Source organism: Petromyzon marinus, unplaced genomic scaffold (assembly GCF_048934315.1).
Source record: "Petromyzon marinus isolate PM22_M1 ecotype Great Lakes invasive population unplaced genomic scaffold, UKy_Petmar_22M1.pri1.0 PM_G_Scaffold_98, whole genome shotgun sequence".
In the NCBI taxonomy this organism is placed as follows: domain Eukaryota; kingdom Metazoa; phylum Chordata; class Hyperoartia; order Petromyzontiformes; family Petromyzontidae; genus Petromyzon; species Petromyzon marinus.
Window position 1 is genome coordinate 53,992 of NW_027423055.1, and position 72,089 is coordinate 126,080.

General features: G+C 50.8%; 1 protein-coding gene across 1 annotated transcript; it reads left to right on the forward strand.

Moving 5' to 3' along the window:
• Positions 1–15,346: 15,346 nt before the first annotated feature.
• LOC116937722 (ephrin type-A receptor 4-like) lies at positions 15,347–41,902 on the forward strand. The gene is made up of 12 exons (XM_076063275.1): positions 15,347–15,770; positions 19,605–19,669; positions 22,823–23,495; positions 24,109–24,264; positions 25,100–25,468; positions 29,789–29,913; positions 35,020–35,140; positions 36,184–36,387; positions 38,110–38,171; positions 38,649–38,864; positions 39,625–39,774; positions 41,690–41,902. The coding sequence occupies exons 1-12, from the start codon at positions 15,662–15,664 to the stop codon at positions 41,885–41,887; spliced, it is 2,448 nt and encodes an 815-aa protein (XP_075919390.1). The 5' UTR covers positions 15,347–15,661; the 3' UTR covers positions 41,888–41,902.
• The last annotated feature ends 30,187 nt before the right edge of the window (positions 41,903–72,089 follow it).

The following is a 72,089-nucleotide window of genomic DNA, read 5'->3' on the forward strand; positions in this document are numbered from 1 at the left end:
CGCCCATAAACAAACAGGCGCGTGTTTCCCTCCCACCCGCGCTCCACGTGTGCCAACAATAACAAACACGCCCCTACCCTCTGCCCGTAAACAGACCAATCGCACACGAAGGGGTTGGAGCCGGGGGACGGGCGGGCGGGGTTTCTGCCGTGCGCGCGCCGCTGATTGGGGACGCTCGCTTGGCTCTGAGTTAAAGATCCCGCTCAAACAGTCGCGCGAATACGCGCACGCTCGGCGCTCTAACTCGCTATCTCGCGACCAGACCCGTGTGCGGGTGCGTGACCGCGGCACCGCCACCCAGGTACGCGATCGCTAAGCACTATGGTGGGCAATCGTGCGGGCACGTAAACACCCCACGCTTCGTCTCGAGGTGCACAGCCGCGCATACACGTAGACACCCAGCGCACACTGCCCTCCACTTCACGCTCCCAAAAGACCACTCAACACAGTTGTTTTTCTCCCCACTAGCGAATTTTATTTACCTGTGATGGTATGGTCAGTGGACGCTAACCTATCCCTCGGAGGTCTACGAGTGGATTTCCCCTACCGCTCGCCCCGCTCTCTATCCTGGATGTAAAACGGCTGAACTTACGCCTCCCTCACTCGTACTTACTTCTCCCCGATGTACTGACCGCTGTGAGGGAATGAGGCGACGAGCTTGCCGATGCTGGAGTACGTCTCACGGACGTCTCGGATGGCTGACTCTCCTGCTCCCGGGACCGCGATGATCTTGAACCAGAAGAACCCCCTTGCTACCCCGATTCCCCCCCTTTTTATCCTACCTACAACAAAGGAATTTTTGCTCTTTCCGACCCTTGGCCTCCTGTCCAATCAGGGGCTCGGATTCTCCCGCCCTTTCGATGTCCGGATCCCAGCTCAGATGACGTCGCCGCAGTGATCTCACCGACGTCCGCTCTCTGTTCTCCCGCTACCAGTCCACTGACCCGTGCATGTGTGAGGCTCCACTCGCGGTGGTTCGATGGCCCTTGCCGCGACCATGCACCTTTAATATCAGGTCGCGGCGCCGCAGTGCATGTCAGCTACAGGGGGGAGGATCGCCCCCCCTCCTGGCTCTACATGGGGCGTGTGTACGTTCGTGTGTGGGGGGGGGTGGTGGTGAGGGTGCGCAGCGTCGGCGTCGACATCCCCCGGTGGCGGCTTTGCAGCGGTGGGCACGACCTCGGCAGAGTGGCCCTGCTGCAGGGGCCTCACGACTGTGCAGGGGCCAAAACGCGGACGTCTGAGAAGGCACCGGCCCCGGGAGAGTGGCGGGAAATCCGCGGCATAGGTGATGGCGCCGGGGTAGTGGGCGCGGTTCCGCTGGAGCGGCTCCGCTGCGGCGGCACCACACAGCCCCCCGAGGTGCCAGTCCCCGTCCCGGGTTGACTGGAGCACCTCGCCTGGGTTGCCCCTACAAGGTAGCGCCGCGGGGTCCGCGGGACTCGCCCGGCTCTCGTGGCTGGTCTCGACGGTGGTGGCTCCGTCTCTTGGGGTTCCGGCGGCGGTCTCCTTCTCCACTCCAATGGTTCCCTCCGGCCCTGGGTACCTGCAGTCTTGGAGACAAACTCGGGGGCGGTAGGGTTCAGGGGGCGCCGTCCTCGCCCCCGTCCCTCCTGGCTTGGGCCGGGACCCCCTGGGGCCCGGGACCCCGTGGGGCCCATATACTCTGCGAGGCCCCCGGGTATCGGGGGTGTGGGGACCCCGGAGTTTTGGGGTCTTTGAACGGCGGGATTCTCCCTCGCTGGGGCCGCCCTCCATGGTTTTAGTCGCCGAACATTAACCACCATCTCCCGGCCCCTCTCCCCCCCCTGAATCAGTACCGTCCAGGGGGAGATCTGTCGCCCCACCGTCCAGGGCCCCCGCCAGTAGGTGGTTAGCTTCCCCACCTGCCCGGCCCCGACGCGAGGGGTGTGCAGCCATACCTTAGAGCCCGCCGAGTAGAAGGGGGGCTCCATCCGGGGTTGGGCGCCCCGCTCCTGCCGCCGGTGTGCGGTCTCGCCTTGCGGGTAGGCACGGACCCTAGCTTCTCGCAGGGTCCCCATCAGGTGCTCCACGGGGCCTGCCTACAGCAGATCTGTAGGCAGGCGAGACTCGCGACCAAACATTATTAGGAACGGGGTCTGTCCCGTGGAGGTGTGTACTGTGGTGGCGTAGGCGAACAGCGCATAGGGGAGGTGTTCGTCCCAGTCCCGTTGATTCGCGGCCGCCATGCGTTTAAGCTTCCCCGCTAGGGTCTGGTTCATTCTCTATCATCCCATTTGCCTGGGGGTGATACGCCGTAGTTCGGTCCTTCTGGATCCCGAACTCCCGGCACAGTGCCTGGAATAGTTCTGCCTCGAACTCACTACCCTGGTCAGTAATGACTCGTTCGGGGATCCCGTGCTTCAGTACGTAGTGTTCCACGAACGCTCGGGCCACTATGAGGGCTGTCTTATCAGGGATGGCTACCGCTACGGGATAGCGTGTGAAGTATTCCACCGCTACAAGAATATATCGGTTGCCCCGGTGGGATCGCGGGAATGGCCCCTGCAGGTCGATCCCGACCAACTGGTTCGTCCGGCTGACGCGGAACGGCCTCGGGGGTACCTGGTATCGCGCCGGTTTCGGCCCGCATTGCTGACACGCGCGGCAGCCCTGCACCCAGGCGGCCACGTCTTGTGCCAACTTGGGCCAGAGATACTGGCGGCGCAGGGTTTCACGAGTGCGCCGTTCTCCGTCATGGCCCCCGAGCGGGTGGTCGTGCACTAATCTCAGCAGCTGGGGTCGCATCTGGGCGGGGACGCAGATGCACCCCGGCTGGCCGGCTTCGGTTCGCTCCCGTACCACCCCGTTCTGCACGCACAATCGGGCATACAAACCACTCCAGGGCCCTGGCAGGGTGTCCTCTTTCTCCCGTAGGGCCGCCTCTACCGCCGCTAGATCTGGATCCCGCAGCTGGATCCGCCTCAGCTGCTCGTCGTCCAGGCTCGGAAAGGCGCAGCCGACGTCCTCCTGGATCCGATCGGGTGGGGTTGAGCGACCCGTCGGGCCCCCTGGTGAGGGCTCCGTGTCCGCCGAGTGGTCCTCCGGGCCCCTGGTTCCTCCTACCGGGGTCTCTGTGGCACATACCGCACTGTCTCTCACCGGGGGAGGGTTAGACTCGGTGCGCCCCTGGGGGTCCACCACCTGCCGGCAACGGCCCCCCGTGAAGCACGGGCAAGCCTCCTCCGCCCCCGTCTCGGTGCCCACCGCGGGCCGCCTCGACAGGGCGTCCGCATTTGCGTGCGTGTGCCCAGCTCGGTACTCTATTTGCAGGTTGTACTCCTGCAGCTGCGCCAACCACCGGGCCATCTGCCCCCGCGATTCCTTGAATGTAAGGAGAAACTGCAGGGCATAATGGTCAGTGCGTACCCGACATTTCCTGCCGTACAAATACGGTCGGAACTGTCTACACGCGAAGACCACGGCATACAGTTCTTGACGGGTCACGCAATAATTCAGCTCAGCCCCACTCAGGGTTCGACTGGCGTATGCGATGACCCGCTCCGTCCCCCCCTGCACCTGTGACAGCACCGCGCCCAGCCCGCTGCTGCAGGCATCAGTGTCTAAGATAAAATCCGTGGTGAAATTGGGGAAGGCGAGGGTAGGGGTGTGGGTGAGGTGGTCTTTGAGGGTGGTGAAGGCCGTTTGGCAGGCCTCCGTCCATCGATAGGGGTTCTTAGGGGAGGTGAGTTGGGTGAGGGGGCGTGCAATCTCGCTGAATCCCTTAACAAATCGACGATAATAGGTGGCGAGTCCCAAGAATGACCTGATCTCCGTTAGATTCCTGGGCCGTGGCCATTCCACTACGGCACGCACCTTTTCCGGATCGGTGCGCACCCCCGCCCCGCTGACTCGGTGTCCGAGGTACCCTACTTCGCGCTGCGCAATGTAGCACTTACGCGGCTTGAGCTTGAGATGGGCTGCTCGTAGTCGCTGGAACACCTCTCGCAACCTGGACCAGTGCTTGGACAGAGATCTGCTGAACACTATCACGTCATCCAGGTAAATCAGGCACTGTTCCCACTGTAAGCCCCGCATTACCAACTCCATCAACGGAAGCACTCGAAACTCGAACAGCCCCATCGGGGTGGTAAACGCGGTTTTCGGCCGATCCTCCTCCGCCATCTCCACCTGCCAGTACCCGGACGCCAGGTCGAGGGTGGAAAAATACCGTGCTCCTGCGAGGCTGTCAAAGGTGTCGTCGATGCGCGGTATGGGGAAGGCGTCGCCGAGGGTGACTGCGTTCAATTTTCGGTAATCAACGCAGAATCGGGTCGACCCGTCTTTTTTCGTCACTAGCACCACCGGGGCAGACCAGGGGCTCGTCTAGGGCTGAATTATGTTATCACGTAGCATGTCCACAACTGCCTCCTTGATCTGGGTCCGTTCGGGCACGCCCACCCGGTATGCGGGGAGTTTGATCGGTCGGGCTGCACCTGTGTCAATTTGGTGCTTAACAAGGTCTGTTCGGCCTACATCTGAATCATGCTCGCTGAACACGTCGGTGTACTCCCGTAACAACCCGCGCAGCTGATCGGCCTCCCCCTTAGGTAAATCTGCCCAAGGCACATGTAATGCATCATGCAGGGGAGCGATCTCGGCCCGGGGGGTTGGGCCGACCCGCCAGGCCAGATCCTGGTTGTCCTCGGAGTGGCCAGGGTCTTCCGAGTCGTTAGAGTGGTGTGCGTGCAGGGGGTGTATGGTGGCTACTGTGGTGCGTCGTCATAGCAACGCTGGGGTACTGTGTGGGTTAAACACCCGCATAACGTATATGAACAGTCTAGAACGTATATAAACAGGCTAGAACGTATATGAACAGTCTAGAACGTATATGAACAGTCTAGAACGTATATAAACAGTCTAGAACGTATATGAACAGTCTAGAGCGTATATGAACAGTCTAGAACGTATATGCACAATCTAGAACGTATATGAACAGTCTAGAACGTATATGAACAGTCTAGAACGTATATGAACAGTCTAGAACGTATATGTTTGCAAGTTGAGGCTTTGCTACCCTGCAACTTTCACGCAAGGCGCTGCAGCGGCTGTTGCTGCCCGCTGCCAAATTCAACTCCCGCTTGCTCGAGTTGCGTGAAGACCAAAACAACGAGAACTGATTGCTCTGTTTATGGCCAAAATGCTGCCGTGATGGCAAGCGTCATTCAATTCCTCGCCGTGTTCGCGGTAGCAACTATGTAACGCATGCGTTAACACGTTTGTAATCTTTCACCCTGTCCTGAAATTGTATTTAAATAAAATAATAATAAAAATTACATAAGTGCTTCCGAAATGCTCAATTTTACCAACGCTTACAATGCTGCCTCATTGAGGCCAGACTAACGTGAATTTAACGACTCCATTAAAGTAAAACAGTTGCCGTCCAACAGGAGCAATTTCCATTCAACCGTCGGGTTTTTCTCGCTGGGAAAGACGCAAACGCCTCGCTCGCACAGAGAGGTTCAAAACATTAACAAAGCACCGACAGGCCCCACGGAACGCGACCGACGGTTTGGCACCACGCACCCCGGCGGCCCGTCGCTCCCGTGCGGCAGGTTTTATCGAAACGGAAACTTAACGGGACAGCAAAACAAAAAAGCTGCATTTCGATTTAAAGCTTTCGTGACTGCAAGGATTCATCTTCTTTTGGTTCTTTCGGTAAAGTCACGTAGAATGAGAATATTATTGTGTTATTTTATTTTATCAATTTATTATTTTATTCTCATTCTACGTGACTTTACCGAAAGAACCAAACAAAAAAGCTGCATTTGCAAGCTGCATCTTTGCAAAGACTCCACCGCCACGGTAACGTTGAGCACCACAATTTAACTTTGCAGGGGAGGGGGGGGGGACGAGTGCCGCGTCCATTCAGAGTCTCGATGTTTTTCCCCGCGGTCGCGGTAGCGGTGCTCCGTTTAGCTCGGCCGGAGGCGACGACGCCGTGGGGCACGCCGTGCACGGGAGCCGGACACGATTGGGGCCTAGTCCCGCTTGGAAGGTTCAGCAGAAACCGCCGAGGATCTTGCCAATGTATGTAGAAATACAATAAGATTATATTGAAACAAAAAACAATCACGACGTTTCGATCACAACGCAAGCGATCTTCATCAGGTGTCAAGAACAAATCACGGCGGTAAATACAGCAAAAATATGAGCGACGAGAATTCAACAAACCTGAAAAAACATTACGTGAAGCACATCCAGTCAGGCCAACAACACAGCTAGACACTTCCTGGCGGACCACGAATTTCAGAAGAGTGTTACATTTCGTGTTCAACCAATGAGTAATTGTATGCAGTCACAAAAGCTTTAATACTTTATGATCTTGCGAACGCCCAACGCGGCCAGACCCGCCACGGCCCCGAACCCCGCGACGGCCACCGGCGTGTTTCTGAGCGAGCTGCCGGGCAGTCCCCCGCCCATACTCCCGCACGAACCACCCGTCCTGCGCCCGGGGGAACGCGAGCGCAGTCCGCCGTCAGTACGGTCGTGCGTGTGCACGGCGTCGGTCCCGGAAACGGCAGTGGCACGGCTAGCGATTGTACAGGCGGTGCAACTGGCGCGCTCAAGAGGCAGATGAAGGCCCAGCTGCCGAAGTTCGAAAAGAGGAGAGTGGGACACATTTGCTCTGCAACGGCGTTTTCGCAAACTTAATATGCAGGTCTTGGATTGACGAATTGGGTTATTTTTTTTGGACACATTTGACCGCTTCGAACAAACGCTTCTCCTAAAACATGAACCCGCTGAAGACCCCACAGGCAATGGCGAGAAACATATACAGATGGTATAAACGACGGGGCGATTTCTGCCGTCCGAGAGAGGGGATTAGGCGTCTCTCACGATTTAACAAACACACAAGCCGCTCGCTCCCCTGCCAGTCGCTCACTACTCTCCACAGAAGCGCCAAGCTGTCTAAGCCGACGACATCTCGCAGCAACTTGGCAAAACTCAAATAAAAAAACTAATTAAATTTCTCTTCAGTCTCGCCTGGTAACAAAAACAACAACCCCCACCCCACCCCCAATTCTCAATAATCCTCATGCCGTCTGAACCCATCACCACCGTCATAATCACCACCAAAATCACAGTTCCCACCATCTCCACTCATCACCACCACCACTACGATCAGTGTCCATCACCACCACCACCACTAATCAATGACCACCACGTCACACATCTCCACTCACCACCACCACTAATCAATGACAACCACCAGGTCACACATCTCCACTCACCACCACCACTAATCAATGACAACGTCACACATCTCCACTCACCACCACCAATAATCAATCACAACCACGTGGTACATCTCCACTCACCACCACCACTAATCAATGACAACCACCAGGTCACACATCTCCACACACCACCACCACTAATCAATGACAACCACCAGATCACACATCTCCACTCACCACCACCACCACCACTAATCAATGACCACCACCAGGTCACACATCTCCACTCATCACCACCACCACCACCACTAATCAATGACAACTACGTCACACACCACCACTCACCACCACCACTAATCAATGACAACCACCAGGTCACACATCTCCACTCACCACCACTAATCAATGACAACTACGTCACACATCTCCACTCACCACCACCACTAATCAATGACAACGTCACACATCTCCACTCACCACCACCAATAATCAATCACAACCACGTGGTACATCTCCACTCACCACCACCACTAATCAATGACAACCACCAGGTCACACATCTCCACACACCACCACCACTAATCAATGACAACCACCAGATCACACATCTCCACTCACCACCACTAATCAATGACCACCACGTCACACACCACTCACCACCACCACCACTAATCAATGACAACCACGTCACACACCACCACCACTAATGAATGACAACCACGTCACACATCTCCACTCACCACCACTAATCAATGACCAGCACCACCACCACCAGCAGGTGGCAGCGCCTCGCCACTCCGAGCTGCTTCCATGGCCGCGCGGAACGCGAGACGGAGTCGGCGGAGGTCGGAGTCGCCTCATGGAATCACGACGGTCGATTCAGCGACCGTCGAAAATCGCCGCGCGCGGGACGTAGAATCTCTTCGGCGGTTGGTCGATTTCTCATCAAGCAGGATTCGACGGGGAGAAATCGCGCCGACTTTAGATGTCGAGGAATCGATGCGGCGATTGGCTTGCGACGGCAAGCGTCAGCTCAGCGCGTTTCCTGGCAAAACAAAAACCACGAAACCACGTGGTCTGGGTACAGTGAGTCCAGTCCGAGCACAGTGAATCCAGTCCGGGGCACAGTGAGTCCAGTCCGGTTACAGGGAATCCAGTCCGGGCACAGTGAGTCCAGTCCGGGGCACAGAGAGTCCAGTCTGGTTACAGAGAGTCCAGTCCGGGGCACAGTGAGTCCAGTCCGGTTACAGAGAGTCCAGTCCGGGGTACAATGAGTCCAGTCCGGGCACAGTGAGTCCATCACAGACACAGTGAGTCCAGTCCGGGCACAGTGAGTCCAGTTCGAGGCACAGTAAGTCCAGTCCGGGGTACAGAGAGTCCAGTCTGGGTACAGTGAGTCCATCACAGACACAGTGAGTCCAGTCCGGGTACAGTGAGTCCATCACAGACACAGTGAGTCCAGTCCGGGTACAGTGAGTCCAGTCCGGACACAGTGAGTCCATCACAGACACAGTGAGTACATCACAGACACAGAGAGTCCATCACAGACACAGTGAGTACATCACAGACACAGTGAGTCCAGTCCGGGCACAGTGAGTCCATCACAGACACAGCGAGTCCATCACAGACAGTACATCACAGTCAGTCCATCACAGACACAGTGAGTACATCACAGACACAGTGAGTCCATCACAGACACAGCGAGTACATCACAGACACAGTGAGTCCATCACAGGCACAGTGAGTCCATCACAGACACAGTGAGTCCATCACAGACTCAGCGAGTACATCACAGACACAGTGAGTCCATCACAGACACAGTGAGTCCATCACAGGCACAGTGAGTCCATCACAGACACAGTGAGTACAGTCGGGGCACAGTGAGTCCATCACAGACACAGTGAGTCCATCACAGACACAGTGAGTCCATCACAGACACAGTGAGTACATCACAGACACAGTGAGTCCATCACAGACACAGTGAGTACATCACAGACACAGTGAGTCTATCACAGGCACAGTGAGTACAGTCCGGGCCACACGTGCTGCTGCTTGTGGTGAACGTGAATGAAACTTGCTCAGATAATAATATAATATTACCACGCGTTGTCTTTACAAAGTGATTGGTCTACGCCAGAGGCAGCAGCAGCAGCAGCCTGCTTGAGGGGCCTCGTCTCACCAACCGGTGCGAGAGCAACAGAACAACGCCCGGAGTCAAGCGGTACAAGCGCAATGCACTCTCCTGCAGTGCTGTAAGCGACGTTGATAATCGATTATCCGGGCTGCTGCTTGCAACGTTGTCCGGCGGTCCCGTGACAATCCGGCACGCAACCGCTCCAAAAGGCCGCAACCGGGTCAGGAGATTGTCACCATTTGATTTCAGTGTCGGATGTGTTATGTACCTTGTATACTACATACACATTAATGACAACACTGCACCCGCGTGCATCATCGCCCGGCATGGAGCTTTCGAGATTGGAGTGGTAAATACGGCACAGTGAGTACGCTAAACTTTAAAGCAGGACATTTATTTATGCCAATTTCACGTGGTGAACGAACGTGATACACTAAACAGACATGCGGCGACACCTTACAAACATTGCATGCAATTGTGCAATTACGTGCAAATAAGCAATTTAAATAATGATGATTAGTGATTATCCATCGGTATTTAAAATCCGGTGTATCCACACGCCCCACGAAGCCGTCGGATTATCATTATCGATGATCGACCCCACGTCTACATTGAATTTCTCTTGCACTGTACATAGCCAACCGCGATAATCGGAGGTGCGGGGGGGGGAAGGACAAACAAGCTAGACACAGCAGAAACAGTTCTAAAGAAATGATACTCTTTGGTTCTATTCGGTAAAGTCACGTAGGTAAAAAATCAAACAACAAAAATCACGACGTTTCGGCCACAACACAAGCGGCCTTCATCAGGTGAAGGGACCAGGCTGTCTCGAAGACAGCGCTGGAGTGAAAGTCTTCTAGACAGTCTGGACCCTTCACCTGATGAAGGCCGCTTGTGTTGTGGCCGAAACGTCGTGATTTTTGTTTTATTTTTTACCTACGTGACTTTACCGAATAGAACCAAAGAGTATGGATCCTTGCAGTCACGAAAGCTTCAAATCTAGAACTAGAGAAACGAGTTTGTCAATCGAGACGAATTAACAAGTTGCACAGCTCCGGTGGCTTCCTGACGTCGCAAGGGAAGAGCGTTCCAGACGGCCGCAGAAGCGCATCCGAAAGCGCCGCTCTGCTACGCGGTGACCGCCGTCTGTAAGTGAAGCCTCTCCCTGCCGACGTGCCCCCCCCCGCCGAACGAGGCGAGACGCAGTCCGGAGCGCGTCGCTTGCCGTCGTCATCTGGAAGTCGCGACTCGAATACCGCAAAAGTGTTGCCGCCAGTTTAAATACGAAACGCGCCGAGGTTGTTATTTTGATTGAAAGCTTTCGTGACTGCAGTAATTCATATTCTTAGCTCTTTCGGTAAAGTCACGTTGAAGGGAAACAATAAAATAATAAAAAGAGCTAAGAATATGAGGTTATTGTTATTACTTTTTTTTTAACGGAATTAAATGGTCGTCTTTTTTTTGTGATGAAATGGTCGTTTTTTTTGTTGTTGCCTTTTAAGGGACGGCATGACCCACCGTCAACTTCGAGCCGAACGAGCCGACAGACAAGAGGTCCCATTTGCCCTTCCCAGATCACGTCCCGTGACCATGAATCGCCCTCGCACCGCGAGATGCCGCCCGGACCACCGGGCGGAAGGAGACCTGTTCCCCGCCGGGCACGCCTGCACCTCGGACGGCCTCCTCGGCGGCGGCAAGCCGCCGACTTTGCCGGCGGCGGGGGAACAGGCTCGCCAGGGCCGAGCGTGGCGCCCGGAGGACGTTGACGGCACCGTGTTCGGAGAACAGGCGGCGGCGGCGGCGCGTGGAGCCTGGCCGGAACGCGGCGCCGGCGTCGGCGGCTTCGTCGCCAGCGCCGGCGGCCGCGAGTACCCCGAGGGAGCCGCCACCGCCGGTGCCGCGCGAGACGACTCCGCGGGGTCCCCTCGCGAGCCGGAGAGGCGCGCGGGCGGCGTGGGCGTCGAGGAGCTGGCGACGGGGGCGAGGCGCTGGCGGGGCGAGGAGGACGCGGCCGCCTTGAGGCGGGACGGCGGAGGGAGGAGGCAGGACGACGACGATGACGCGGCGCAGGTTCGCGGGTCGAAGCCCGCGCCAAGCGCGTCGGAAGCGGCCGGGGGCGAGCCGAGGGCTCGCTGCGAGCGCCTGCAGAACGATCTGCGGGTGGGTTTGGCCGCTCGGCAGGAGGCGGACGGGCGGGCGAAGCGCTGCCGGAGGCTCGAGCGTCAGGTGCAGCAGCTAGAGAAGTCGCTTGGAGCCCTGCAGGAGGTGAGAGGAAGCACGGTAACGTCATCTATCGCGGGGGTCACCAAACTACGGCCCACGGGCCGGATCCGGCCCGCGACGTCAGTCCATCAGGCCCGCCGACGGTACTTGAATTTGGTTGATAAAACGTATGGAACACGAGACGTTGTGATACAATTTAAATTTAAATATGTTTAGAATACTAGGAGATCTTCACACGTGCGGAGACCTCCTGACTGCTATGTGCCTTAAATTTACTATTTTAAATTGTAAATTATTGTATCTAGATGTTCTTGTTTATTGTAATGTTTGCTTATTTCGCGCCATCCCAAGTCCTTCCCCGGCTCGTGGTAGCTCCGCCTACGCTCTGACGTTACCGTGGTTTCCATGGCAACGTCATGGCAACACGTTACCATGGTTTCCATGGCAACACAAACACGCATCTTTCCCGCCCCCAAGTATTGAACAGAATGATTTTGCGGCCCGCGCTCATCATTCTATCAGTTATCCGGCCCGCTGTGAACAAAAGTTTGGTGACCCCTGATCTATCGCGTTGCTCTCTCCTCGCCCGATGTGTTTTGACGGAACTGAATGGTCTAAGTATGACGTGTGACTGAATATGCCCATAATGCGCCCGATTTTGTCATATCTAAGAAGCTAAGCGGGTTGAGTGTGGATTGTGCCAAGGACTCACGGCGGGGCTGCTCGCTGCATCCCACGTCTATGCTCCTCGCCTTCAGAAAGTCTCGTTGCCCATTCTGGCGAAGTATGGTCAAATAACCCCGCACGAACTCAGTGGCGTGGACAGGGCCTCATCCATCCAGTAGATTGACGAAGGGCTTTGCGTGCATTTCCTTTCCGTAAAAAAACAAAAATTAAAATTCTGCCTGTTACCAAATCACACTAAATGTACTTGTGGGGTTTCTCTGGGTGCTGTCATTTTTGTTTCCCCACACGGAGCCCAAAAACTTGTTGGTGTCGGCAAAGAAGAATTGCAAAGCGGCACGCTCCAGAAAAAGTCTCCAGACTCAGTGTGGGGGGCTTTGCTGAGCGCTATTTCACGCACGTAATTAACATCGTGGTATCCGGGGACTCCTCTACTTACAAACATTCGACTTACGAACTTTCAGCGATAAGAACAAACCCCTGTCCATATGTCCAGTCGGCCTGTTCGGACCGAGATTCGTAAGTTCAACCTCCCAAGTTGGCATCTACATCTACAGGAGATTACACAACTTGTAAACCCATTCCCCGTGTTGACTTCAGGATGTGACTATGTTACACACACACACAGCTTCAGGACGTGACTATGTTACACACACATACAGGATGTGACTATGTTACACACACACAGGATGTGACTATGTTACACACACACACAGGATGTGATTATGTTACACACATATCACACACACGATGTGACTATGTTACACACACACACAGCTTCAGGACGTGACTATGTGACACACATACACAGCTTCAGGACGTGACTATGTTACACACACACAGCTTCAGGATGTGACTATGTTACACACACACACAGCTTCAGGACGTGACTATGTTACACACACATACAGGATGTGATTATGTTACACACACATCACACACACGATGTGACTATGTTACACACACATACACGCAGGATGTGATTATGTTACACACACACATATACAGGATGTGACTATGTTACACACACACACACGATGTGACTATGTTACACACACACACGATGTGACTATGTTACACACACACATACAGGATGTGACTATGTTACACACACAGGATGTGACTATGTTACACACACACACACAGGATGTGATTATGTTACACACACACACAGGATGTGATTATGTTACACACACAGCTCAAGTCCTAACTCGACCTGAGACCACACCCGAACAAACATGCAGGCGCTTTATACAGTGAGGGAAAAAAAGTATTTGATCCCCTGTTGATTTTGTACGTTTGCCCACTGACAAAGAAATGATCAGTCTATAATTTTAATGGTAGGTTTATTTGAACAGTGAGAGACAGAATAACAACACAAAATCCAGAAAAACGCATGTCAATAATGTTATAAATTGATTGCATTATCTCTCCCTGTGTAACATTCTTGACATGCGTTTTTCTGGATTTTTGTTGTTGTTATTCTGTCTCTCACTGTTCAAATAAACCTACCATTAAAATTATAGACTGATAATTTCTTTGTCAGTGGGCAAACGTACAAAATCAACAGGGGATCAAATACTTTTTTCCCTCACTGTATCTCTCCCCCGTGTATCTCTCCCCGTGTATCTCTCCCCCTGTATCTATCCCCGTGTATCTCTCCCCGTGTATCTCTCCCCGTGTATCTCTCCCCCGTGTATCTCTCCCCGTGTATCTCTCCCCCTGTATCTCTCCCCCTGTATCTCTCCCCCTGTATCTCTCCCCCGTGTATCTCTCCCCGTGTATCTCTCCCCCTGTATCCCTCCCCCTGTATCTCTCCCCCGTGTATCTCTCCCCGTGTATCTCTCCCCGTGTATCTCTCCCCCGTGTATCTCTCCTCGTGTATCTCTCCCCCGTGTATCTCTCCCCCGTGTAACTCTCCCCCTGTATCTCTCCCCGTGTATCTCTCCCCCGTGTATCTCTCCCCGTGTATCTCTCCCCCTGTATCTCTCCCCGTGTATCTCTACCCCTGTATCTCTACCCCTGTATCTCTCCCCGTGTATCTCTCCCCGTGTATCTCTCCCCCTGTATCTCTCCCCCGTGTATCTCTCCCCGTGTATCTCTCCCCCTGTATCTCTCCCCCCTGTATCTCTCCCCCGTGTATCTCTCCCCGTGTATCTCTCCCCCTGTATCTCTCCCCCTGTATCTCTCCCCGTGTATCTCTCCCCCTGTATCTCTCCCCTTGTATCTCTCCCCGTGTATCTCTCCCCCTGTATCTCTCCCCCTGTATCTCTCCCCCGTGTATCTCTCCCGTGTATCTCTCCCCCTGTATCTCTCCCCCTGTATTTCTCCCCGTGTATCTCTCCCCGTGTATCTCTCACACGTACACACACTCACACGTACACACACTCACACGTACACACTCACACGTACACACACTCACACGTACACACACGTACACACACTCACACGTACACACACTCACACGTACACACACTCACACGTACACACACGTACACACACTCACACGTACACACACTCACACGTACACACTCACACGTACACACACTCACACGTACACACACTCACACGTACACACACGTACACACACTCACACGTACACACACTCACACGTGCACACACGTACACACACTCACACGTACACACACTCACATGTACACACTCACACGTACACACACTCACACGAACACACACTCATACGTACACACTCACACGTACACACACTCACACGTACACACACACACACGTACACACACTCACACGGGCACACACGTACACACACTCACACGTACACACACTCACACGTACACACACTCACACGTGCACACACGTACACACTCACACGTACACACACTCACACGTACACACGTACACACACTCACACGTACACACACTCACACGTACACACACGTACACACTCACACGTACACACGTACACACACTCACGTACACACACTCACACGTGCACACACTCACACGTACACACACTCACACGTACACACACTCACACGTACACACAAGGAGAGAGATGTGTGGAGTGGTTTTGGATGGAGGGAGGTGGGAGGGGAGCCGAAAGCCTCAAGAAACCTTCACTTCTGCCAGGGTTAATAATTCATTGGTGTCTTCTCCAGCTGGGTCAATCATTAATCGTACACACCCCACTCACTCTGACTCATTCCATTCTTTTAAATCCTCTCGCCTGCTCGTCTCCCTCGCAGGAGGAAAAGAGGAGGGTTGGTGAACCGAGCCGATCCATGCATCACCACCACCAGCAGCAGCACCACCACCACCAGCACCACCACCACCAGCAGCAGCACCACCACCAGTAGCAGCACCAGCACCACCACCACCAGCACCACCACCACCAGCAGCACCACCACCAACAGCAGCACCACCAGCACCACCAGCACCAGCAGCAATGTCCCCAGGCTCCATCTCCGCGCCCCTCCGCAGCTGCAGGAGTCTGGCTCCATCTCCTGTCGCCGTTGGCATCGTCGCCGTCTTGGCGGTGGCCGCTGCTTACGAAGGTGGGCGCAGCGTTGGTGGTGCACCAGGGGTTGGTGGTACACACACAGCGTTGGTGGTGTACACACAGTGTTGGTGGTGTACACACAGCGTTGGTGGTGTACACACAGCGTTGGTGGTGTACACACAGTGTTGGTGGTGTACACACAGCGTTGGTGGTGCACCAGGGGTTGGTGGTGCACCAGGGGTTGGTGGTGCACCAGGGGTTGGTGGTGCACATACAGCGTTGGTGGTGCATCAGGGGTTGGTGGTGCACACGCAGCGTTGGTGGTGTACACACAGTGTTAGTGGTGTACACACAGCGTTGGTGGTGTACACACAGTGTTGGTGGTGCACACGCAGCGTTGGTGGTGCACAGTGTTGGTGGTGCACCAGGGGTTGGTGGTGCACCAGGGGTTGGTGGTGTACACACAGTGTTGGTGGTGTACATACAGTGTTGGTGGTGTACACACAGTGTTGGTGGTACACACACAGCATTGGTGGTGTACGGTGCTTTTTTCAGGAATATTTTTGCTGGCGTTTTTTTTCACGGATTTTCTGTTTGCACAGTCACCACATAGTCACTCTGTTTTCTCGTTCGTGTTTTTGTGTTTGTTGCCGTTGCACCCGATTCAAGAGCCGAACGGCTCACAGGGGCTATAACCAAAATAAACTGAAACTGAAGAAAAAAAACATCTGATAAACTGAAGGTGACAAAAACACAAAGCGGCTCGTGGCTCCGCACAACGATGGCTCTTTGAAAGCTCTGCGTCTCTCTCCGCGTCTCTCTCGTTCCCCGCGGAGTCAACTCGTTCGCCGAGACGGAGCGCTCCGACGGAGCCTTTGACGCTAGCAGGCGAGGCTGCTCGCTTGTTTAGACGACGCCGACGCCGCTCGAAGCGTCTCACCGCGTGCTGAGATGATGCACAGCGAGCGGTGACCACAAACTGATGATGATGATGCCCCGCGTGGCGGCCACGTCAATTCTCGATGTGGGGGTGGGGGTGGTGGGGGAAGCGGAGGACACGGAGGGAAAAATCCACGCGACCACATGAAGAGAGAGTGTGTACGTGTGTGTACGTGTGAGTGTGTGTTTGTGTACGTGTGTGTACGTGTGTGTACGTATGTGCGTATGTGTGTGTACGTGAGTGTGTCTGTGTACGTGTGAGTGTGTGTCTGTGTACGAGTGTGTGTGTTTGTGTACGTGTGAGTGTGTGTACGTGTGTGTACGTGTGTATATATGTGCGATAGTGTAGCGGTTAGCGTGCTGCGCTATGAACCTGGCAACCCGGGTTCGATTCCCGCTCACGGCCAACACCAGTGACGATTATTCGAACCGGTCCCGGGCCTCCCTTAGGTCGACTCAGCCTCAAATGAGTACATTGCCACTAGGGAGACAAAGGCGGTCGGGCGTGGTGCTGGCCACCCACCCCCTCGTGTACCGTTTCGGCCTTCATAGGTGCTCGCTAACAGCACTTGCCCCTACAGTCTGTTAAGGCTATATGGGGATCTTTGTCTTATCTTGTACGTGAGTGTGTCTGTGTACGTGTGAGTGTACGTGTGTACGTGTGAGTGTGTGTCTGTGTACGTGTGTGCGTGTGAGTGTGTGTCTGTGAGTGTGTGTACATGTATGTACGTGTGAGTGTGTGTCTGTGTACGTGTGAGTGTGTGTCTGAGTACGTGTGAGTGTGTGTCTGTGTACGTGTGTGAGTGTGTGTGTCTGTACCGGGGGAATCTCCATTTGGTACAGATATAATGGGAGGCTGTTCGATGCCCGGGTGCGGTCAAGGGATGGCTCCCTATTGCTCAACCACGTTATGTATGCTGATGATTTGGTAATAGCTGCTCATTCAGAGGAGGAGTTGGAGACGCTGCTGCTGAGACTGGAGCGTGCCACTAAGAGATGGGGGCCTTACCTTCAGCCACACCAAAACTAAGCACCTGCCTGGATATTTTGTACCATCAGACACTCCACCCCCACAACTCCCAATCGGTGATGGGGCAGTTGTGGAGAGAGTGGAGAGTTTCCCATACCTGGGCAGTGTGCTTATGACTGGCTCCAGTTTAACAGCAGAGGTCTCACTCCGAATCAGTCAAGCGGCAATATCTTTTCATCGGTTGCGTAACGCTGTGTGGAAGCTACCTGGTCTGTCGCTCCGCACTAAGCTTCAGGTCTTCTCGGCCACGGTCATTCCCTCCCTTCTCTACGCTTGCGAAACGTGGACCCCCTTAATGGAGCATTTTCGCCAGTTGGAAACATTTAGGCTGGCCTGCCTACGATCCATCCTGGGTTTAACCAGACTGGATTGTGTGAGGAGCTCACAAATCCTTGAAAGATCTGGGCAAGGTCCCATCGATGAGCTCCTCCGGCAGGCAAGGCTGGGTCATGTAGCCCGCATGCCCAGCCACCGCATGCCGAAACAGCTTTTGTTCGGCCGGATCGAGGGGGATAAACGGACGCGGCACGGGCTAGAGAGGAGATGGAGTGATGTGGTACGGGAGGACGTGGAGCTGAGTGGACTTGTCGATGACTGGTACCAGCGGTGTCAAAATTGGCCTCTGTGGAGGAGGCTCGTGAAGGACGCTACTGGGCAGTTGGAGGCAGTCGCCCTCCAACAACAACGGAGGGTGGAGGAGCGATGCTCACAACAACGAGCGGAGCGCCGGGTGGCTAAAGCACAGCAGGTTGGCACAGTAGGGGGCACAGGTGGTGCACCAGCCAGTCATTTCGGTCATCTCAGTCAGTCGACCCGTGGCACCTTGGTCTGCCCCGTGACCTGCCAGCGTGACCTCAAGGTGCACATGGCCTGGCACAAGCGTCATGATGTCACCGCCACTTAGTGGCGAATGGCGGTTGTTGTGTGTGTGTATGTAGCTGTTAGCGCGCTGCGCTACGAACCCGGCGACCCAAGTTCGATTCCCTCTCACGGCCAACACCGTCAGTGACGATTCTCTGAACCGGTCCTGGGCCTCCCCTAGGTCGACTCAAGCTCAAATGAGTAACCTGGTGCGGTGTGTAGTAAACATCGCCACTGGGGAGACAAAGGCGGCCGGGCGTGGTGCTGGCCACCCACGCTCTCGTGTGCCACAGTGCCAGTAGCCTTGGTAGGTGCTGCTACTCGCGAGCAGCAGCAGCACTTGCCCCGGCAGTCCGTGACAGCCGTCGTGTACACGGTGGTGGGGATTTTTTGCACGCGGCGTTTTATATTAAATATTTGCTGTTTTTTTCCAGGATGTTTCTGTTACGCGTTGTCGCTTTAAGATGTTCTGTGTTCATATTTTGTTTGTTGCGGCTGCACCCGACTTGAGAGCCGCATGGCTCACAGCGCTATCTCCATAGATATAAAAGGCAAAGTTGTGATTGTGTGTGTCTGTTCAAAATGTTTAGCGTACTTCCCGACATGCAACAAACTGGAAATTTGCCACGTGGGTACTTTCCAGACTGTACACCATCCTAAAATTATAAAAATACACTTTTGCTTTTTCTTTAGGGGGGTAGCTCAATAATGCATCTATTTTTTTTGCACGTCAAGTGAGCTGTGACGTCAAATCTGTCATGTGACCCGCGCACGTGGAAGCGTAACGCGTTGTAGTGTAGTGACCCAAGTTCGATTCCCGCTCACGGCCACCGCCGGTGACGATTATTTTTTTACCGGTCCTGGGCCTACCCTAGGTCGACTCGGCATCAAACGAGTACCTGCTCTGCTGTGTGAACATCGCCACTGGGGGGACGTGGTGAATCCTCGTCCCGGGCGTAGCCGGGTAGTACAGCTCGTACCTAACAAACTTGAAACTTCGTCTCTCTCTGTGTGCGCGCGTGCGTGTGTCTCTCCCCCCACCCACCCACCCCGCCGCAGTGGACCTGCTCGACACGGAGACCACGCAGGGTGACCTCGGCTGGGTCGCCTCCCCGCCCGACGGGGTGAGTCGAGCGTGGAGGCCACGAGACCTCTGTGGATGTTCGGGGGGGGAGGGGCGTCCATAGATGACGTCACGCACTTAGGGGGCGGGGTCAGACATTTGTGACGATGCGTGACGAGAGAGGGAGGTTTGAGAAATGTGACGTCACATCATCAAAATGCGCAACTTTAAATAAATACAGACAACACTAAGTTGCCTCGGTGGGAGTAGTTACATTGGAGAAACCAAACGACATGTCTCGGACCGCATTCGTGAACACAAAGCAGACCTGAAACACGGTAGGACCAACACCTCGGCCGTAGCAGATCACTGTTATAATTAAGTAGGCTCACATGACATTGACTTCTCCAAGACAGAGGTTCTTTGCAAGCCATCTGGCTACCATGAGAGATTCGTTCATGAGTCTATTCACATATACAAACACAGAGACAATTTCAACCGAGAAGATGGATTCTGGCTTAGCAATCATTGGAAGGATTTGATAAACCATTTCGGGTCTTAATTGATTGTTCACGCTTACGGTGGCTTTCAGACCTCATCCATTATTTTTCGTCTCCCCCCTCCTCTTTTCCGAACATAGATGGACTCGTCCTTCTGAACTGCCAAATTGCTCTCCGTGGTGCTAACGTAAAAAAAAAACGCCACTTTTTTCAAAATTTCTTGCTGTGATTTTCACACCTGATGATGATTATGTTAGGGTCATCGGCCCCCGGGATCTCTCCTGCCTGCGACCCTGCCCGCGAAGTACCGACGCCCCCAGACTCTCCACTAGTGTGGGAGCTGCCGCCGCTGCACTCCTCACCGGGCGGGGAAGGGCCGCCGCGCTCCTGTTCCCCCCCCTGGACTGTCGAGAGTGATGCCTTACCGGCAGGAAACCCAATCTTCCTCGCTCGCCTCATGGTCCTTGTCGTGTGCAGGTCCTTGAGGGTTGGTAGATTGCAGGCAATTACCTTCTCAGCAGTGTGGATGATACGCTGCAGTCTGCTCTTGTCCTTGGCAGTGGCAGCAGCGTACCAGACGGTTATGGAGGAGGTGAGGATGGATTCAATGATTGCTGTATAGAATTGCACCATCATTGTCTTTGGCAGGTTGAATTTTTTCAGCTGCCATAGAAAGTAAATCCTCTGTTGAGCTTTCTTGGTGAGGGAGCTGATGTTCAGTTCCCACTTGAGGTCCCAGGAGAGAATAGTGCCCAGGAAGCGGAAGGACTCTACAATTTTGACTGGGGAGTCTAACAGAGTGATGGGGGTGAGTGGGGCTGTATTCTTCCTGAAGTCCACAACCATCTCAACTGTCTTTAGAGCATTTAGCTCTAAGTTGTTCTGGCTACACCAGGTCACCAGGTTGTCAGCTTCCCACCTATAGTCAGACTCATCCCCACCAGAGATCAGCCCAATGAGGGTGGTGTCGTCCGCAAACTTCAAGAGTTTGACGGACAGATGATTGGAGGTGCAGCTGTTGGTATACAGAGAGAAGAGCAGTGGGGAAAGGACGCAGCCCTGAGGAGTTCTGGTGCTGATGGAGCTGGAGTCAGAGACTTGTGTTCCCAGCTTAACGCACTACTTCCTGTCAGACAGGAAGTCTGTGATCCAGTAGGGCACGTTCAGCTGGAAGAGCTTGTCCTGAAGCAGGGCAGGGATGATGGTGTTGAAGGCAGAGCTGAAGTCCACAAACAGGATCCTAGCGCAGGATGCTGGGGCGTCCAGATGCTGTAGGATGAAGTGGAGGGCCATGTTAACTGCGTCGTCCACAGACCTGCTGGCTCTGTAGGCAAACTGAAGGGGGTCCAGGAGAGGGTCTGTGATGGCTTTGAGGTGTGCCAGGACCAGGCGCTCAAAAGACTTCATTACCACAGATGTAAGGGCGATCGGTCTGTAATCATTTAGTCCTGTTGGCCTTAGCTTTTTGGGCACAGGGATGATGGTGGAGGACTTGAGACAGGCTGGTACATGGCATGTCTCCAGGGAGGTGTTAAAGATGTAGGTGAACACCGGAGACAGCTGGTCAGCGCAGTGCCTGAGGGTGGCTGGAGAGACAGAGTCCGGCCCGGCTGCTTTGCGTGGATTCTGCCTCTTGAAAAGTCTATTAACTTCTCCCTCCTGAAAGGAGAGAGTCGTCTCTGTAGTATGGGTGGGGGATGGGGCCTCTTGAGTGGGAAGGGGTAGTTCAGGACAGTCCAATTGTCTTTCAAATCTGCAGTAGAACTCGTTCAGGTCGTTGGCCAGGCGGGAGTCGTTAGTGGTGTGGGGAGCTCTGGGCTTGTAGTTGGTGATCTGTCTGAGCCCTCTCCAGACAGAAGCAGAGTCGTTAGTAGAGAACTGGTGTTTTAGTCTCTCTGAGTACAGTCGTTTAGCCTCTCTCACCGCTTTGCTAAACCTGTTCTTCGACTCCTTGAATCTGTCTCTATCTCCACTCCTAAACGCTTCCTCCTTCTCCAACCTCAACCTTCTGAGCTTTGCTGAGAACCAGTGCTTGTTGTTGTTAAAGTTCACCCTGTTACGTGTTGGGATACAGCAGTCCTCACAGAAGCTGATGTAGGACGTCACAGCCTCTGTGAGTTCATCCAGACTATTGGTAGCAGTCGTGAACATATCCCAGTCAGTACAGTCTAAGCACGCCCGCAAATCTTCCACAGCCTCACTGGTCCACTGTTTAGATGTCCTCACAGCAGGTTTACAGAGTTTTAGTTTCTGCCTGTATGCAGGAATCAGGTGGACCATGGCATGGTCAGAGTGTCCTAGTGCGGCTCGGGGGACGGCGTGGTAGGCTCTACTCACTGTAGAGTAGCAGTGATCCAGAGTGTTCCCTTCTCTGGTTGGGCATTTAATGAATTGTATGTATTTGGGGAGTATTTGGCTGAGATTACCTTTGTTAAAGTCGCCAAGTACGATAACCAACGAATCTGGATTTGCTCGCTCCACACTCAGAATCTGATCGGCGAGCATGCGTTGGGCCTCTTTAACCTGAGGACACGGCGGCAAATAAACTCCGACCAAAATGAGCGACGCGAACTCGCGAGGCGAGTAAAACGGTTTACAGGTTATAAAAATTGATTCAAGGAGTGGAGAACAATGTTTCAGAATCACTGTGACATCTACACTCCCCCCACACTCCCTCCCACACTCCACTCCCTCTCCCCTCACCACGACCGCAGTGGCAGCAGCCTACGAGTGGCCAACGCTCAAGGCCCAGGCTGTACCAGGCGCAGTGCCGCCCCGCCGTGCCCAGGCAGGACAAGTGGCTGCGCACCGCCTGGATCCCGCGCGGCGACGCTCGCCGCGTCTTCCTCGAGATCCGCTTCGGCTTACGGCGCCGGTGCCCCCGTCGCCTCCCGGCCGCCGCCGCCTCCGCCGCCGGCTGCGACGACGACGCGTTGAACGTTTACTACCGGGAGTCGGACGACCCCGGCGACGTTGCCGCCGGGGTCTTCGCCGACGACGAGCGGCGGCTCTTCTCCAAGGTCGACGTCGTCGGCTCGGGCGGGTCGGAGGTCGAGGCGGCGGGCGACGTGGGGCCCCTCTCCCGGGGCGGCCTCCGTCTGGCGTTCCGCGACACGGGGGCCTGCGCGTGGCTGGCGTCCGTGCGCGTCTACCGCAGGCGCTGCCCGGCCCTCACGCTCCGCCTCGCCGAGTTCCCCGACGCTCCGGCCGCCGGCGACGGGCCGTGGGCGCTGTCGGAGGTGACAGGGGCGTGCGTGGGCCACGCGCTCCGGCCCGAGGGGGAGCCGGAGCCGGCGATGTTCTGCAACGCCGACGGCGAGTGGGAGGGCCACCTCGGGAGCTGCGTCTGCCGTGCCGGGTACCAGCAGGCGGGGAACGCCTGCCAAGGTGACGCGTTGGGATTTGTTTTAGTAGATTCATCATCGCTTACCCTCGAGAGAGATGTGGAAAGACCCAGCGGACCTCCCACACACTCACTCGCCCACTCACCCACTCACTCACCCACTCACTCACCCACCCACCCACCCACCTACTCACTCACTCACCCACCCACCCACCCAACCACTTATCCACCCACCCACTCACTCACTCACCCACTGACTCACCCACTCACTCAACCACTCACCCACCCACTCACTCACTCGCCCACCCACTCACTCACTCACCCACCCACTCACTCACTCACCCATTCACCCAACCACTCACTCACCCACTCACTCACCCACTCACCCACTCACCCACCCACTCACCCACCCACATACCTACTCATCTACTCACTCACCCACTTTCTCACTCACCCAACCACTTACCCACCCACGCACTCTCTCACCCACCCCATCTCATCTCTCTCCCCATCTGCTCATCTCTCTCCCCATCTGCTCATCTCTCTCCCCATCTCTCGCTACTGACAGCACCAACAGTCTGTAAAGGTTCATAATAAAGGTGTTAAACTGAGTCTGTAAAGGCTACAGGTCGGGGGGCGGGACCTTTGTGCGTGCAGTGTGTGAGCAGGGCTCTTATAAGGAGACGGCCCAAGACAGCTCCTGCTCCCGGTGTCCGCCACACAGCACGGGCAGCGTCATCGGAGCGACGTCCTGCACCTGCCACGATGGATACTTCCGGCCCAGCGGCGAGCCCCAGTCTGTGGCCTGTGCAAGTTCGTTCACTATGCGCCATACACTACATCATACACTACTACACTATACAATACTACACTACACTATACACTATTACACTACACTATACACTACACTACTATACTACACTATACACTACTACACTACACTATACACTACACTATACACTACCTACTATACTACACTACACACTACACTATACACTACACTATACACTACACTATACACTACTACACTATACTATACACTACACTATACACTACTACACTACACTATACACTACACTATACACTAATACACTACAATATACACTACTACACTATACTATACACTACTACACTACACTATACACTACTACACTACACTCTACACTACTACACTACACTATACACTACTACACTATACACTACTACACTACACTATACACTATACACTACCTACTACACTACACTACACACTACACTATACACTACACTTTACACTACACTATACACTACTACACTACACTATACACTACACTATACACTACTACACTATACTATACACTACACTATACACTACTATGCACTATACACTACTACACTATACACTACACTATACACTACCTACTACACTACACTATACACTACACTATAAACTACTACACTACACTATACACTACACTATACACTACTACACTATACACTACACTATACACTACCTACTACACTACACTATACACTACACTATACACTACACTATACACTACTACTATACACTACTACACTACACTATACACTACACTATACACTACACTATACACTACCTACTACACTACTCTATAAACTCCGTTCCGCCCCCCCCCCCCCCGGCCAGAGCCGCCGTCGGCCCCCAGGGACGTCGCCACCTCGCCACTCTCCGCCGCCGCCTCGGTGACGCTCCGGTGGAGCCCGCCGGCGAATCCCGGCGGGCGCTCCGACCTCGCCTACTCCGTCGTGTGCCGGCTCCACCCGCCCCCCCGGCAGGGGGGGGGGGGTGGGGAGAGGGGCCAGGAGCCGGCGCCGCCATGCGGCCCGGCCGTGAGGTTCCGGCCTCCGCTCCCGCTGACGAACGCCTCGGTGGAGGTGAGCGGCCTGCGTGAGAACACCGCCTACACCCTGGAGGTGCACGCCACCAACGGCGTCTCCCGCCTGAGCGGCGTCCCCTCGGCGTTCGCGGCCGTCCACGTCGCCACGTCACGGGATCGTGAGTCGTCGTCCCCTCCCCTCCTCCTCTCGCTCACGGCCATCGTCTTTCTTTTTTTGAAATCTCTTTTTCATCTTTAGATATTTAGTCGTTTTTGTCAAATATTTTTTTCTATCTTTTTTTAAATGGTTTTTTAAAATATATATTTTTAAATACATTCTCCTTTTTTAAAAGCTATAACATGCATATAACATTATAATAATATTATTCTTAAATGCTATGCAAAAACATGACAATTATATTACGATTAAAGACAATGCCGCCTGCATTTGCAGCCAGCCAATCACCGCTCTGCATCTTAGTTGGCCATCTGCATTTGCAGCCAGCCAATCACCGCTCTGCATCTTAATGATCCGCCTGCCTTTGCAGCCAGCCAATCACCGCTCTGCATCTTAGTTGTCCGCCTGCATTTGCAGCCAGCCAATCACCGCTCTGCATCTTAGTTGGCCGCCTTCATTTGCAGCCAGCCAATCACCGCTCTGCATCTTAGTTGTCCGCCTGCATTTGCAGCCAGCCAATCACTGCTCTGCATCTAAATTGTCCGCCTGCATTTGCAGCCAGCCAATCACCGCTCTGCATCTAAATTCGCCGCCTGCATTTGCAGCCAGCCAATCACCGCTCTGCATCTAAATTGTCCGCCTGCATTTGCAGCCAGCCAATCACCGCTCTGCATCTAAATTGGCCGCCTGCATTTGCAGCCAGCCAATCACCGCTCTGCATCTTAGTTGTCCGCCTGCATTTGCAGCCAGCCAATCACCACTCTGCATCTAAATTGTCCGCCTGCATTTGCAGCCAGCCAATCACCGCTCTGCATCTTAGTTGTCCGCCTGCATTTGCAGCCAACCAATCACCGCTCTGCATCTAAATTGTCCGCATGCATTTGCAGCCAGCCATCACCACTCTGCATCTAAATTGGCCGCCTGCATTTGCAGCCAGCCAATCACCGCTCTGCATCTTAGTTGTCCGCCTGCATTTGCAGCCAGCCAATCACCGCTCTGCATCTAAATTGTCCGCATGCATTTGCAGCCAGCCAATCACCGCTCTGCATCTAAATTGGCCGCCTGCATTTACAGCCAGCCAATCACCGCTCTGCATCTTAGTTGTCCGCCTGCATTTGCAGCCAGCCAATCACCGCTCTGCATCTTAGTTGGCCGCCTTCATTTGCAGCCAGCCAATCACCGCTCTGCATCTTAGTTGTCCGCCTGCATTTGTAGCCAGCCAATCACCGCTCTGCATCTAAATTGTCCGCATGCATTTGCAGCCAGCCATCACCACTCTGCATCTAAATTGGCTGCCTGCATTTGCAGCCAGCCAATCACCGCTCTGCATCTAAATTGGCCGCCTGCATTTACAGCCAGCCAATCACCGCTCTGCATCTTAGTTGTCCGCCTGCATTTGCAGCCAGCCAATCACCGCTCTGCATCTTAGTTGGCCGCCTTCATTTGCAGCCAGCCAATCACCGCTCTGCATCTTAGTTGTCCGCCTGCATTTGCAGCCAGCCAATCACCACTCTGCATCTAAATTGTCCGCCTGCATTTGCAGCCAGCCAATCACCGCTCTGCATCTTAGTTGTCCGCCTGCATTTGCAGCCAGCCAATCACCGCTCTGCATCTAAATTGTCCGCATGCATTTGCAGCCAGCCATCACCACTCTGCATCTAAATTGGCCGCCTGCATTTGCAGCCAGCCAATCACCGCTCTGCATCTTAGTTGTCCGCCTGCATTTGCAGCCAGCCAATCACCGCTCTGCATCTAAATTGTCCGCATGCATTTGCAGCCAGCCATCACCACTCTGCATCTTAGTTGGCCGCCTTCATTTGCAGCCAGCCAATCACCGCTCTGCATCTAAATTGGCCGCCTGCATTTACAGCCAGCCAATCACCGCTCTGCATCTAAATTGGCCGCCTGCATTTGCAGCCAGCCAATCACCGCTCTGCATTTGCAGCCAGCATCTTAGTGTCCGCCTGCATTTGCAGCCAGCCAATCACCACTCTGCATCTAAATTGTCCGCCTGCATTTGCAGCCAGCCAATCACCGCTCTGCATCTAAATTGGCCGCCTGCATTTGCAGCCAGCCAATCACCGCTCTGCATCTTAGTTGTCCGCCTGCATTTGCAGCCAGCCAATCACCGCTCTGCATCTAAATTGTCCGCATGCATTTGCAGCCAGCCATCACCACTCTGCATCTAAATTGTCCGCCTGCATTTGCAGCCAGTGAATCACCGCTCTGCATCTAAATTGGCCGCCTGCATTTGCAGCCAGCCAATCACCGCTCTGCATCTTAGTTGTCCGCCTGCATTTGCAGCCAGCCAATCACCGCTCTGCATCTTAGTTGGCCGCCTGCATTTGCAGCCAGCCAATCACCGCTCTGCATTCATAATAATTCATAATAAAGGTTTTTGGGTTAGATCGCGTTTATTTATAAATGTGTCGTAACCCTCCACCACCCGACACGGCCAATCAGCAAAGAAAAGTGTCACGTTGACAAAAGACAAATAATTCACTACTTCAGCCCACCGGTGTGTTGAAGAGTTAATCCACATTTACAGTTTGAGTACGACGTTTCGCTGGTAAATACTTCCAGCATCATCGGGCAATTCACCAGAATGGTAAAGCCCTCGCTTGCTCCCGGTTTTATATAGAGCAGAAGAGTGACGTCATCACTTAACTCATCAGGTGCAGTGATTAGAGGCGGAGGGGGGGGTAATGTAATTATATAATCGATTAGTAATCAGTCATTGGTTATGATTAGTAATGAGTTGTAGATTAGTAATTCTTTAAATCAAAATGTAATGTGTATTATTTAATAATACGCTTCCAGGCCGCACTGAGCCGGTAGCTGTCAGAGCGATTAAAGTTATTCTTGTTCCTCTCAATTTCAATGGATTCTCTAATTAGTCTTTGCCAGTAATAATTAGTTTTACACACCACTGCAACATTGTCAAAATCAATTGAGTGTCCTTGTTGACAAGCATGTTCTGCCACTGCCGACAGTTGTGTTTGAGATAATTTAATATTTCTCTGATGTTCTTTTAGTCTTACGCTGATGTTACGTCCCGTCTGCCCAATGTAGCAGCTGCCACATGAACAATTAATCCGATATACACCTTCTGTTGATAGTTTAGGTAATGCGTCTTTAGTGCAAGATACTAGTTTTTGAATTTTGTGTACTGTACCAAATCTTACTGTAATGTTTTGCTTTTGCAAAACGCGGGCTAATTTGTCAGTTACTCCTGAGATATATGGAATTTTTATTGTTTTAACAATCTGGTCGCTTTCAGTAGTATTGCTTTGCGATCGTGATTTGGCATTCAGTGCTCTGTTAATTTGAGCATTATTGTAGCCATTCTGTCGTAGTGCGTCTTTAACGTGTTTAATCTCTCTCACTAGACTCTCACCATCTGACACTGTTTTCGCCCGATGCACGAGCGTCTTAATAAGAGAGGATTTTTGAGCTGGATGATGATGTGATTCTGCATTCAGATAGGCATCAGTGTGCGTTTGCTTTCTGTAAACGCTGTGTGTTATTTTACCGTTTAGGCCATGTCCAAGCAAAATATCTAGGAATGGGAGTGTATTATTCACCTCCATTTCCACCGCTCTGCATCTTATTTGTCCGCCTGCATTTGCAGCCCGCCAATCACCACTCTGCATCTAAATTGTCCGCCTGCATTTGCAGCCAGCCAATCACCGCTCTGCATCTAAATTGGCCGCCTGCATTTGCAGCCAGCCAATCACCGCTCTGCATCTTAGTTGGCCGCCTGCATTTGCAGCCAGCCAATCATCGCTCTTCATCTTAGTTGTCCGCCTGCATTTGCAGCCAGGCAATCACCGCTCTGCATCTAAATTGTCCGCCTGCATTTGCAGCCAGCAAATCACCGCTCTGCATCTTATCTCGGCGTCTCTCGCTGCTCCTGTTCGCCCCAATGCGACCTCACACATCCGTGCACACCGCTTGCAAACCCCCCCAGCGCGTGCGTTACTCCACTACACATGTAACATTATAATTATATTATTCTTAATGCATATACCACTCTAATTATTATTCTTAAAGACAATGCATCATCTGTTATTATTATCATCATCATAGCCATGTTCGCATGTTCACCACAAAGCACCGCGTGTGTGGCTGTTGCAAGTTGAGTTGATGGCTCGCAAAGCGGCGTCCGTCTGCTTGGTGTTTGAACATCTCACCGCAACTCGTATTTCATTTAGCAGCAAGGGGAAACGCACACCGATTGTCACTCACCGCACCTCGAGACGGGGGCCAGGGGGGTAAACAAACGAGTTAGCGCGTGACCACGTGCTGTGATTGCCCGCAGCACCGTCACCCGTGGTGCTTGTCCACACGGAGATTGTCTCTGAAGACGCCGTCCTGTTGACCTGGGCCGAGCCGGAGCAGCCCAATGGCATCGTTCTGGACTATGAAGTCAAATGCTTTGACGAGGTGCGTAGCGGCTCGCGATTATCCATTTTACTTGCACGCGCGTGCGTGCTGAGCGGTGGTGCAGCGGTACGCGCAACGCTGCGCTACGAACCCGGCGTCCTGAGTTCGATTCCCGCTCACGGCAACCGGCACCGGTGACGATTATCTGAACGAGTCCTGGGTCTCCCCTAGGTCGACTCAGCCTCAAATTGAGTACCCTGGTGCGGTGTGTAGTAAACATTGTTGTATATATAGGTGTTATGAAAATTGATGAAAATAATGAAAATTAAATGAAATTTGAGATTCGCATAATTTATCCGAAATTATGTTAATCAGTGTAATTATGCACATAAATTATGCTGATTCGAGAGATAATCGTATTAATTTATGCGAGTGGGCGTGGTTATGATAATGCAGGTCGTTATGGATTATCAGGTCGAGCCTCGGTGACGAGGATTGTGTTATGAATTGGAATAACGCAATTAATCGTATGCAGTGACGCAGGCGTTGTGAGCGTGAATGAGAGAGAGTCGATTCGACTCTGCTCTTTAATTCCGTATTATCGATAAGGATACGATTACTCTCGATTGAACATTATGAATTATGTGTGTTATGGATTATGTGTGGTGATAGTGTGCTTATGATAGGTCCCCAGGATTCAGATAATTTTTGGATAATATGAAAACTCAATCTCGGGATTTGGAATTTCAACACAGCGTTAACATGATAACATCACGATTGCGTTGTTTCACCTCGATAGCGGCACCTGTGGTTAATTCCCGACGCGTAACGCAATCGATCGGTTGTTGAGAGAGAGATTAAAAACATGCGAATTATTCTATCAAACCTTAACTTTATAATATGCAAACTCGTATACTTGAATTGTTACACAACACGGCACTTGGTCTTTGATTCGTATCCAATCCTTAATACATTCTGATATGCGAAGTTATTATGCTTGAAATCGTCAGCACAGTACCACGTTGATGTTCGTTCATTGATTCATAACGATTATGAATTTAAAGCGTTCGACTGAAATACTTCTAATTACCTTATCAACACCACTCGATGGCCGCAATGCTTCGTTACTTGAATTGTCACACAACACAGCATTCGGTCATTGATCATGCGCGGCCCTTAATGCAATTATTGTCACGTTGTTAACAATAGGATGACTGATTATTATCCAACGCTACTCGTTGAAAGGGCACTCCAACCAGTATTATTCTTGGAGGCACAAATATGCGTTTGAATTCGTTATTTCATTCGTGGATACCAGCACCTCTCATACACACACACACACCTCTAATACACACACACACACCACCTCTCACACACACACACCACTCCTCATACACACACACACCACCTCTCATACACACACATCATACACACCACTCCTCATACACACACACCCACTCATACACACACACACACCACTCCTCATACACACACACCTCTCACACACACACACACACCTCTCACACACACACACCACCACTCATACACACACACACCACTCCTCATACACACACACACACACACCTCACACACACACCACTCATACACACACACACACCACTCCTCATACACACACACACCTCTCACACACACACACCACTCATACACACACACACCACTCCTCATACACACACACACCACTCACACACACACACCACCCCTCATACACACACAGACCACTCCTCATACACACACACCACCCCTCATACACACACACACCACTCACACACACACACCACTCCTCATACACACACACACCACCTCTCATACACACACATCATACACACCACTCCTCATACACACACACACCACTCATACACACACACACCACTCCTCATACACACACCTCTCACACACACACACACCTCTCACACACACACACCACCACTCATACACACACACACCACTCCTCATACACACACACACACACACCTCACACACACACCACTCATACACACACACACACCACTCCTCATACACACACACACACCTCTCACACACACACACACCACTCATACACACACACACCACTCCTCATACACACACACACCACTCACACACACACACCACCCCTCATACACACACAGACCACTCCTCATACACACACACCACCCCTCATACACACACACACCACTCATACACACACACCTCTCACACACATACACACACACCACCCCTCACACACCACCCCTCACACACCACCCCTCATACACTCACAACAACAACAACAATCGCCACTAAGTGGTGGTGAAGTCACCACGACGCTTGTGCCAGGCCATGTGCACATTGAGGCCACGTGAAGTGTCGAACGCCCGCTGGCAGGAGGTCACGGGGCAGACCCAGGTGCCACGGGTCGACTGACTGAGATGACTGGCTGATGCACCACCTGTGCCCCCTACTGTGCCAACCCGCTGTGCTTTAGCCACCCGGCGCTCCGCTCGTTGTTGTGAGCATCGCTCCTCCACCCTCCGATGTTGGTGGTGGTAGTGGTACGCCACTCAAGACATTGATGCATGCACAAGTCGCTCTCCGCTCCTCCACTATTGAGAGACAGTGTTCTTCCTCTTCCCACGAAGAGGTGGCAAAAACCCCACCTGCCACCAGCACACCAACCACAATCACCGTTACCGCCATTGCCATCTTCACCCTCGAGCAACGGGGATGGAGCGAAGCGCGTGACAACGAGCGTGCGACTGGGAATCATGTCGCAGCTGGAGGGGGTGGTGTGACCTGGCCTTGACCAGGTCACTAAAGCAGAGATGTAGGTCTTGCTGGAATTCCCTACACATCTGCTGTAGCAGACGGACAGAAAATATCGCATCTGTGCAGGACCGCCCTTTCCTGAAACCGCATTTGGGCTCCGCAAGCCTCTCCTCAGCGTGCCTGGCAAGGCGATGTTGAATAATCCTTGCCAGGACCTTTCCCGGCACACTGAGGAGTGAGATGCCCCTGTAGTTGTTACAGTCTGTGCGGTCCCCCTTCTTAAAGAGGGGGACCACCAGGGCATCCTTCCAATCCTGTGGAACCTGTCCAGTGGTCCAGACTGTTGTTATGATGTTATATAGGGCAGTCTGTGCACAAACGCCACCCTCCCTCAGCATTTCGCTTGGGAGATCATCTCTGCCCGGTGCCTTTCCTGGTCTCAGACTCCGGATCGCCTTCAGTGCTTCCTCAACAGATGGCACCTCAGCCAGCCACTCACAGGGGGTGACTTCTTCCAATATTTGAGGCACCGCAGCCTCAGCAGGGTCATCCCCACTTTGTGCCATGATGTTTTCCTGGCTGAGGGATTTCCCCTCCTCCAGGACCTCACAGAAATGCTCAGCAAATCTGCAAACCGGTTCCTGGGGGTCGGAGATTGGATCACCGTTTTTTCCCCTAATGTTGGTAATAGGTGTGGCGCTGCAGGTTGCTTTTTTGATGGAGTTAAATAGAGATTTGTGATCACGGGCCACTGAGGCAGACTCCATCTCCTCAGCAACCCACGACCACCACCCATCCTTGCAGCGCCTCACAGCTCTCCGAACCTCCGAGCGAAGGCTGCGGTAAGCCTCCTCATTCTCTGACGTGGGATTCTGTAGCCGATGACAGTGGGCCTGTCGCTTTTTCTAAACTATCCTGATCACCTCCTCTGTCAGCCAGGGTCTCTGGGGAGGTCTGGACTGCGTAACCAAAGCAGCCAATGCAGCTGCATGAGTCACAGTCCTAAACCTCGCCCAGTTACCCTCGACATCAGGAGGAGTGGGGGACGATGCCAACCCCAGCCGCAAGCGATGATGAAATTCTCGCTTGCAACTTTCATCAGATAACTGAGACTAGGCCACTTTAGGTTGGAATGGGGTCCTGGGTGTACACCCACCACTGGAGTGGAAGAATGGCAGGCGCATCTCACAGATGACTAGTCGATGGTCAGAGGGCAGATCAGCTCCACGGTAGGTCCTGGTGTCAAGGACATGGGCTCGCATCCGCTGATTCGTCACTATGTAGTCCAGCAGATGTTCTTGCTTGGACCCGGCATGCATCCATGATGTTGTGTGGATGCGCCAATGCCGGAACAGCGTGTTGGTAATTACAAGCCCATGGGCTGAACAAAAATCAAGCAGCCTCCTACCGTTGTTATTGAGCTGATCTGGCCCATGCCCTCCAATCACTCCAGACCAGGTGCCAGCATCATGACCAACTCGGGCATTGAAGTCACCAAACAAGATGACTCTATCCCGAGGGGCCACTTTAGCCAGCACCTGTGACAGGTCATAGAAGGCATCTGACTCATCGGCTTTGCCTGCATCCCTCCACGGATGTTCGTCTTCGGTGGGGCATAAGTAACCACGACCACCACTCCTCGTCTCCGGTTGATGGGAAGGCGAGCCCAAAGTAGCCTGGGGCTTACAGCTTCCCACACCTCATCACCACGCTCCCACGCCCCCTTCATTCTTGTGTTCAAAAGAAGAGCCACACCCTGTTGTTTGGCAGTCTGCTGCCTCGAGTAGAGGACTGTCCACCCCTCATTGTGGCAGGAGCCAGAACCGGTCCACCGGACCTCCTGAATGCCACAGAGATCCAGGCGGTACCGGTCCAGCTCCCGACAGAGGAGTGGCAGCCTCTCCTCCGCAGTGAGCGTTCGAACATTCCACGTGGCCACACGAAGTGGCTTTTCGTTGTTTCTGGAGGAGACCCGAGGGTAGAGATTCAATCTCCTGGCTCTGCCAATTGGGGTTTGGCCAGGAGACGTCATAGACGCCTGTCCCCCCGGGGCCTCCGGCACAAGCTTATTAGTTAAATTTTTTATTCGTAGTTTCGTGGTAAAAATGTTGAAGGTGGAGGGGTTACCGGCCCCTCGTACCCGTCCAGAGCCCCCGTTTAGCCACTGTGGTGGTCACAGACGCCATGAGAGGAGGGGCCAATCGGAATTGGCCCTCCCCCCACAGCACTGTCCACGACAGAGTTTCCCGTCCGGCACCACGAGGAGGTAGGGGGTTGTTTTGCCGGACACTCACACAAACACCACCCCACACACACCACCCCTCACACACCACCCCTCATACACTCACACACACACACACACCCTATGCACGGTTAATTTCGCCGTTGCCACCCACAGTGAAGATGCCGGGCTTCAGGCTGTACATTGACCCACACGACTACGACGAGCCCAGCGATGCTCTCCGCGAGTTCGCGACGGAAATCGACGCCTCGCGAATCAAACTTGGACGCGTCATCGGAGCAGGTGAACGGGGGGGGGGGGGGGGGGGACGGGGGCGGGCACGTCTGTACCGTGGTACCCGTTAACTAAAACTTACTCATAGGGTGCCCACTTCAAATGTTGACACTGCTGAGAATTTGCAACGATGCCGCAAGAAATGTTTGTGCCTCCGGGGCTCTGGAGACCGCCTGGAGAAGGTTCCAGGCGCACGGTGACAACGACGGCGAATGAGTGGGTCAAACTCTTTGACTTTTGGAAGCTATTAACGTTACATTTGTTATCATGTTTAACACGTAGGCTTTCGCGAACCCAGATCATCCATACGTGACAAGCCTTACTAGTTGGCTGTGTCGGGTGGTGGCGAGTTTAACCATACATTTATACATTTACGTGCACTAACCAGAGAAAAAAAATCTCCATTATGGATTTGTTATCATGTTACAGCGTAGTATTATTATTATTATCCGTTCTCTTTCCATGAAAAACCAATAGTCCAATATAAGTGTTAACATTTTCTTTGGTTCTTTCGGTAAAGTCACGTAGAATGAGAATAAAATAATAAATTGATAAAATAAAATAACACAATAATATTCTCACGACGTTTCGGCCACAACACAAGCGGCCTTCGTCAGGTGAAGGGGACGAGACTGTCTTGCTCCAGCGCTGTCCTCCAGACAGTCTCGTCCCCTTCACCTGATGAAGGCCGCTTGTGTTGTGGCCGAAACGTCGTGAGAATTTGATTGCGTTATTTTATTTTTTCAATTTATTATTTTATTCTCATTCTACGTGGTGGTGACTTTACCAAAAGAACCAAAGAAGATGAATCCTCGCAGTCACGAAAGCTTCAAATCGAAAAGTGTTAACGTTGTTTTGAAGCACCCCGTCGATTGCCGTGGGTTCACACTCCCCAACGCATGCACCACGCAGCGACCGGCCAGTGCACAACCAGCAACCAATCGGCACGTTTTATTCACGTGACGAACCTTACTTAGCAGCTGGATGGGGGGGGGGGGGTCCTCACACCTGCTCTACGTGCTGCTCACTGTCATCGACCCCTCGACCCGCAGGAGAGTTTGGGAAGGTGCACGTCGGATACCTGAAGCGCCAGGGCAGCAGCGGAGGGGCGGCGACAGTGCGCGTGGCCATCAAGACGCTGAAGGGTGGATCCAGCAAGCAGCAGCAGCAGCAGCAGGACTTCCTGTGCGAGGCGAGCGTCATGGGCCAGTTCGAGCATGACAACATCGTCCGCCTGGAGGGCGTCGTCACCAAGAGTGAGCTTCGAGAACGTCCAATCGATGCCACACGCATTTTAAACAAACTAAAACTGGCAATTAATCTTTGTTCGTTTTTTTTCCGGTAAAGTCACGTATAAATAAGAACTAATAAAATAACATAATTGCGTACGACGTTTCGGTTGCAACGCAAGCAGCCATCATCAGGTACAGAAGAGCAAAATTTAGGAGAGAGGGGAAATACATAACCCCAGATGTATACAACCGAAATGTCGTATGCTATTATGTTATTTTATTATTTCTTATTTATACGTGACTTTACCGAAAAAATACAAAGATTAATTCCTGCAGTCACGAAAGCTTCGAACCAAGTTTAAAACTGGCAAGTCTGTTATGTAGCTGGCTGTCCAGCTGATTATGCCCGTTGTTGTAATCACTGGTGATTGTACTCAGATTGGAAATGTTGTGGATTTGCTCTCCAACACACCGGTGTGGTGTACTTGTATACTACACTATACACACTGCACATTACACTATACACTACACTATACACGACTATACACTACACTCCTCTATACTACATTATACACTACTATACACTACATGCCACTGGTTCTTTACGTTCTACAGATGTAGATGCCACTGGTTCCTCACGTGCTGCAGATGTAGATGCCACTGGTTCTTCACGTTCTGCAGATGTAGATACCACTGGTTCTTCACGTTCTGTAGATGTAGATGCCACTGGTTCTTCATATTCTGCAGCTGTAGATGCCACTGGTTCTTCACATTCTGCAGATGTAGATGCCACTGTTTCTTCACGTTCTGCAGATGTAGATGCCACTGGTTCTTCACGTTCTGCAGATGTATATGCAATTGGTTCTTCACGTTCTGCAGATGTAGATGCAACTGGTTCTTCACGTTCTGCAGATATAGATGCCACTGGTTCTTCACATTCTGCAGATGTAGATGCCACTGGTTCTTCACGTTCTGCAGATGTAGATGCCACTGGTTCTTCACGTTCTGCAGATGTAGATGCCACTGGTTCTTCACTTTCTGCAGATGTAGATGCCACTGGTTCTTCACGTTCTGCAGATGTAGATGCCACTGGTTCTTCACGTTCTGCAGATGTAGATGCCACTGGTTCTTCACGTTCTGCAGATGTAGATGCCACTGGTTCTTCACGTTCTGCAGATGTAGATGCCACTGGTTCTTCACGTTCTGCAGATGTAGATGCCACTGGTTCTTCACGTTCTGCAGATGTAGATGCCACTGGTTCTTCACATTCTGCAGATGTAGAAGCCACTGGTTCTTCACGTTCTGCAGATGTAGATGCCACTGGTTCTTCACGTTCTGCAGATGTAGATGCCACTGGTTCTTTGTGTTCTGCAGATGTAGATGCCACTGGTTCTTCACGTTCTGCAGATGTAGATGCCACTGGTTCTTCACGTTCTGCAGATGTAGATGTCACTGGTTCTTCACGTTCTGCAGATGTAGATGCCACCACCATCTATTGCGCAGAGGTTGAACCTCTGACTCTCGGTTCAGAACGGGCAACCGGACGTACGAACAGGTTTGTTCGTACCTCTGAGAGTTCGTAAGAGGAACATTCGTAAGTAGAGGAGTCTCTGTGTATGAACCCACAGCGACGCATTTTGGCAGAGATACAAGGTGTGTATGTAACCATGTGATGATGTTACGGTATAAGTCGTGAATGCTGTGCGTGGATTGCTAACGTTTGGTTTTCTTGTCCTCTCGACGAAGGTAAACCTGTCATGATCATCACCGAATTCATGGAAAACCATTCCTTGGATTTATTCCTCAGGGTAAGAAGTGGCAATGCCAAATGATGCGATCATCGGTGTGTTGCAGTCTCACACTCCTCAGCGGTTGTGTGTGTAACTGTCCACAAATGGAGAGCACACGGTGGCGTTGTTGTGTGTGTGTGTGCCGTAGTTCCTACTAACCGGGGCTCCGCTTGTGGTGACAACTGCACGCGTCTGCGTCAAACTTCCTTTGTACCTTACGTAGCCAACTGGCGCGGGGGGGGGGCAAACTAAACACAACAAGCGAGAGTTCTAAACAAATTAGTTTAGACAACGATGACTTAAACGCACATAGCAGCTCCCGGAAGAGCATTCCAGACGGCCGCACAACAAGCAGCACAACGTCACCCAGGCGGCTCCTCATCGCCTCCTCTTCTCCCTCCCTTCCTCTTCCTTCTCCCCCCTCTCCTCCCCCCTCTCCCCCCTCTCCTCCCCTCCTCCCGCCCTCTCTCCCCCCTCTGGCCGGGCACGGTGTAGATGAAGAAGGGGCACCTCGTGGTGACCCAGCTGCTCGGGATGCTGCGTGACGTCGCATCGGGCATGGAGTACCTGTCCCGCAGGGGCTATGTGCACCGCGACCTGGCCGCCCGCAACGTGCTCGTGAGTGGCGAGCTGACGTGCAAGGTGTCCGACTTTGGCCTCTCGCGGACGCTTCTACTGGACGCCGACCCCGAGGGAGCGTACACCTCCCGGGTAAGGCGGGGCAGGAAAAAAGAAGCGCCGGCGTCGTCGACGGCCGACGTTCGGCCGACGTTCGGCCGACGTTCGGCCGGAGTCGAGGAGAAGGCAAAGCCGCGCCGGCCCGGCGTGTGTCAGCGCGGCGTTACCGCTCCCTAAGGGGCTTCCGTTTTTCGCCGAAAGTACTTGCCGCCGCCGTGCGTCGAGCGAAATGCATTAACCTCACACACACACACACGCACACACGCACACACACACACATACGCACACACACACGCACACACACACACACGCACACACGCACACACACGCACACACACACACACACACGCACACACACACACACGCACACACACGCACACACACACGCACACACGCACACACACATACACACGCGCACACACACACACGCACACACGCACACACGCGCGGTGAAAGTGCGAACGTGCAGCGTACGGTGCCGTTGTCTTTGGGATTCACGGGTCCACACCGGAGACGGGTTTCTTGACGGTCTCGTCTCGCCGACGTCACACCGGGGAACGACGCCGAGGGGCGAACGGCACGAGGACAACGCCACCGTCGGGGCGTCCGTCGCTTGTGAGGTGGCGGTCCGGCGCGCCGCCTCGACGCGCCGCTCGGCGCGTCGAGGCGGCGCGAACTCGCGACGCCGGCTTTGACCCGGCAAACCCTTCGCCGCGTGCCGATGACGTCGGGCCGCGAGAGCCCCGCGTGCCGGACCCGAGGGCGAGGTCCCGTTGTGAATGTTCCCCACCAGGGGGGGAAGATCCCGATCCGCTGGACCGCCCCGGAGGCCATCGCACAGCTCAGGTTCACGTCGGCGAGCGACGTGTGGAGCTACGGCATCGTCGTGTGGGAGGTGACGTCGTACGGCGAACGGCCGTACTGGGACATGAGCAACCGGGACGTGAGTTCAGCACCGGCACCCCTGTGTGTGTGTCTGTGGTCTCTGTGTGTGTGTCTGTGGTCTCTGTGTGCGGCTGTGGGTCTCTGTGTGAGTAGTCTATGGGTCTCTGTGTGTAGTCTATGGGTCTCTGTGTGAGTAGTCTATGGGTCTCTGTGTGTAGTCTATGGGTCTCTGTGTGAGTAGTCTGTGGTCTCTGTGTGCGGCTGTGGGTCTCTGTGTGAGTAGTCTATGGGTCTCTGTGTGAGTAGTCTATGGGTCTCTGTGTGTGTGTCTGCGGTCTCTGTGTGAGTAGTCTGTGGTCTCTGTGTGCGGCTGTGGGTCTCTGTGTGATTAGTCTATGGGTTTCTGTGTGAGTAGTCTATGGGTCTCTGTGTGGTGAGTCTATGGGTCTCTGTGCGAGTAGTCCATGGGTCTCTATGCGAGTAGTCTGTGGGTCTCTGTGTGAGTAGTTTATGGGTCTCTGTGTGAGTAGTCTATGGGTCTCTGTGTGAGTAGTCTATGGGTCTCTGTGTGAGTAGTCTATGGGTCTCTGTGTGAGTAGTCTATGGGTCTCTGTGTGAGTAGTTTATGGGTCTCTGTGTGAGTAGTCTATGGGTCTTTGTGTGAGTACTCTATGGGTCTCTGTGTGAGTAGTCTATGGGTCTCTGTGTGAGCAGTCTATGGGTCTCTGTGTGAGTAGTCTATGGGTCTCTGTGCGAGTAGTTTATGGGTCTCTGTGAGTAGTCTATGGGTCTCTGTGAGTACTCTATGGGTCTCTGTGTGAGTAGTCTATGGGTCTCTGTGTGAGTAGTCTATGGGTCTCTGCGTGAGTACTCTATGGGTCTCTGTGTGTAGTCTCTGGGTCTCTGCGTGAGTACTCTATGGGTCTCTGTGTGTAGTCTATGGGTCTCTGTGTGAGCAGTCTATGGGTCTCTCTGTGAGTAGTCTATGGGTCTCTGTGTGAGTCGTCTATGGGCCTCTGTGTGAGTAGTCTATGGGTCTCTGTGTGAGTAGTCTATGGGTCTCTGTGTGAGTAGTACTCTATGGGTCTCTGTGTGAGTAGTACTCTATGGGTCTCTGTGTGAGTAGTACTCTATGGGTCTCTCTGTGAGTAGTCTATGGGTCTCTGTGTGAGTAGTACTCTATGGGTCTCTGTGTGAGTAGTACTCTATGGGTCTCTGTGTGAGTAGTACTCTATGGGTCTCTCTGTGAGTAGTCTATGGGTCTCTGTGTGAGTAGTACTCTATGGGTCTCTGTGTGAGTACTCTATGGGTCTCTGTGTGTAGTCTATGGGTCTCTGTACGTGTAGTCTATGGGTCTCTGTGTGAGTAGTCTATGGGTCTCTGTGTGAGTAGTCTATGGGTCTCTGTGTGAGTAGTAGTCTATAGGTCTTTGTGTGAGTAGTCTATGGGTCTCTGTGTGAGTAGTACTCTATGGGTCTCTGTGCGAGTAGTCTATGGGTCTCTGTGAGTAGTCTATGGGTCTCTGTGTGAGTAGTACTCTATGGGTCTCTGTGTGAGTAGTACTCTATGGGTCTCTGTGTGAGTAGTACTCTATGGGTCTCTGTGTGAGTAGTCTATGGGTCTCTGTGTGAGTAGTACTCTATGGGTCTCTGTCAGTAGTCTATGGGTCTCTGTGTGGGTAGTCTATGGGTCTCTGTGTGAGTACTCTATGGGTCTCTGTGTGAGTAGTCTATGGGTCTCTGTGTGAGTACTCTATGGGTCTCTGTGTGAGTAGTACTCTATGGGTCTCTGTGTGAGTAGTACTCTATGGGTCTCTGTGTGAGTACTCTATGGGTCTCTGTGTGAGTACTCTATGGGTCTCTGTGTGAGTAGTACTCTATTGGTCTCTGTGTGAGTAGTACTCTATGGGTCTCTGTGTGAGTAGTACTGTATGGGTCTCTGTGTGAGTAGTCTATGGGTCTCGTACCCCCCAGGTGATGGAGGCAGTAGAGGGCGGCTGGCGTCTGCCGTGCCCCATGGACTGCCCCATGCTTCTCCGCCGCCTCATGCTGAGCTGCTGGCAGCAGGAGAGCTCCTGGCGGCCCTTGTTCAGCCGCCTCGTTACCGCCGTCACTGACGCGCTGCACGACACGGCCAGGTGCGTTTGTGTGTGTGCGTCTGTGTGTGTGTGAGTTTGTCTGTGTGTGCGTGTGTCTGTGTGTGTGTGTGGGGAGCAAGAAAACAACCCCCTACCTCTTCGTGGTGCCGGACTGCAACGCTGTCGTGGGCGGTGCCGTGGGAGGAGGGACAATTTAAATTGGCCTTTCCCTTCATGGTGTTTGTGACCACCACAGCGACCAAATGGGGGATCTGGACGGGTGCGAGGGGTTGGTAACCCCTCCACCTTCAATTAATTACGACTAAATCATGAATGAAATTTTTAATTAATAAGCTTGTGCCGGAGGACAGGCATCTATGACATCTCCTGGCCAAAACCCCATTTGGCGGAGCCGGGAGACTGAATCCTCACCATCGGAGCTCCTCCAGAAACAACAACAAAAAACCACTACGCGTGGCCACGTGGAATGTTCGAACGCTCACTGCGGAGGAGAGGCTGCCACTCCTCTGTCGGGAGCTGGACCGGAACCGCCTGGATCTCTGCGATATTCAGCAGGTCCGGTAGACCGGCTCTGGCTCCTGCCACTATGAGGGGTGGATAGTCCTCTACTCGGGGCAGGAGACTGCTAAACAACAGAGAGCGAGTGGCTCTTCTATCTAAACAAAAGAATGAAAGGGGCGTGGAAGCGTGGCGGTGAGGTGGGGGAAGCTGTAAGCCCCAGGCTACTTTGGGCTCGCCTTCCCATCAACCGGAGGCAAGGAGTGGTGGTCGTGGTTAGTTATGCCCCCACCGAAGACGAACATCCGTGGAGGGATGCAGGCAAGGCCAATGAGTCAGGTGAGCACCTGTGTGTATGTGTGTGTATGTGTGTGTGTATGTGTGTATGTATGTTTGTATATGTGTGTATGTGTGTGTATGTTTGTATGTATGTTTGTATGTGTGTGTATGTGTGTGTGTATGTGTGTGTATGTATGTGTGTGTATGTGTGTGTATGTGTGTATGTATGTGTGTATGTATGTATGTGTGTACGTATGTGTGTACATGTGTATGTATGTGTGTGTGTGCATGTGTGTATGTGTGAGCGATAGTGTAGCGATAGTGTATGTGTGTGTGTATATGTGTGTGTATGTGTGTGTGGGTTCGATTCCCGCTCACGGCCAACACCAGTGACGATTATCTGAACCGGTCCCGGGCCTCCCCTAGGTCGACTCAGCCTCAAAATGAGTACCTGGTGCGGTGTGTAAATATCGCCACTGGGGAGACAAAGGCGGTCGGGCGTGGTGCTGGCCACCCACCCCCTCGTGTACCGTTCCGGCCTTCATAGGTGCTCGCTAACAGCACTTGCCCCTACAGTCTGTTAAGGCTATATGGGGGATCTTTGTCTTTGTTATCTTTGTATGTGTGTGTGTATGTGTGTATGTGTGTGTGTGCGTGTGGGGAGCGGTGGTATAGTGGTCAGCACGCCGCCCTACGAACCCGGCGACACCGGATTTGATTCCCGCTCACGGCCAACACCAATGACGATTATCTGAACCGGTCCTGGGCCTCCACTAGGTCGACTCGGCCTCAAACGAGTACCCGGTGCGTTGTGTAGTAAGCATCGCTAGCACTGGGGCGACGTGATGATGACGCGCACCGCTTCCCGGTAAAACAAAAACAGGAAACGAGAGCGGGCGGCACAAACGTCGCGACCACTTTGGCCTTCTCACGGTCCCAATGAGGGTCTGCCCGGTGGTCGGTGTTCCACCCTCGTCACCTTCCACTCCCTTCTCTCCCCCTGCCCAGCTTGTCGTCTCCGGCGGCGGTGGCCTCCATTCATGGCGACGCCTTCTCACCGCCAACGCCAACGCCGATTCCACCGCCGTCTCCTCCCACTCGGTTGTAGTCGTGTTCGCTGGCGCGTCCTCCACTCGGGGTCTCAGCGTTTGCCTCTCGTGTCCCGTTGGGTTTTTCTCACGGCGCTCCCCCGTCGGTTTTAACACTTTCTATTGTTTTTCCCCCGCTCGCGACGACCTGCGTCTTAACTTGTGTAATGACAGGGTGACACCTGCCGGCCTATAGGGTTAATTGACGGTCGTGGCTGCATCACATCGTCTCTTCTGCTGGATGACGCCGTTACTGCTGCTGCTGCTGCTGCGTGCGGCCGTGATTCGACTGCTGCTGCTGCCACGTCTCCAGGCGTTTGAGTTGTGCGCTGAGTTGAGGCTCTTTATGTAATCACTACCTGGGGGCTGCTGCGTTGGTTCATCCACTAAGGGGGAGTTGGGACATCGCCCCACAAAGCAGCTCGAGATGACAAATTACTTTTCTAATAAAAAAATTAACTTTTCCCGCAAATTGTTTTGTCGTGTTTCAAAAAAAAAGTCGTATTGTCTATAAGCGCCCGCCGCCGGTAGATGAGACAGTTTTATCACTTTCATGGGAAGCCCCGCCTAGTGGCAATGTCACGGAGCGACGTCGCAATGGCAACCTGTGGCGGAACGAACGAGCGAGGAGCCAAAGTGGAATGGCAGAAGCTCACGCGGCAGGAGGTCGCAAGACAATTCGGATTGTGGTGGGGAGGTCAACTGACTGGGTGGGTGGGGGGGCGACTGGCAGAGCTGCCCACCATGCCAACTCCACCAGCAGGGAGAGCCGCCACCTCACGCCCGTGGTGCCTTTCAAATTGTGGTTGAAACTTGAACTTTTGAACTTGCGGTTGAAACTTGAACTTTTGAACTTGCGGTTGAAACTTGAACTTTTGAACTTGCGGTTGAAACTTGAACTTTTGAACTTGCGGTTGAAACTTGAACTTTTGAACTTGCGGTTGAAACTTGAACTTTTGAACTTGCGGTTGAAACTTGAACTTTTGGACTTGCGGTTGAAACTTGAACTTTTGAACTTGCGGTTGAAACTTGAACTTTTGGACTTGCGGTTGAAACTTGAAATTTGAACTTGCGGTTGAAACTTGAACTTTTGGACTTGCGGTTGAAACTTGAAATTTTGGACTTGCGGTTGAAACTTGAACTTTTGAACTTGCGGTTGAAAATACTCTTTGTTTTTTTTCGGTAAAGTCACGTAGAAATAATAAATAATAATGAAATAAAATTACATGATAGCATACGACGTTTCGATTGCAAAGCAAGCAATCATCATCAGGTATAGAAGAGCTAAATTTAAGGGAGAGAGGAAACACAGAGAGATGGAGAAGCACATCAAATTGAAACAAGATTTAGTAAAATTTTGGAAACAATATAATGCAGCACAGAGGGTCGGTCAAAACACAATTAACGCATGGTCTGGCTGATTAAGTTATTTCAAAGATTGCTAAATTATAGGTTAAGAGTGATAGAGTACAGATCACAGACACATATACTGACATCCAAGCAGAGAGAGCCAGCACAGAGACACAGAGAGAGACACACACATGGGACAGAGTGAAACAATGCTTCTATTTAGCTATCAACACATACACTACATTATACACTACACTATAAACTACACAGAACATCTATATACATATCTATCAACACATACACTACATTATACACTACACTATAAACTACACACAACATCTATATACATAGCTATCAACACATACACTACACTATAAACTATACACACCATATATATACATAGCTATCAACACATACACTACACTATACACTACATAATAAACTACACTCATCTATATACATAGCTATCAACACATACACTACACTATACACTACACACACAACATCTATATACATAGCTATCAACACATACACTACACTATACACTACACACACAACATCTATACACCCACATCAACCGTCACCACCAACCCCCACATCAACCATCATCATCACCACCCACATGAACCATCACCACCACCACCCACATCAACCATCACCACCACCACCAACATCACCACCACCCACATCAACCATCACCACCACCACCCACATCACCACCACCCACATCAACCATCACCACCACCACCCACATCAACCATCATCACCACCACCACCCACATCAACCACACCATCACCACCACCCACATCACAATCACCCACATCAACCATCATCACCACGACCCACATCAACCATCATCATCACCACCCACATGAACCATCACCACCACCACCCACATCAACCATCACCACCACCACCAACATCACCACCACCCACATCAACCATCATCATCACCATCCACATCAACCATCACCACCACCACCCACATCACCACCACCCACATCAACCATCACCACCACCACCCACATCAACCATCATCACCACCACCACCACCCACATCAACCACACCATCACCACCACCCACATCACAACCACCCACATCAACCATCAACACCACGACCCACATCAACCATCATCACCACCACCCACATCACAACCACCCACATCAACCATCATCACCACCACCCACATCACCACAACCCACATCACAACCACCCACATCAACCATCATCACCACGACCCACATCAACCATCATCACCACCACCCACATCACAACCACCCACATCAACCATCATCACCACCACCCACATCACCACAACCCACATCACAACCACCCACATCAACCATCATCACCACAACCCACATCACAACCACCCACATCAACCACACCATCACCACGACCCACATCAACCATCATCACCACCACCCACATCAACCATCATCACCACCACCCACATCAACCATCATCACCACCACCCACATCAACCACCATCACCACGACCCACATCAACCATCATCACCACCACCACCCACATCACAACCACCCACATCAATCACACCATCACCACCACCCACATCAACCATCATCACCACCACCCACATCAACCATCATCACCACCACCCACATCAACCATCATCACCACCACCCACATTAACCATCATCACCACCACCCACATCAACCATCATCACCACCACCCACATCAACCATCATCACCACCACCCACATTAACCATCATCACCACCACCCACATCAACCATCATCACCACCACCCACATCAACGACCCTCACGTGTTGCACACTGCGCATCGACTTGCCCCTCGGTCAACTGTACGCACGGCGTATTTCACTACACTACAGTGTGTGTGTGTGCGCACGTTGGAACTATACGTGTAGCGTGTACTATAGTGTAGACTCTAGTGTATACTATAGTGTATAGTGTAGGGTGTACTATAGTGTAGTGTGTACTATAGTGTCGTGTGTACTATAGTGTACTGTAGTGTGGTGTGTACTGTAGTGTAGTGTGTACTGTATACTGCAGTGTAGTGCGTACTATATACTATAGTGTAGTGTGTACTATAGTGTCGTGTGTACTATAGTGTACTGTAGTGTAGTGTGTACTGTAGTGTGTACTGTAGTGTGGTGTGTACTACAGTGTAGTGTGTACTATAGTGTAGTGTGTACTACAGTGTAGTGTGTACTATAGTGTACTGTATACTGTAGTGTAGTGTGTACTATAGTGTAGTGTGCAGTGTAGTGTACTGTATACTACAGTGTAGTGTGTACTATAGTGTAGTGTGTACTGTAGTGTGGTGTGTACTATAGTGTAGTGTGTACTATAGTATAGTCTGCTGTATACTACAGTGTAGTGTGTACTATAGTGTAGTGTGTACTATAGTGTGGTGTGTACTATAGTGTAGTGTGTACTATAGTGTAGTGTGTACTATAGTGTAGTGTACTGTATACTACAGTGTAGTGTGTACTATAGTGTAGTGTGTACTGTAGTGTGTACTATAGTGTAGTGTGTACTATAGTGTAGTGTGTACTCTAGTGTAGTGTGTACTATAGTGTAGTGTAGCTATCAACACATACACTACACTATACGCTACACTATAAACTACACACATCTATATACATAGCTATCAACACATACACTACACTATACACTACACACACAACATCTATACACCCACATCGACCATCACCACCACCACCCACATCAACCATCACCACCACCCACATGAACCATCACCACCACCACCGCCCACATCACCACCACCACATCAACCATCATCACCACCACCCACATCAACCATCATCACCACCACCACCCACATCACCACCACCCACATCATCACCACCCACATCAACCATCATCACCACCACCCACATCAACCATCATCACCACCACCCACATCAACCATCATCACCACCACTCACATCAACCATCATCACAACCACCCACATCAACCACCATCACCACCACCCACATCAACCATCATCACCACCACCCACATCAACCATCATCACCACCACCCACATCAACCATCATCACCACCACCCACATCAACCATCATCACCACCACCCACATCAACCATCATCACCACCACCCACATCAACCATCATTACCACCACCACCCACATGAACCATCATCACCACCACCCACATCAACCATCATCACCACCACCCACATCAACCATCATCACCACCACCCACATCAACCATCATCACCACCACCCACATCAACCATCATCACCACCACCACCCACATCAACCATCATCACCACAACCCACATCAACCATCATCACCACCACCCACATCAACCATCATCACCACCACCCACATCAACCATCATCACCACCACCCACATGAACCATCATCACCACCACCCACATCAACGACCCTCACGTGTTGCACACTGCGCATCGACTTGCCCCTCGGCCAACTGTGCGCACGGCATATTTCACTACACTGCAGTGTGTGTGTGTGCACGTTGGAACTATACGTGTAGCGTGTACTATAGTGTAGACTCTAGTGTATACTATAGCGTATAGTGTAGGGTGTACTATAGTGTAGTGTGTATTATAGTGTCGTGTGTACTATAGTGTACTGTAGTGTGGTGTGTACTATAGTGTAGTGTGTACTGTATACTACAGTGTAGTGTGTACTATATACTATAGTGTAGTGTGTACTATAGTGTAGTGTGTACTGTATACTATAGTGTAGTGTGTACTGTATACTATAGTGTGTACTATAGTGTAGTGTGTACTGTAGTGTGGTGTGTACTGTATACTATAGTGTAGTGTGTACTGTATACTATAGTGTGTACTGTAGTGTAGTATGTACTATAGTATGTACTGCAGTGTATAGTGTAGTGTAATAACGCGGGTTTGTGACGGTGTAAGGGGCACTGACGGCAGGGGGCAGTGCACACGTTGGCGTGAGGAGATCACGTGGGGAGCCCAGGACAGGGGTCCATCTGGAAGCTGAGAACCCGCAAGTCGCTTTTAGAAGGGGGGGGGCGTGGCTATGTAGGGCGTGGCTGGGTAGGGCGTGGCTAGGTAGGGCGTGGCTAGGTAGGGCGTGGTTAGGTTGGGCGTGGCTAGGTAGGGCGTGACTAGGTAGGGCGTGGCTACGTAGGGCGTGGCTAGGTAGGGCGTGGCTAGGTAGGGCGTGGCTAGGTAGGGCGTGGCTAGGTAGGGCGCGACTAAGTAGGGCGTGGCTAGGTATGGCGTGGCTGTGTAGGGCGTGGCTAGGTATGGCGTGACTAGGTAGGGCGCGGCTATGTAGGGCGCGGCTATGTAGGGCACGGCTAGTGCATGACTAGGTAGGGCGTGGCTATGTAGGGCGTGGCTAGGGCGTGACCTCGCCCCGCCCTTGCCAGGATATGAGAGGGGCCCGGGGCCGTTGCTGGCAGTGTCGCCCTTCGTCTCGACCAGTGACGTGCGGTGAGGTCAATGGCTAGGCAGGCACTGGCCAGTGTCAGAGCCAGATTCACACACTGAGGGGGGCGTGGCCTCACTGAGAGGGGGCGTGGCCTCACTGAGGAGGCGTGTTAGACACGTCCCCCTCAGTGAGGCAGATGTGATAGCTGCCTCCCCCGATGCTTTTTCATTGCAGTTTCACGATGAGACCAGCGAGTCTAAATATCTTTATACACATACGTGAAGTAAGTTACCTGGACTATGGAAGGCGAGGACATGAAATGAAGGGGTCTACAAACATTACATTAGTGACATATTGAGACAGTAACAGGCACGCGCTTATTGCCCGCGCTCCATCCAGTTATTGAGGGGTTGCGCAATCAGAGGGGAGGCTGAGCTCGTCGCTGCCTCACCTCTCACCCCTCCCTGTATTTGCAGCGGAGCTCCGCAAATTTGGCGATTTTAACTGTAAAAAATGATCGTGGAGTCATACAGAAATGGCATAACACAGATCAGTGGGAAAAACGTAATCTTTATTTGATCAGATTTTTTTTTACTTTTAGTAACAGCTTATTTTCATTGTGGCATGACAGGTAAAGGCTCTGCCTCCCCTGCCTCCCGTGACCGCACGTCCCAGGTCTCGACCACCTTTAGGCGACGTCGCTAGCTGGCTGGCCAGGCAGCCTGCCGACTGCGCTAGCGAGGCAGTACCTCCACGCGATGGACGTGCGGCTGACTTGCAGTCAGCGCGCAGGGCGTCTGGGGTTCCCTTACGTGTAGAAATGAAGGCGGTGTCTTAAGAACCCCGTCTCGGAGTGAGTCGCTACAGTAGTGTAGTGTTTACTGTAGTGTAGTGTATAGTGTAGTGTATACTATAGTGTAGTGTATACTGTATACTATAGTATAGTGTGTACTGTAGTGTAGTGTGTACTATAGTGTAGTGTATAGTGTAGTGTATACTATAGTGTAGTGTATACTATAGTGTAGTGTGTACTGTAGTGTAGTGTGTACTATAGTGTAGTGTATAGTGTAGTGTGTACTATAGTGTAGTGTATACTATAGTGTGTACTATAGTGTAGTGTATACTATAGTGTAGTGTGTACTATATACTATAGTGTAGTGTGTACTATAGTGTAGTGTATACTATAGTGTAGTGTATAGTGTAGTGTGTACTATAGTGTAGTGTATAATATAGTGTGTACTATAGTGTAGTGTATACTATAGTGTACTGTATACTTCAGTGAAGTGTGCACTATATACTATAGTGTAGTGTGTACTATAGTGTAGTGTGTACTATATACTATAGTGTAGTGTGTACTATAGTGTAGTGTGTACTGTATACTATAGTGTATACTATAGTGTAGTGTACTGTATACTACAGTGTAGTGTGTACTATATACTATACTGTAGTGTGTACTATAGTGTAGTGTGTACTGTATACTATAGTGTAGTGCGTACTATAGTGTCGTGTGTACTATAGTGTACTGTAGTGTGGTGTGTACTGTAATGTAGTGTGTACTGTAGTGTGGTGTGCACTATAGTGTAGTGTGTACTACAGTGTAGTGTGTACTACAGTGTAGTGTGTACTATAGTGTAGTGTGTACTGTAGTGTAGTGTACTATATACTACAGTATATTGTGTACTATAGTGTAGTGTGTACTGTAGTGTGGTGTGTACTATAGTGTAGTGTGTACTATAGTGTAGTGTGTACTGTAGTGTAGTGTACTATATACTACAGTATAGTGTGTACTATAGTGTAGTGTACTATATACTACAGTGTAGTGTGTACTATAGTGTAGTGTGTACTGTAGTGTGGTTTGTACTATAGTGTAGCGTGTACTATAGTGTAGTGTGTACTATAGTGTAGTCTACTGTATACTACAGTGTAGTGTGTACTATATACTATAGTGTAGTGTGTACTGTAGTGTAGTGTGTACTGTATACTACAGTGTAGTGTGTACTATATGCTATAGTGTAGTGTGTACTATAGTGTAGTGTGTACTGCATACTATAGTGTAGTGTGTACTATGTACTATAGTGTGTACTATAGTGTAGTGTGTACTGTATACCATAGTGTATACTATAGTGTAGTGTGTTCTATAGTGTCGTGTGTACTATAGTGTACTGTAGTGTAGTGTGTACTATAGTGTAGTGTATACTATAGTGTTGTGTATAGTGTAGTGTGTACTATAGTGTAGTGTATACTATAGTGTACTGTATACTTCAGTGTAGTGTGCACTATATACTATAGTGTAGTGTGTACTATAGTGTAGTGTGTACTATAGTGTAGTGTGTACTGTATACTATAGTGTATACTATAGTGTAGTGTACTGTATACTACAGTGTAGTGTGTACTATATACTATACTGTAGTGTGTACTATAGTGTAGTGTGTACTGTATACTATAGTGTGTACTATAGTGTCGTGTGTACTATAGTGTACTGTAGTGTGGTGTGTACTGTAATGTAGTGTGTACTGTAGTGTGGTGTGCACTATAGTGTAGTGTGTACTACAGTGTAGTGTGTACTATAGTGTAGTGTGTACTATAGTGTAGTGTGTACTACAGTGTAGTGTGTACTATAGTGTAGTGTGTACTATAGTGTAGTGTGTACTATAGTGTAGTGTGTAGTGTAGTGTAGTATATAGTACACTACACTACAGTACACACTACACTATAGTACACACTACACTATAGTACACACTACACTATAGTACACACTACACTGTAGTAACTACAGTGTAGTGTGTACTATAGTGTAGTGTGTACTGTAGTGTGGTGTGTACTATAGTGTAGTGCAGGGGTCGGGAACCTTTTTGACTAAGAGAGCCATGAAAGCAAAAAATTTGGAAATTTATTTCAGTGAGAGCCATATAATATATTTTAAAAGTGAATTCAACTAAATGTCAGTATAATAAGCCTCTGAATTTATTCTTTTAAATAATGTTGTTATAACACTCACCATTAATGCGACTTCTGGTGCTGCATGGATTTGCTGATGTCTTTGTAGTCGGGTTGGTACTTGGTGAGGTTAAGCTTCATGCAAGCATTGAGGCTTTCATCCGTTAAACGTGATCGTAGGTTGGACTTGATGTTTTTAAGATGTGAGAATGACTGCTCACATGCATACGTAGATCCAAACATGGTCAATACAGCAATACTCACACGCTGCAGTGTGTGGTATGTGACAGGAAGCGCGTTCCAAGTTTTGAGAATCAGCTGGTCTTCGGGTTGGCGTTTTTTCATTTCTGTCCACATGTGCTTGCTCGCCAACTCCGCTTTCTGTCGTGTGATTCTTTCCAAATCTTCATTCAGTGACTTGAACTTATTCACCCACATGTCTGAGGCCTTCAGGTCAGCCACTTCTGCTTCAAAATCTCTGACGGAGACACCAGGGATGTAATTCAGGTCGGCTGTGTTCAGTGAACACTCGTTTGGATGGGTGATGAACTTAAAAAGACGAGTGTGCTCACGAAATTCTCCAAAGCGTGCTTTGAAGGACTGTAGGAGACTGGATGTGCAGCCAGCTAGCTGGTGGAGATCAAGGTTTTGAATGGGCTCACTTGCTGTGCATGCATCTTTAAATTGGCTCAGTTTTTCAAAATGTAGTAAACGACCTGTTTCAAGATCCGTGATGAAAAGCTCCAGCTTGTTTTCAAAAGCAAATACAGCTTGTTGAAGGGATAACACTGTATTTCCAATGCCTTGCATTTTCACGTTGAGCTGGTTCAGATGTTCAGTCAGATCTACGAGATAGTAAAACTTGAGGAGCCACTCGGTGTCGGCTAGCTCAGGATGCCCGACGCCTTTCATTTCAAGGAAAGTCCGGATTTCGTTCAGGCAAGCCGCAAAACGGCTAAGCACCTTCCCTCTTGACAACCAACGCACATTGCTGTGCAAAAGCAGACCAGGATAGTTATTTACAACTTCATCCAGCAGTGTTTTAAACTGGCGATCATTTAAGGCTCGGGCAACAATAAAGTTGATCACACGAATGACCAGCGACATCACTTCGCCAAACTGCCTGTCACACATCTGAGCACAAAGTGCCTCCTGGTGTATAATGCAATGGAAACTTAGGATGGGTCTATTTTCATGTTCACGGAGAAGCGCCACAAATCCTTTGTTTTTCCCCACCATACACGGAGCACCATCAGTACACACTGAGAGAAGTTTATCCATAGGTAGACTTTTTTCTTGAGCAAACTCCATGAAAGACTTGAATAAATCCTCACCTCTTGTGGACCCTTTTAATGGCAGAACAGCAAGACTTTCTTCGCGCAGTGTGTCACCAACAGCATATCTTGCAATCACGCTGAACTGCGACAAATGGCTCACGTCTGTTGACTCATCCAAAGCCAGAGAAAAGAACGGCGCTGCATTTATGTCCTTCACTTGCGTTTCCTCCACTTTGTTTGCCATCACGATGGTACGATCATGAACAGTTCTTGCCGACAGAGGCATGTCTTGTATCCGTTTGATTATCTTGTCTTTGTTCGGAAGATCATCAAAAAGTTCATTGGCTACATCCAGCATGAACGTTTTAGCATACTCGCCATCTGTGAATGGTTTTCCGTTCCTCACTATTGCTAAAGAACCAGCAAAGCTAGCCGAATTATAGTCACCTTGCCGGGTCCATACGCGGAGTTGCTGCTGGCTAGCTTGCACCCTGCTCAGAAGCTCTTGGCACGCTTTCTTTCTGCTGTCTCCCGCAGGGTATTTTGATGCAAAGGTAGCGTGGCGCGTGTCGAAGTGCCGCTTTACATTCGACCGTTTCAACGATGTAATTTTGTCATTGCAAATTAGACACACCGCAGAACCCGCTCTCTCCACAAAGGCGAATTCTTCGGTCCATTCATCCTGAAATGTACGATACTCGTCGTCTTTTTTTCTTTTCGCCATCTTCTTCGTCGAAGGGTTAGCTTTGAGCTAATGACCGAGCAGACGCAGTCTCAGACTGATTCAAAAGGGGGCGTTTACCTGTTTTACCCAGCAACGGCAAACGTAGGCCAGTATCATCCAATTAAAATAATGGACAATTGCTCCTGCAGCCCTGAACAGGACATGCGCAGTGAAAAATCGATGGATGGATTAAAACAAGTGAGAATATTTTGTTTTATCTGCGAGCCATATGCAATCATCAAAAGAGCCACATCTGGCTCGCGAGCCATAGGTTCCCGACCCCTGGTGTAGTGTGTAATGTAGTGTGTACTATAGTGTAGTGTGTACTATAGTGTAGCGTGTACTGTAGTGTGGTGTGTACTATAGTGTAGTGTGTAAACATTAAAAAGTCTATTTAATTAAGTAGAACGTATTGTCTATTTAAAGTTGCGCAATTTGATGTGACGTCACATTTCTCAAACCCCCCACCCCCCCCCCTTGTCACACATCGTCACAAATGTCTGACCCCCCCCCCCCCTAGGTGCGTGACGTCATTTACGGACGGCCCCTAACTGTCAACAGCCTCCACACGGAACAGGCAGTGACGTCACGCGTAACAGACCCAACATAGTGACGTCACGCGTAACAGACCTAACATAGCAGTGACGTCATGTGTGTACAGACACAACACAGCAGTGACGTCACGCGTGTACTGGACCCGACACGGCAGTGACGTCACGCGCGCACCGGACCCGACACGGCAGTGACGTCATACATCGCTATGCATATATAAGGTGTAATACAGTTTAGTGACGACGCCTAGCTCGCTGCTTTCTCGGCACTTGACGTTGATGGCACACCTGCCTTAGCGCAGTGTCAGTGGATTCACTCGAGGAGGAGGGTGCAGCCCCTCGTGCTACTGCTGGTCCGTCGTGCTCCCCACCCGCCCCTGGTCCATCATGGCCCATGCACCTCCTACATACATCGTGCTCAATTCTACGCTAATTCCTTTGTCAAAGCGTTTTGCTTCCTCCCACACAGCTTAAAGGACGCGTCCTGGGCTTGGCTGTTTTCACTCCAACGCTGTCCTCGTGACAGCACGGTCCCCTTCACCTGATGAAGGCCACTTGTGTTGTGGCCGAAACGTCGTGATTTTTTGTTATTTTATTTTTTGTTGTCTTTTACGTGATTTTACCGAATAGAACCAAAGAGTATGGAGGGTGGAGCTCTGTAGACCCCCTCTAAAGGGGATTCCCAAACTGCCGCTTCCACGTTGGTCAGATGTCTTGGAAGCGGTGGCAGTACCACGCGGTTTACTCCACCACACGCGATCTCTTGATTCATTCACTGTGGTGATGGACCCGTGGATACTGCTCTAGACGAGACTGTCTGGAGGACAGCGCTGGAGTGAAAAAGCCACGCTCAGATCGCGACCTTTAAGCTGTGTGAGAAGAAACAAAGCGCCTTAGAGTCGCGGCATCTGAGCGTGGCTTTGTTCACTCTAGCGCTGTCCTCCAGACAGTCTCGTCCCTTCACCTGATGAAGGCCGCTTGTGTTGTGGCCGAAACGTCGTGAGAATTTTATTGTGTTATTTTATTTTATCAATTTATTATTTTATTCTCATTCTACGTGGTGGTGACTTTACCGAAAGAACCAAAGAAGATGAATCCTTGCAGTCACGAAAGCTTTAAATCGAAAAATAAAATGTTTCGCTCCGGATGAACGGCCGCAAAGTATTATCTGCGTTTTGATTTAGCGTGCCGATCTTAAAGGTGCATTGAGAAATGTGATACTCTGACCGATGCTCCTGTTGTTTGTGGAGTAACTCATGTAGCCAGCTATGGCTCTAGGATTTGGTGTTACATGTTGTTTATGTAGTTTATTGTTAAAAATTCGGGCACAGTCCCTATGGTCACTGTTACGTTGCATTTATGGTTTTATTTTGGTGATTTCGAAAAGTTTTTTGGTTTGACTATGTTTTTGTTTATTGTAGTACGGAGTTAGACTGATGGCCTCAATCTAAGTTGTCTTTTCTAGATTTAAAGCTTTCGTGACTGCTAGGATCCATACTCTTTGGTTTTATTGGGTAAAGTCACGTAGGTGAAAATAAAATAACAAAAAAAATAACAATTAATTGTCTTGTGGTTGTTGTTGTTGTTGTTTGACTTGCATCCCACTGGGATTATAGCACACAGCGTTGGTGTACGGTGCTTTTTCCAGGAATGTTTTTGCTGTTTTTTTTTCCTATGGATTTTCTGTTTTTACACAGTCAACACAAAGTCACTTTAAGATGTTTTTCTTGTTCGTGTTTTTGTTTTTTGTGTTTGTTGTGGTTGCACCCGATTCAAGAGCCGAATGGCTCACAGGGCTATACCAAAATAAACTGAACTGATTGCAATTCCGGAATTCCACCAAGGATCTCAATCTGCGACGGTGCAGAGTTAACAGTGACAAGGGGATTGGTAAAACAGACCTTGAACGCCATGTCAGACAGCACCTTGCTGAGGCCGTGAAGGCTAGCAGGCACGTGTCTGTGTCTTCTTAGGGCTGTAGCCCAGGCAATGGACGTACTGCAGTCTCCAGAATCAGATCAAAATGCAGTCTGCCGTGTGTTAACATTCACGACAGCTGCGTTTCATTAGGGATTTTGCTTTCATTTTTAATATTGCTGCTTCGGCCAATCAGCGCCCGGGGATTTCGACCCTCCCCCCACCCCCGGGAGGGGGAGTGGCTTAGAGTGGAGGGGGGAGTGGCTTAGAGTGGAGGGGGGAGTGGTGTAGAGCACGTGGGCAAGTGACCCCCCCGGGGGGGAGTGGCTTAGAGTGAAGGGGGGAGTGGCTTATAGTGGAGGGGGGAGTGGCTTAGAGTGGAGGGGGGAGTGGCTTAGAGTGGAGGGGGAGAGGCTTAGAGTGGAGGGAGTGGCCGTAGAGCACGTGGCAAGTGGCTCTGAGCAAGTTGGCCCAGCTGTTGACACCACCAGGAAGGGGACCCACAATGACAACTCCCGCTCGGCCGCCTTTGTCTCTCTCGGCGCCACACGCAGGTACCGGGCTGCTGCTGCTTGTTACTCGCCCCGCGAGGTGTAGCTCACGTTAAGGGCTGCTAGAGGCATTTCTGTAGAGTCCACGATGGGCCAGGCGGTGGTGTTGGTTAGGGGGGCGGGGGGGTAAAGTGTGGGGGTGGGAAGCTCTCGGCCGAACGTCCAACTGTAGGTGCCAGGCTAGGTGCACGTACTGTCCACCAGCACGTACTAGTAATCGATGCTCGATTCCTATTAAACATAAATCGATTCTTCCACCGTTCAACAAAGGGGGGCGGTGGAACCGATTATATGAAACTATCATCGATTCCACGAATCGATTATCCATTGTTTTGTTTGGGGAGCGGTGGGTGTAGTGGTGAGCGCTGCGTTGCGCTACGAACCTGGCGACTTGGCTTGGGCAAGGTGAGGTAATTTACCTTTGTCACTGGGTAAAAGTGTAAAGGTGAAGTATTATCACCCGGTAAATACGGTGCCTTGTTTACCGCCACAAAGCTCCGTGGCCCTGTCCGTGGCCTACATTTAATAAGTAATATTTAAAAAAATGTTTTATTAAAAACACGCTTTAATGAAATGTGCGAGTAGTAATGTCAGAACTACCTATGAGATCTTCACTCAAAACTGCTCTAGAGGAGTTGTACACCTCTAGCTGCCACTGCTATTCAGTGGCCTAACATATGGCTCTAGATTTTGGTGTCATAATTTATTTACGTAGTTTATTGTAAAAAAATTCGGTCACAGTCCCTATGATCACTGTTACATTGCATTTATGGCTTTATTTTGGTGATTTCGAAAAGTTTTTTTTTGTTTTGGCCATGTTTTTGTTTATTGTAGTACGGAGTTAGTCTGATGGCCTTAATCTTAGTTGTCTTGTGGTTGTTGTTGTTTGACTTGCATCCCACTGGGATTTTTTGCACACAGCGTTGGTGTTCGGTGCAATTTCAGGAATATTTTTGATGCTTTTTTTTCCCTGGATTTTCTGTTTGCACAGTCACACAAAGTCACTTTAAGATGTTTTCTTGTTCATGTTTTTTTGTGTTTGTTGCGGTTGCACCCGATTCAAGAGCCGAATGGCTCACAGGGCTATACCAAACTAAATGAAACTATGAACTAACTATGAGAACTCCACCACGACTCCGGGCAGTGGGCCCGAGCTCGCCACGACGTAAGGGGCCGTGGGCAATTAGACGCAAGCCGAAACATAACATGTACAAAATAATGTTTAAGATATATTTTTATTTTATTTTTAATGATAGAATATGGTATTGTCATCAGTATGACATAAGTATACCGAGCTTGCAGTCGATACCACATTGGGAAGTGGGTTAAAATTGAGTTACAAGATTTGAAGATACAACGACAGACAGAGTGAGTTAAAAGAAAGCGTGTACAATTGGAATCATTGAGAGTATTCTTTGGTTTTTCCGGTAAAGTCACGTAGAAATAATAAAATAAGATAATAGTGTATGACGTTTCGATTGCAACACAAGCAATCATCATCAGGTACAGAAGAGCTAAATTTACGAGAGCGAGGAGACACGTAACCGCAGATATATGTACAGACACAGATACAACAGGGGATACAGCGAGAGAGAAACGTGGGAGCACACTAAATATAATTCCTGCAGTCACGAAAGCTCCAAACTCAAGTATCATTGAGAGTATTCTATATGAATAAAGCACTCTACCTAGCATGTACCTGCATGTGTAGTAGTACCCCAGTAATTAGTACCCTGTAATGGGGTCATTTGTATGGGGTAAGCGTAAAAGGTCGGATAAAGGTAGGCTCGTTGTTTTTAACCTTTAACCTTACCTGCTGAAGGGTAAAAGGTAGGTAGAGTGATTGTATTGTGGTAAGGTAAAAGGTAGGGAAAAGGTAGGCTCGTTGTTTTTAACCTTTTTCCTTACCTGCTGAAGGGTAAAAGGTAGATAGAGTGATTGTATTGTGGTAAGGTAAAAGGTAGGAAAAAAGTAGGCTCGTTGTTTTTTTACCTTTTACGTCACGACAACTTAAAATGTAGCAATGTGAGAGATCCTCGCCACGCGGTTGGCTAGGAGATGTTAACTCCCTCGCCTGGTCTACAGAGGTCCGTGGGTTCGATCCCGACCCTGGCGACACCTTCTGCTGCTGCTACTGAATGTTTGAAGTCTGTATCTCTCTGTCTCGCTCCCAGGTGCCCCTCGGACCACGAGGATGGAGGAGGAGATGAGGAGGGCCGGAGGTGGCGACCATCAGAGAGGAAGGGGAGGAGGAGGTGGTGGAGGTGGTGGAGGTGGTGGAGGAGGTGGTGGAGGTGGTGGAGGTGGTGAAGAAGCTTGGGCGAGGATGTGGGCTGGTTGGGGAGGGTGGCATGGACTTACCAGAGAGGGGGCCTGGTGGCACTATGATGGCAGTGGTGGTGGTGGCTATGGTGGTAGCTATGGTGGTGGAGGTGGTGGTGGAGGTGGCTATAGTGGAGGTGTCTATGGTGGTGGTGGAGGTGGTGGTGGTGGTGGTGCCACGATCTGTGACGTGCTACAGAGACCCCAGCAGGTGCAGAGGGGATACGTGGAAGGAGGTGAATGATCTGGAGGAGGTGAAGGAGGAGGTGAAGGATCTGGAGGAGGTGAAGAAGCTTGGGCGTGGATGTGGGCTGGTTGGGGAGGGTGGTGTGCACTTGCCAGAGAGGGGGCCTGGTGGCGCTATGATGGCAGTGGTGGTGGTTGCTATAGCGGAGGTGTCTATGGTGGTGGCTATGGTGGTAGCTATAGCGGAGGTGTCTATGGTGGTGTCTATGGTGGTGGCTATGGTGGTAGCTATAGCGGAGGTGTCTCTGGTGGTGGCTATAGCGGAGGTGGCTATGGTGGTGGCTATGGTGGTAGCTATAGCGGAGGTGTCTCTGGTGGTGTCTATGGTGGTAGCTATAGCGGAGGTGTCTCTGGTGGTGGCTATGGTGGTAGCTATAGCGGAGGTGTCTCTGGTGGTGGCTATTTGGTGTCTATGGTGGTGCCACGATCGGTGACGTGCTACAGAGACACCAGCAGGTGCAGGGGGGAGACGTGGGAGGAGGTGAAGGATCTGGAGGAGGTGAAGCAGCTGGAGGAGGAGGTGAAGGAGAAGGTGAAGGAGCTGGAGAAGATGAAGGAGGAGGTGAAGAAGGAGCTGGAAGAGGAGGAGGAGGAGGAGGTGAAGGAGCTGGAGGAGATGAAGGAGGAGGTGAAGGAGGAGATGAAGGAGGAGGTGAAGGAGGAGGTGGAGGAGGAGGGGGTGGAGGAGGTGGATGAGCTGGAGGAGGTGAAGCAGCTGGAGGAGGAGGAGGTGAAGGAGCTGGAGGAGATGAAGGAGGAGGTGAAGGAGGAGATGAAGGAGGAGGTGAAGGAGGAGGTGGAGGAGGAGGGGGTGGAAGAGGTGGAGGAGCTGGAGGAGGTAAAGCAGCTGGAGGAGGAGGAGGTGAAGGAGCTGGAGAAGATGAAGGAGGAGGTGAAGAAGCTGGAAGAGGAGGAGGAGGAGGTGAAGGAGCTGGAGGAGATGAAGGAGGAGGTGAAGGAGGAGATGAAGGAGGAGGTGAAAGAGGAGGTGGAGGAGCTGGAGGAGGTGGGGGGGTTGGGGGCCACCACCACCGTGGGAGGACAAGAAGGAGAGCGCCAACAGCAGAAGCAGGTGGTGAGTGTGGTGGTGGTGAGTGTGGTGGTGGTGAGTGTGGTGGTGGTGAGTGTGGTGGTGAGTGTGGTGGTGAGTGTGGTGGTGACTTACCTGATGTTCATCTTCTCTCTCTGCCCCCTCTGTCCCCACTCCCTTCCCAGCTGACTCACCGCCCGGTGAGGAGTCAACGCGGCCTGACTCAACCTGGGGTCAATCTCCCCCCCTGGGGGAGTCGCTCCCAGGCGGTGTATCGCCAGGCTCCTGTCAGTCACCCCCAGCTTGTGAGCCGCCCACAGCTGGCTCAGCAGCTGAGTCACCCCTGGATGATGAACCCCCAGATCCAGTACCACTGGGTGATCCACCCCCCACAGCTGACTCACCCCCCCCCAGCTGACTCACCCCCCACAGCTGACTCACCCCCCACAGCTGACTCACACCCCCCAGCTGACTCAACCACGCCAGGTGATTTACCTACAGCTGACTCACCCCCCAGCTGACTCAACCCCCAGCTGACTCACCCCCCCCCCCAGCTGACTCACCCCCACAGCTGACTCAACCACGCCAGGTGATTTACCTACAGGTGACTCACCTCCCCCCAGCTGACTCACCCCCCTCAGCTGACTCACCACCCTCAGCTGACTCACCCCCCCAGGTGACTCACCCCCCCCAGCTGACTCACCCCCACAGCTGACTCAACCACGCCAGGTGATTTACCTACAGGTGACTCACCTCCCCCCAGCTGACTCACCCCCCCAGCTGACTCACCCCCCTCAGCTGACTCACCCCCCCAGCTGACTCACCTCCCACAGCTGACTCACCCCCCACAGCTGACTCACCCCCCACAGCTGACTCACCCCCCTCCCAGGTGACTCACCCCCCCAGCTGACTCACCCCCCACAGCTGACTCACCCCCACAGCTGACTCAACCACGCCAGGTGATTTACCTACAGCTGACTCACCCCCCCAGCTGACTTACCCCCACAGCTGACTCACCCCCACAGCTGACTCACGCCCCCCAGCTGACTCACCCCCCACAGCTGACTCACCCCCCACAGCTGACTCAACCCCCACAGCTGACTCACCCCCCTCCCAGGTGACTCACCCCCCCAGCTGACTCACCCCCCTCCCAGGTGACTCACCCCCCCAGCTGACTCACCCCCCACAGCTGACTCACCTCCACAGCTGACTCAACCACACCAGGTGATTTGCCTACAGCTGACTCACCCCCCCCCAGCTGACTCACCCCCACAGCTGACTCACCCCCCCCAGCTGACTCAACCCCCAGGTGACTCATCCCCCCAGCTGACTCACCCCCACAGCTGACTCACCCCCCCCCAGCTGACTCACCCCCCACAGCTGACTCACCCCCCCAGCTGACTCACCCCCCACAGCTAACTCACCCCCCCCAGCTGACTCACCCCCCACAGCTGACTCACCCCCCTCAGCTGACTCACCCCCACAGCTGACTCACCCCCCCCAGCTGACTCACCCCCCACAGCTGACTCACCCCCCACAGCTGACTCACCCCCCCAGCTGACTCACCCCCCACAGCTGACTCACCCCCCTCCCAGGTGACTCACCCCCCCAGGTGATTTACCCACAGCTGACTCACCCCCATTGGGTGGTGTGGGATTGTCAGGTGGTTCCTGCCATGGCCAGGACACGGCGCTCACCACACAACGTGAAGATGTAACGTGTACAGCCTGGGGTGTCAACAAGCCTGGAGTGTGGTACGTGTTGTGATGTTATTAAAGTTTTACTAAATATGGAAATGTAACATACAATCTGGATTGAGGTTGAATATTTTGTGATGTTATAAAAGTTGTACTAAATATGCAAATGTAACATACAATCTGGATTGAGGTTGTATATTTTGTGATGTTATAAAAGTTTTACTAAATATGGAAATGTAACATACAATCTGGATTGAGGTTGTATATTTTGTGATGTTATAAAAGTTTTACTAAATATGGAAATGTAACATACAATCTGGATTGAGGTTGCATATTTTGTGATGTTATAAAAGTTTTACTAAATATGGAAATGTAACATACAATCTGGATTGAGGTTGTGTATTTTGTGATGTTATAAACGTTTTAATAAATATGGAAATGTAATGTACAATCTGGATTGGCGTTGTATATTTTGTGATCTTATAAAAGTTTTACTAAATATGGAAATGTAACGTACAATCTGGATTGGGGTTGTGTATTTTGTGATGTTATAAAAGTTTTACTAAAAATGGAAAGGTAACATACAATCTGGATTGGCGTTGTTTATTTTGTGATGTTATAAAAGTTTAACTAAATATGGAAATGTAACATACAATCTGGATTGGCGTTGTTTATTTTGTGATGTTATAAAAGTTTAACTAAATATGGAAATGTAACATACAATCTGGATTGAGGTTGGATATTTTGTGATGTTATAAAAGTTTTACTAAATGTGGAAATGTAACATACAATCTGGATTGGCGTTGTTTATTTTGTGATGTTATAAAAGTTTTAATAAATATGGAAATGTAACATACAATCTGGATTGGCGTTGTTTATTTTGTGATGTTATAAAAGTTTGACTAAATATGGAAATGAAACATACAATCTGGATTGGCGTTGTGTATTTTGTGATGTTATAAAAGTTTCAATAAATATGGAAATGTAACATACAATCTGGATTGGTGTTGTATATTTTGTGATTTTATAAAAGTTTTAATAAATATGGAAATGTAACATACAATCTGGATTGGGGTTGTGTATTTTGTGATGTTATAAAAGTTTTACTAAATATGGAAATGTAACATACAATCTGGATTGACGTTGTTTATTTTGTGATGTTATAAAAGTTTAACTAAATATGGAAATGTAACATACAATCTGGATTGAGGTTGTATATTTTGTGATGTTATAAAAGTTTTACTAAATGTGGAAATGTAACATACAATCTGGATTGGCGTTGTTTATTTTGTGATGTTATAAAAGTTTTAATAAATATGGAAATGTAACATACAATCTGGATTGGCGTTGTTTATTTTGTGATGTTATAAAAGTTTGACTAAATATGGAAATGAAACATACAATCTGGATTGGCGTTGTGTATTTTGTGATGTTATAAAAGTTTCAATAAATATGGAAATGTAACATACAATCTGGATTGGTGTTGTATATTTTGTGATTTTATAAAAGTTTTAATAAATATGGAAATGTAACATACAATCTGGATTGGGGTTGTGTATTTTGTGATGTTATAAAAGTTTTACTAAATATGGAAATGTAACATACAATCTGGATTGGCGTTGTGTATTTTGTGATGTTATAAAAGTTTTAATAAATATGGAAATGTAACATACAATCTGGATTGACGTTGTATATTTTGTGATCTTATAAAAGTTTTACTAAATGTGGAAATGTAACATACAATCTGGATTGGCGTTGTGTATTTTGTGATGTTATAAAAGTTTTAATAAATATGGAAATGTAACATACAATCTGGATTGGCGTTGTTTATTTTGTGATTTTATAAAAGTTTTAATAAATATGGAAATGTAACATACAATCTGGATTGGCGTTGTATATTTTGTGATTTTATAAAAGTTTTAATAAATATGGAAATGTAACATACAATCTGGATTGGCGTTGTTTATTTTGTGATGTTATAAAAGTTTAACTAAATATGGAAATGTAACATACAATCTGGATTGAGGTTGTATATTTTGTGATGTTATAAAAGTTTTACTAAATGTGGAAATGTAACATACAATCTGGATTGGCATTGTTTATTTTGTGATGTTATAAAAGTTTAACTAAATATGGAAATGTAACATACAATCTGGATTGGCGTTGTTTATTTTGTGATGTTATGAAAGTTTAACTAAATATGGAAATGAAACATACAATCTGGATTGAGGTTGTATATTTTGTGATGTTATAAAAGTTTTACTAAATATGGAAATGTAACATACAATCTGGATTGAGGTTGTGTATTTTGTGATATTATAAAAGTTTTACTTTTATTCCATCGTTCCGTACACACAGTAATTCTCTCCGTGCTCCACCAACTCGGACACTCCGATTTACTTCAGCATCGTCCGTCCATCCCCTTCCACACACAGTGTTTCTTCCTCTATCTCTTCACACACAGTGTATTCCCTTCCACACACAGTGGTTCGTCTTCTATCTCTTCCACACACAGTGGTTCGTCTTCTATCTCCTCACACACAGTATCGCCGCTATCTCTTCACACGCAGTGACTTCTATCTATTCACACACAGTGACTCTATCTATCTCCGCTAACGCTGACTCTCCCTATTGCTATTTACTGTCTTTGGGGTCCGGCTCTCTATCTATTCTTCCCTAACATTTCCAGCTGTCTTCTTCGTATCGCTTCACCTCTCGCCAACAACTGCCCAGCAACAACTCTCCAGCAACAACTCCCCAGCAGCCACTCTCCAACAGCAACTCCCCCTCCGTTCAAACCACCTCGCGTTTTATCCCCTCTCGCATTAGCCTTAATTAATTGCCACGTGGCTCACTGGCCATTTCCCGCCAGCCCGCACCTGTCCCCTTCATCAGACATTCAGACGCCACCACTTAACGCTAACAGCCTCTCGACCAATCACAGCCCTCGTGCCACGACTCCCTTAATTACTTGGGTTTGTTTACGCCACTCGTGACTTGACATCCTGTTCGACCTCGTGTGACCCGTTCTCCTTGTCTGTCTGTATTTACTGTATATGGCGAATTTACCCATGTGTATTTTCTATTCCACTAAATCACCCCCCCCCCCCCCCCCCCGTGATGAAAGAACCTAGCCGTCCCCGGCTACGATATACTCGAATTGGAGTAGTGGAGTGAAGCGGACGGAACGATGACAACATATATACATAACGCATTTGCAATATACAACCATTTTGTACACTCACGCAACGACAAGCACACAAGACCTTTATACAGAATTCCCAACCCCCAAAGTCAATGTATTGCATTCCTTCTGGAACGGGTTCCCGCTGCCGGTCCATCTCCCCTGCACGGGAATCTCTTCGGTAAGGGAGGGCCTTGCTCGTCTTGCCAATGAACCCTGCGCCCATCCCTGTCCCCGCGACACTCAGCTGGTGGGGCTGTCCGTCGTTCATGGTCGGGACGGCCATTGGTCCGGATCTGTGGCCGTTCAATCGGCGTCCGGTCGGTAACCCTGCCCAAAAAGGGCGATCCTGCAGGCATACGGGGGGCAGATTTCTGGGACACGCGCACTTGTGACCTCCCCACAGGTTCGTCGGACACATCCAATACAGGCCGCTCTAGGATGGGGGATGACGCATCATATGGTAACACAAATTTATTCAGGCGCGACGGGTGAACAAACCATGTCCGACGACCGAATTTTATTCGCACACTCTGATCCCGTAAAACCTCCACAATATCAACGGGCCCCTGCCAGGGGCGGTGAAATTTCGGGGACGTTCCCACCGGCACCATGGGGCAGTGCAACCAGGCTTTATCTCCAACACTCCACGGCTCTCGTGGCCACTGCCTGCCGAACAATCTTTCGTTAGCGGCTTGTCATCGTGCCGTATTTTTCAATGCAGCCTCTCGGGCTTCCCTTAGACGGTCCAAAGCCACCTGCATCGGAGCAGGCACCGTCGTAGATTTCTCCCGTTTTTGAATTCCCAATTTCACAATAGCCGGCGATTCCGGTTCCCGTCCATACATCAGAAAAAATGGCGAGTACCCCGTTGAGGCATGCGGGGCCAATCTATACGCGGCCAGCGTCACTGCAACATGCAGATCCCAATCATCTTGAGTGGTGTTTACTTGGTGACAAAGCATGGACGTCAGCGTCCTATGCCGCCGCTCGACCATCCCGTCAGTCTGCGGGTGGTACGGGGACGTCCGAATCTTTTTGCTCCCCAGCGAGTCACACACGTCCTTAATCAATTTCGATGAAAAATTTCTGCCTTGGTCAGGAAGCAAATGTTCTGGGGCCCCCTTATCTAATATGTATCCATTCAAGAAAGCCTCAGCGATCGACGTCGCTGACTGGTCTACAAGCGGCCATGCCATCGGCCAACAAGTTAAGTATTCCACCCCGACGAGCAAATATCTGTGCCCTCGAGGGGTGACGGGAAACGGACCAAAAATATCCAGTGCCACAATTTCGTTCACTTTCGAAACTTGAATCGATTGCAAAGGGATACGATATGGCCGTGCCGGCGCTTTCCTCCGTGCACATTCCTGGCACGCTTTTACATGCTGTTTCACATCGTTAAACATTCCCGGCCAGTAAAATTCACTCCCCACCATCAACGCGGTCTTCTTCTCCCCCAGATGCATCAATTTGTCATGTATCTCGTTAATCAGTTTCCCCCGCAACACCTTCGGGACAACAATACAAAATTTTTGTGCTTCCACATCCCAGCAAACAAGCAACCCCTCTGTTAACATCAAAAATGGGCGATCCTCCGATTCCCTTGAACGAGAGGCACGCAGCCTCATCCTGGTCAGCGAGGAATCTTCCACCTGCAGTTGCTTCCACTGCTTCAATGACAACCCCAACAGTCCAATTTCTGCTCCAGGGATTATCCCTGGCACCCCCGAACCCGCTGCAGCGACCGTTTGCGGAACCTCCTGCAGCGGCGGGCCGCAACGCAGCGAGCCCTCTTTGCACCGACACGTCTCAGCCGGTCGCGGCAACCTCGACAAAGCATCCGCATTTACATGGTGCGTCCCTTTCCTATGCTGGATCGTGAAAGAGTACTCCTGGAGGGTCTCAATCCAGCGAGCCATTTGCCCCGATGGCTGACCTATGCGCAGCGAGTACTGTAGCGCCGCGTGATCAGTGCAGATCAAAAATTCCCTGCCGTATAGATACGGTCGGTACTGGCGCACAAAATGGACAATCGCCAATAATTCCCTACGCGTCACACAGTATTTTTGCTCCGCCGGCGATAACACCCGGCTGCCATATGGCACCACTCTCTCGACGCCATCAACCATTTGTGACAAAACCGCGCCTATGCCCGTATCACAGGCATCCGTGTCAAGTATAAATTGCTTCGTAAAATCCGGGTATCCCAACGGCGGTGCGTCCGCCAGTGCGGCCCGCAACGCTTCAAACGATTTTTGTTCAGCAATCCCCCATTGAAACTTTACACCTTTCCCGGTCAGCGTATGCAATGGTCGAGCAATCGTGGCAAAATCCTTAACGAACCGCCGATAATACGATGCAAAGCCCACAAAGCTACGCACTTCCCCTGCTGTTTTCGGCACTGGCCATGTACGCACACAACTCTTCTTTTCCGGATCAGTGGCCACTCCTGACGCACTAACAACGTGCCCCAAATACTTCACCGATGTTCTCAACAATTGGCACTTCTGTGGTTTAAATTTCAATCCAGCGCGCCGCACTCTGCCAAAAACGGCGCGCAGCCGTTGCAAATGTTCATCGAAATTCCTACTGAAAACAATCACATCATCTAAATATATCAAGCACGACTCCCACTGCAGGCCCGACAACACGAGTTCCATTAATCGCTGGAAGGTCGCCGGCGCTGAGTGGAGTCCCATCGGGAGCACGTTAAATTGATACAATCCTTGTGGTGTCCGAAATGCCGTTTTAGGTTTTGACTCTTTATCCAGGGGCAATTGCCAAAAGCCCTACAACAAATCGAGGGTTGAAAAGATTCTGGCGCCGGACAGGGCGTCCAGCGAATCATCAATTCGTGGAAGCGGGTACGCTTCCGCCACCGAAACTTTATTCAATTTCCGATAGTCAAAACAAAATCGCATGGTTCAGTCACGTTTTTTAACGAGGACAATAGGGGCTGGACGATGGGGCGATAATATCGTGCTCTAGCATTTCATCAACAGATCGCCGAATACATTATTTTTCAAGAGGACCTACACGATGCGAATTTAACCTGATCGGGGGTGCGTTCCCCGTGTCAATACGATGCTGCAACAACGTCGTTCGACCCACGTCGTATTTCCCTGAACTGAACACATCTTTAAATTCCACTAGCAACGCATGCAAACCCGACTGCTGCACAGGCAATAACTCTGGGTTTTGTTTGTAAAGATCCCTTAACCATTCCGGATCGTCTTCCTCCCTTGACAACATTTCATCCTGTCCCCTAGGCAAGCATGTTTTCGTTTCTGGACCCGGCGCACCCATCGCGTGCGCCAACGTAGTGCCCTCTTGAATAACAACCTCTTCGTGCCCCGTGTTTACAATTTGAATGAAAGGATCACAATACGTTGGTATTATGGTCAAAGCCCCTACCACGGTGGGCATTCTCGATACAGCATTTGAGGGTGTTAACAGCAATCCCTCCTGCAGCTCATCCCAAGGCAATTCCTTCTTTAACCGTAGAGGTATCAATATTTGCGATGCAGGTGGGACACGCACGGTGCGGCTCACCACGGCCTGCACCACAGCGTTCGCCACCGCAAATTTCGAAGGTGTCCCCAAAAATTTCATACATCTCCCCGACGGTAATTCCAAACAACCTCTTTCCACTGAAATCTTAATTGGCATCTTTTGCAAGAAATCTGTGCCCAACAAACACGGTACCGCCAAGGCCGTTGAAACCAAAACACTTCCCGTCACAATCACCTCCCCAATTTGAATTGTCGCAACCACGCAGCCCATAATGCCCAAACTACCCCCGATTGCCGCTACGCATGGCCCTTCCACTGGCGCTAACGAGCCAGGCGACGTCGGCAGCGACCGAAAAGTTTGCAACGAAATGAGAGTCGCCGACGCCCCATCACATCCAACGATCCTGGCGCGGCCCCCAACACACGATGTACCAACGCGCCCCACGTATCCCGGCCATGCGTACTATCCGAACCCGATGAATACGGGTGAGATGACGCGGATGAGTGATGTGGATAGGGCGGCCCTGTATTGAATGCATCTCGACTCACCCGGGATCCTTGGTCTTGGGGGAACCGCCCGCTGTAGTAGTTCGGCGCCCATGGAGGACAACCTCTTCATCTCCAGCAGTCGCGGGCGAGATGACCCCTCCGCCCGCACTCGTAGCATGTCCGATGCACGCCATCTCCATATGCCCCGGGACGACGCCGTCGGTCTCCGGTCGACACCCCGGCCGCCGCTGCCATCGGCGGCGCCTCGTCCACCACCACCGCCACCGTGCTCGCAGCCCCGGCAGGGGCCGTCCAATCTCCCACCTTGGCCTCAAATCGTTGTACATGTAGCCGTCGTGGCGGTCCCTCCGACGGGTCGTCTTCGTCGTCAGATTCTTCCAACCGCTCCGGCTGAGCGGCAACCTCCGGCGGTGGACCCGGTACGGGTAGTTGAATGCGGTTCTCCGTCAAGAAGTTCTGGAATTCCTCCAACAACTTCTCCATTCTGGCCTCCCACTGGGTCATGAGGACTCACCCAATCTTCCGGCGATCCCGGGCCTTCAGCACCACCCGAACCGCTGTCACCGTCCGGAGTACTGCCGGCAATCTGGCCTGGCTGCAAATCGTTGTTGTCGCTGTCGCCGCTCGAGTCCACTGGCACATTTCTCTTCTTTGCCGCTTTCCTGACATTGTGGCGTGTTCCGTACTTTTTCTGACACCAAATGTAGTGCCGTGAATTCACCCGGACGACAACCGTCTCTTTTTCCGCCGTCACTTTTATTCCATCGTTCCGTACACACAGTAATTCTCTCCGTGCTCCGCCAACTCGGACGCTCCGATTTACTTCAGCATCGTCCGTGCATCTCCTTCCACACACAGTGTTTCTTCGCCTATCTCTTCACACACAGTGTCTTCCCTTCCACACACAGTGGTTCGTCTTCTATCTCTTCCACACACAGTGGTTCGCCTTTTATCTCCTCACACACAGTATCGCTGCTATCTCTTCACACGCAGTGACTTCCATCTATCCACACACAGTGACTCTATCTATCTCCGCTAACGCTGACTCTCCCTATCGCTATTTACTGTCTTTGGGATCCGGCTCTCTATCTATTCTTCCAGAACATGTCCAGCTGTCTTCTCCGTATCTCTTCACCTCTCGCCAACAACTGCCCAGCAACAACTTCCCAGCAGCAACTCTCCAACCGTAACTCCCCAACAGCAACCCCCCTCTGTTCAAACCACCTCGCGTTTTATCCCCTCTCGCATTAGCCTTAATTAATTGCCACGTGGCTCGCTGGCCGTTTCCCGCCAGCCCGCACCTGTCCCCCTCATCAGACATTCCGATGCCACCACTTAACGCTAACAGCCTCTCGACCAATCACAGCCCTCGTGTCACAACTCTCTTAATTACTTGGGTTTGGTTACGGCACTTGCGACTCGACCACCTGTTCGCCCTCGTGTGACCCGTTCTCCTTGTCTGTCTGTATGTACTGTACATGGCCAATTCCCATGCGCATTATCTACTCCACTACATCAATAATACAAATAAAACATAAGTAATACAAATAAAACATAATAAAATATTATTTTATTTTATTATTTTATTATTTCCCTTCTACGTGGTGACTTTACCGAAATAATCCAAGAAGATGAATCCCTGCAGTCACGAAAGCTTTAAATCGATAAATTGTGAGACTTGTGTAGACCTTGGCAGTCGAGCTTGGGTGAAGTCCAGTAAAGTGAACGATGGGAGTTGACAGGGTAGGCTGAGTAAAAGTTGTCAATAGGTAACTTGAGACTGCACGTGTGGCATAGACTCTGACCCTAGGATTCAACACACAACACGCTCGTATTTTTGTTCAGAAAAACAAAATATGCATTAAATTTTGATTTAAAGCTTTCGTGACTGCAGGGATTCATATTCTTGGTTCTTTCGGTAAAGTCACCACGTAGAAGGGAAACAATAAAATGATAAAAATATAAAACAATACAATTCTCACGACGTTTCGACTGCAACACAAGAAGCAATCATCATCAGGTGTGAAAACCACAGCAAGAACAATTTGAAATTTTCTTGCTGTGGTTTTCACACCTGATGATGATTGCTTGTGTTGCAGTCTAAACGTCGTGATACATTTTATTGTTTTATATTTTTATTATTTTATTGTTTCCCTTCTACGTGGTGACTTTATCGAAAGAACCAAGAATAAAAATACGCATTGTAAAT

What these genes read in the sequence shown, in the direction of transcription:
- LOC116937722 (XM_076063275.1), top strand. Translation starts at nt 15,662, where the DNA reads ATGTCCCCAGGCTCCATCTCCGCGCCCCTCCGCAGCTGCAGGAGTCTG. An exon ending in TCGCCTCCCCGCCCGACGGG is followed by an intron (nt 19,670 to 22,822) that starts GTGAGTCGAGCG and finishes CCACGACCGCAG; the next exon opens with TGGCAGCAGCCTACGAGTGG. An exon ending in AAGTCAAATGCTTTGACGAG is followed by an intron (nt 29,914 to 35,019) that starts GTGCGTAGCGGC and finishes CCCACAGTGAAG; the next exon opens with ATGCCGGGCTTCAGGCTGTA.